Below are 72,089 nucleotides of genomic sequence, written 5' to 3' on the forward strand. Positions count from 1 at the left end.
TAGTCACACTTGTGAAAGAAGAAATAGATAAAAACAAACAAACAAACAAACAAACCCAAAACCATGAAATGTTATGCCATAGTCTCCCTGAAGTGGTCCTACTTCAGTTACTCTTTCTCAAAACCCCAGGCTATGATCATTCCCTCTTAATGTTTGATGGGATAAAGGTCTTATATCTTAGACCTTAAGCTATAGTCATTCCCTCTTAATGTTTGCCATTCATTAGATATCAGGAGCTTCTCCAGTACCTCTGTCCATCATGTCGTCCTAGGTGCCTCCTCCCATTAAGTCATCCCCATCCAGGTACCTCCCCCATTATGTCATTGTTTTTGTTATCCTATAAAAGAGTCTTGCATTTTGACATTCAGGACTGGATGGATTTACTCTCCAATAAATTAATAATCAAATTATTCTCTAATCTCTTATCCTGCCTCAGTTTCTCCGGCATTACAGAAAAAGTATGTTAAGTCTGTAGTGAAGAGTCCACCAGTTCTTTATCTTAGCATTTTCTTTCATGAGTCCTTTGTATCTGTCTTGGATCATTGTGCCAATGAGAAGAGCTGAGTCATTAGTAGTTGATCATCACACAATGCTGCTGATATTGTGTATAATGTTTTCCTCATTCTGTCCATTTCACTTTGCTTTTATTCATACAAGTACTTCCAGATTTTTCTGAAATCTACCTGTTCATCATTTCTTATTGCATAGTAGTATTCTATTACATTTATATATCACAGCTTGTTCATCTATTCCCCAATTGATGGGCATTCCTATAAATTCCAATATTTTGTTACCATGGAAAGATCTATAAATATTTTTGCACATGTAGGTCCTTTTCTCTCTTTTAAAAATGATCTCTTAGGAATAAATATCTAGTAGTGGTATTGCTGAATCACAGGCTATTTTGGTTATTCTTTGGCCATGGTTCCAAATTTCTCTCCAGAATGGATGGATCAGTTCACAATGCATTAGTGTCCTAGTTTTCCCAAATCCCTTCCAATATTTATTATTTTCCTTTTCTGTCATATAAGTCAATCTGATAGGTGTCAGGTAATATCTCAGAATTGCTTTAATTTGCATTTCTCTATTCAATAGTGATTTAGAGCATTTTTAAAAGACTATAGAGAGCTTTGATTTTTTTGTCTGAAAACTGCCTGTTCATTTTCTTTGACTATTTATAAATTAGGAAATGACACATTTTTATAAATTTGACTCAATTCTCTATATATTTGAGAAATGAAACCTTTATTAGAGATACTTGTGGCAAAATCCATCCCACCCCTGGTTTTCTGTTTTCTTCATTGTTTTGGTTGCATTGGTTTTGTTTGTGCAAAAGTTTTTAATTTTATATAATCAAAATTATCTATTTTATATTTTGTCATACTCTCTATATATTTTTGCTTCCAAATTCTTCCTTTATCCAAATATCTGACAGACAAACCATTCTATATTCTCCTAATTTACTTTTGGCATCATCTTTTATGTGATCTTATCTCAGTATATAATGTGAGATGTTTCTCTGTACCCAGTTTTTGTCAAACTTTTTTCCAATTTTCCCAGCAGTTTTTGTCAAAGAATGAGATTTTCTTCCAAAAGCTTGGGTCTTTGGATTCATCATCTATTAGATGACTATGGTCATTTACTGCAATGTATTGTGTGCATAATCTATTCCACTGATCTACCACTCTATTTCTTAGCCACTATCAGGTTGTTTTGATAATTACTGTTTATAATATAGTTTGAGATCTGGCACATCTAAACTACCTTCCTTCACATTTTTTTTTCATTGATTCCACTGATATCCTTTACCTTTTGTTCTTCAACATGAATTTTATTATTTTTTTCTAGAGCTATGAAATTTTTTTGATAGTTTGATGTGGCATTGAATAAATAGATCAATTAGGTAGACTTATCATTTTTATTATATTGACTTGGCCTACCAATAAGCAATTGATATTTTTTCCTGTTATCCAAATCTAAATTTATTTGTGAGAAAAGTGTTTTGTAATCTGCTATTGATTTTTACAATTTGATTATTATTTTTTACTTTATATGTTTGGGAGTTTTTTTTTGTTTGTTTGTTTTATTTACCAATCTATCTCTCCTCCTCCAAAAGAATCATCTCTTTAATACAGAATAATTTCAGCAGAACTGACAAATATGTCACTCTAGTTGAGTATTATCTGTTGTATTCAGGTTCCTACCTCTAAGCAAACATAGGGATGTATTCTCATATCTTCTCTTTAGAGACAAAGCTTGATCATTATAATTAGACATAATCCAGCTTTTATCCTCCCCAACTTATATTCTTGTAATCTTTGTGTATATTGTTTCCTAGTTCTATTGGCTTTGCATCAGTTCAAATACATCCTCCCATGGGTCTCTGTATTCTCAGTAGTCATTGTTTTCCAGTAGAATAATATTTTATTACATTCATGCACATGTATTTCTTTATCCGCTCCCCATTTTATGGTCATCAACTTATTTTCTAATTGTATGCTGCCACAAAAAGTACTTCTAGTAATATTTTGGTATATGTGGGACTTATCTTTTTGTCATTGTCCCCTTTGATGTATATTTCTAACAGGGGAATGTCTTGGTCAAAAGGGTATAGAAAATTTATTCATTATATTAGTATATTTCTTTGAATTTATATAACATTTCTCTTATACTTGATTTCTACAATTTGTTCTTTATTTTGTTTTATATTTATTATTGTATAACGGGAGTCTGGATCTTGTGCAAAAGTTATTAGTTTGCTCAGATAGTATCTATTCATGTAGAGGATGCTAGGAAGCTGTTTCTGGGAGAATCTTGGTGATATATAAAGGAAGAATCTTGGAGAGATAAAGTGAGACATGTATAAACATTCTATAACTGGTTCTGGCCAGCCTACTATATGCTAAAAAGGATGTTCTTTGATTGGCTACAGAAGCATTCGTAAAGGTCTTTCAGTTTCAGCTATGGTGTCTGCCATATGTGCTTCTGGGATAATTCCTTAGTTCAGGAGTGACCTTTCAGACTGTAACTCATTTGAAGGATTCATCTAGAAGTTGCATCATATATGGACAAAATTAGTGAGACCAAATTCAACTATGTTGGAACTGAACTAAATTTCTCTATTCCATCAGAGACAGAAATAGTGTAGGGAATAATAATATGCCCCAGAGGACTTGGGGGAAATAAATATTGGCAACTTTGGATAAAAAAGAAAACAAAAGGCATATTGTAATGTTCTCTGTTTCAGTTTTCTTGGAGTCTCTGGGAGAAGCCTTCCTTTCAGTTCAGTAATCACCACATGAGTAGCCAGGGGTTAAAGTCTTTTATTATCTATTTCAAAGTCTTGTCTCCTTCACTTGGGGCTGGGCTAGTTTTCTTAGAGATCTACCTCTCTCCTTGATTCTGAGAGCTTCAGCTCTTGTCTGTCTTCTCTGTCCTCTGAATCTCTCCGAATCCAAAGGATTGTTCTTCAGCCTCCAGCCACCACAACAATGGACTATGGAATGAGTCTGTCTCAGCCTCTGAGAGCTTCTAGTGCGCTTGTCTTTTTTGGCTCTGAGAGCTTCTTGCTTATATGCTATACATTGAGTACACACCAATCATTATATCATTAGGAAACCATTATTTGTTGTAGGATTAAATCAATGCTAAACTAGATTTAACCATTGCCTCCTCAATTCCACTCAGTATCTTGTTTCAAGTTCTGGCCCATAACAGTAGATAAGGGTAAAAGCTGCCTTGGAAGCACTTATCAGGTCCTGAAAAGCCTTGTGATCTCAAAGAACATACAGAAACACATAAAGAATTAATAATATCCAATTAAATAGTAGACACAATTTTCTTCTCCATTCTAGGAAATTCTACCTTTTCCCCAGGGTCCTAGAATTCCTCCAAACACATAGCAGAATTCTGGTTTGAATACCCTTTGTATCAATCTTAAATGGTCATGTGGAACTGGAAGTGATAGTTACTACTCACTCATACATGATAGGGGCAATATGGCTGGTGGGGGCATACAGGCAAGAACGTTGTGATTGTTCAATGAATGTTGTTTAATTGAAAGGCACATAACAGGCATTCAATATATTTTTTCATTGATCAATAATGATGGTGGGATGATGGGTAGAGAGTTAATCACATGAATTTCTTAATTAATTTGGTGATATTTCAGAGTAGCGAAACTTTCCCTCAGACACTGAGTATATTGTCCCGTGGAAAGTGATGACATGACCATTGATATCTTGTTGAAATTGACTATTTCTCCTTAAGTCTCTCTTTTTTTAATTATTAATTTTTTAAAATTAATTTTATAATTATTTTTTGACAATATATATGCATGAGTATTTTTTAAAAATAACATTATCCCTTGTATTCATTTTTCCAGATTTTCCCCTCCCTCCCTTTACTCCCTCCCCTAGATGACAGTCAATCTCATACATTTTACATGTGTTACAGTATAACTTAGATAAAATATATGTGTGTAAATCCAATTTTCTTGTTGCACGTTAAGTATTAGATTCCAAAGGTATAAATAACCTGGGTAGATAGACAGTAGTGCTAATATTTTACATTCAATTCCCAGTGTTTCTTCTCTGGGTGTAGTTGTTTCTGTCCATCATTGATCAGCTGGAAGTGAGTTAGACCTTCTTTATGTTGAAGATAACCACTTCCATCAGAATACATCTTCATACAGTATTGTTGTTGAAGTGTATAGTGATCTTCTGGTTCTGCTCATTTCACTCAGCATCAGTTCATATAAGTCTCTCCAAGCCTTTCTGAATTCATCCTGCTGGTCATTTCTTACAGAGCAATAATATTCCATAGCCTTCATATACCATAATTTACCCAACCATCCTCCAATTGATGGGCATCCATTCATCTACCAGTTTCTAGCCACTACAAAAAGAGCTGCTACAAACATTTTGGCACACATCGGTCCCTTTCCCCTCTTTCCCTAATAGCAGCACTGCTGGGTCAAAGGGCATGCACAGTTTGATAACTTTTTGGGCATAGTTCCAAATTGCTCTCCAGAATGGTCGGATTCTTTCACAGCTCCACCAACAATGTATTAGTGTCCCAGTTTTCCCACATCCCCTCCAACATTCATCATTATTTGTTCCTGTCATCTTAGCCAATCTGACAGGTGTGTAGTGGTATCTCAGAGTTGTCTTAATTTGTATTTCTCTGATCAGTAGTGATTTGGAACACTCTTTCATATGAGTGGATATAGTTTCAATTTCATTATCTGAGAATTGTCTGTTCATATCCTTTGACCATTTATCAACTGGAGAATGGTTTTATTTCTTATAAATTAGGATAAATTATCTATATATTTTGTAAATGAGACCTTTATCAGAATCTTTAACTATAAAAATATTTTCCCAATTTGTTACTTCCCTTCTAATCTTGTTTGGATTAGTATTGTTTGTACAGAAACTTTTTAGTTTGATATAATCAAAATCTTCTATTTTGTGATCAATAATGATCTCTAGTTCTTCTCTAGTTATAAATTCTTTCTTCCTCCACAGGTCTGAGAGGTAGACTATCCTCTGTTTCTGTAATCTATTTATGATCTCATTCTTTATGCCTAAATCATGGACCCATTTTGATCTTATCTTGGTATATGGTGTAGTGTGGATCCATATCTAATTTCTGGCATACTAATTTCCAGTTTTCCCAACAGTTTTTTTCAAATAATGAATTTTTATCCCTAATGTTGGTATCTTTGGGTTTATCAAACACTAGATTGCTATAGTTGTACCCTTTTTTATCCTTTGTACCTAATCTGTTCCACTGATCGACCAGTCTATTTCTTAGACAATACCAAATGGTTTTGGTGACTGCTGCTATATAACATAGTTTTAGATCAGGTATACCTGGACCACCTTGTATCTTGCTCCCATTGTTCTAGTTGCCAGGCTTTGGGACCAAAAAGAAGATCCCTCTTCCACATGAGAATCTCTCAAATATTTAAAAATAATTATCATGTCTTCCCTGAATATATGAAGACATGAAGAACCTTATTTATTTGTGCATCTATTTATTCATCTTTTCATTCATTTATCTATCTATCCATTTATTTATTTTACTTCAGGTTAAGCACCCCTTCAAGAAGTAGCTTCACTGAGTAGAACTGGCTTACTTATGATTTTTGTAGAAGATTAAAAGCAGATAACAGAATGGAGCATGACAAATTGTGAAAGCTCTTTTCTTGATCTCAGACTTTTAAAAAATAATCCTCTAGATATTACACAATTTTTCTCACCCCTACCTTGTCTCCCATATTCTGTTGATGCAGCTAAGTGGTGCAATGGATAAAGTACTAGGCCTAGAGTCAGAAAGACCTAAGTTCTAACCTCACACATTAACTAGCTGGGTGATCCTAGTCTAGTCGTTTAACCTTGATTGACTCAATTTCCTCATCTTAAAATGAACAGGAGAGGGAAATGGCTAGACGGTATCTTTGCCAAGAGTTGACATGATTGAAAAAAGACTAAAGAACAGCAATATGAAATATGTTAATATTCCTCTTCCTAAGCTTTGTATTGAAAATTTGTTGCTAATTTCATCTCCCCAAAAAAGACCTTTCTGTCTCTTTGTTGTTATTAGTTTATGGCAATTAGGGTTAAGTTACTTGCCCAGATTCATACAACTAGGAACTGTTAAGTATCTGAGGCAGAATTTAAACTCATGTCCTCTTGAAGTCAGGGCCAGTGCTCTATCCACTTCATCATGTATTTGCTCCTCTGCCTCTTTACATTAACAAACTTAGATTGCCTCATCATTCACCAGCTTAATTGAATTACTAAAATAAATAACCCAATGAAATAACAATGATAATGGTTTAAATATTCAATGTGGATTTTTATTTCCTGACCAGTAGTAACTGGTCGGTACAAAGCACTATTTTCCCTAAGATTTCCTCTGGTACCATGAAAAGCTCTAAGTAGTCATGTGTCCCTAGCCTTGAGCGAGCCAAAAGCAATAGGACATTATCACTTCTGAATCCTCTCCTGCTTGTCGGTATCTTCCCTAAAAAGTAGAAATCAGAACTCAACACAGTCTTCCAAATATAGTCTGAATAGAACATAATAGAGTGGGCACTATTTCTATTTAAAGCCTATGATCACATTAATATTTTGGCTACTACATATCAAACTGTTGACTCATATATGAGGTTACAGTTCATTAAAAACCCTAGCCCTTTCCCTATGACCTTTTGTACTTCTATCTATTCATCTGAACCAGTCTAAAAGGTGGTTTTTTTTTTTTTATTTAATCATTACTTCCTCCCCATTTGAAAGCATGTTTGTACTTAACAGAAAGAGACCGTCAACTGGATAGTTGAAGTCTCTTACATATTTTGCCTCCATGACAGTTTTATTATTCTCATTCTATCCAATCTATAGAAATACAGGGTGTCTCAAAAGTTTTAGCGTGATTTTATGTTTTAATAATTTATAACCATATGAAGACTTTAGGGAATTCCTATACATCCCACCATACTATTGTTTTTGTTTCTTTCTCATATGATCTTTTGTACTTCAGTCTATTCATCTGAACCAGTCCAGAAAGTGGGTTTTTGTTTTTTTTTTATCATTACTTCCTCTCCATTTTGAAAGCATGTTTACTCTTAATAGAAAGAGATTACCAACTGAATAGTCTCTTATATATTTTGCATCCATGACAATTTTGTTATCCTTTTTCTGTCCAGCCTACAGAAATACAGGGTGTCCCAAAAGTCTTAGTATGATTTTTATGGTTGAATAGGTTAAAATCATATTAAGACTTTAGGAAGTTCCTATATATCCTATTGTACTATTGCTTCTGTTTCTGTTTCTCTTGATTATCACCAAAATGAGAATCATGTAATTCCATGAAAGTCACATTGTTCTTTCCTACCATTTAAAAATATTTAATCTCTATCTTTTGAATAAAAAATATCTTCCATCACTATATTCAAATCATGCCCTGAATTCTGGTGGGTTTCAATGGTCTCTGTCAGAATAAACTGATGACCTGGCATGAAGATCCCTGGTTCACTTGGTTTATTCTCCCATACTCTATACACTGATGTGTAGACATTTCTATTGCTACTGTGTCTTTCCAAATAGTGTCTTTTGTGAATTACTAAGTACTCCCACAGCTATTTTTCTTTCTGTCGTCCCTAATACTGCCTGTGATATCTGCTACATGTAGCGAGTATTTTTTTCCACCTTTCTCTTTGATAAATAATTCTCTTGAACCATTTCAAGAAAATATATATTCCCTGGCCTTCATTAGATGCATTCTTATCAGTGTTCAGGAATTCATCATTGCTATATCTTCAGCTGAGGATTGAAATGCTAAATTGTCTTCTCCATCATCATTTTTTTAGACAGATGTTGACTTCCCATGTTCATCTTTTTCATCTAAAATCTCTATCTTCAGTGGGTGACAGTAAGAAAGAAAAGACTATCTGTACCCCATAAGGCTCCTGCTTTCTTTTTAAACTTTGTAATCTCTGTAGAAGAAACATAAACATAATTCAACCTTGCAGATAATTTCTTCCTGGTTCTCTTGTCTTTCCTTTTTTACAAGCCCTCCAAACCAGTTGTCTAATTGATGTTTTTCAATTTAACAAAGAGCTCCTTTTCCCACCTCAGTATGTACTCACATTGGATTGTTGCTTTGTATTTCCAGCTAAATTAATTTGGCACTTAAATGAAAAAAAAAAAAAGAGAGAGAGAGAGAGAGAAAAGGATCCGGACTAGACATAACTACAGTCATATATTCTTTAGTACATTGCTTTCAGACGGATTCAAGCCAATTTCCAGGATTATTCAATTTTTGGCAGCTCTTTCTGAAACTCAGCAACCTGAAACCTCTTTACCAGCATGCAATAAGTTGAACTTTTCCAAAGCAGTTAATTGAATTACTAAAATAAATAACCCAATGAAATAACAATGATAGTGGTTTAAATATTTAATGTGAATTTTTATATGCCTGTCAACATTTGTTGTTTAGTTCTTTTTTCAGTTGTGCATGACTCTTCCGGACCCGTTCAGGTTTTTCTTGGCAAAAATACCAGAATGTTTTGCCATTATTTCCTTCTCCAGCTTATTTCATAGAAGAAGACATAGAGGGTAAGAGTTAAATAATTTACTCAGTGTCTTGACGCTATCAACATTGGATCTTCATATTAGGTGATTAAATTTTTTATGCAATCTTGGGATGAAATATGATAGAAAAAGTTTTGAGGTTGCATTTTTAAATTAAATCAGGTCCTGGAGTCTATAGACATTGTACTCTGTACAGTTATAATGTTTCTTTTAGGGAATTCTTAGAGATATTTCACTGAATTAAATTAAATTTTCTAAATGTTTTTGGAGTACCTGGGCTATGCCAAGATATTGCATTGTATTGCAGGAGAAACAAAAATGTATAAGGAATAGTCCCTGTCCTCAAAAGGAGAAAGGAAAATATGATTGACCAGGGATTCTTAAAGTTTTATTTGTCATGGACTTTTCTGACTGTCTGGTAAAACCTACAGAATAATGTTTATAAATGCATAAAATAAAGTATATAAGATTCTCACCCCCCCAAAAAAACAATAACAAAACAAAACCCAACCCAATTTTGTTGAAATATAATTGTCAAAATATTTAAAAACAACTTAATAGACCCCAGGTTAAGAAATACCTCTTGCAATCAAACATGAGACAATGGAACTAAGATAAATTGACCATTTTGCTAAGGATTATTTTTTTATACATGTAAATGCCACAATCTGCCTTCTTGGATTAATAGTTTTCCTTATGGTGATGATCTAATCTGATCAGTTTTGAGCACATTGTAAAGCCATTTCCCATCATAGGTTGTTTTCTTTGTGACCAGAGGATGCTTAGTTATGTTACTTCTATAATATCTCTTCTATCCATCCTTTTTTTTTTTCATTCACCAAACCATAATTTTAGTTTAGACTCTTATTATCTCTCAATTGCTATTATAGTAGGATCCTAATTGGTTTATTTCTTTTCTCATCCATTCTCGACACAGCTGCCAAAATAACATTTTGAAAGCACAGTTTGGATGATGCAACTTTCTTTTTCCTTTTTTTTCCCCCCTGAGGTAATTGGGGTTAAGTGACTTACCCAGGGTCACACAGCTAGGAAGTATTAAATGTCTGAGGCCAAATTTGAACTCAGGTCCTCCTCCCTTCAGGGCTGGTACTCATTCTATCCACTGTGCCACCTAGCTGCCCCATACAACTTTCTTGTGCAAAAACCTATTTTGTTATGTATTGAGCAAATGTTCTGGAGACTGTATTGGAAATCTTTAGAGTTGGGTTAAAATGAGATGAGAATAAGGAGTGTTCAGTGGGGAACCAATAACAAAGTTTTAACAATGAGAGCCTTAGTTTAGAATTACTGACATAGAAAAGCAATGACAAGGTGGGAGTATGTTAGTCATTTAAGAATAAGTTTGGTTAGGTTATCATTAGCCATAGGGATTTAATCTGGGGTTATTGTTGTCCCAGGATATCAGACCTAGAACAATTCCATCCAATATGTGGCTGGAAAGGTAGATTGTGATTGCTAGGGTAAGGGGACTGTTATAGATTTTAGGTAGTGGGAGAATTTCTGTACCCTATTGTTGTAAGCTTATTTTCCTGTTTTCTTCTGCTCTCTAAATGTTTTGGGTTTTTTTGAGGGGGTCTACTTGTTATGTCAATTGACATTAATTAAATTTTTGGATAACACTACTGTAATCAGTGTATATATCTTTACTTCCATCTTTGTCCCATTTTTTTATTACCAATAACCAGTTTAAATAGACCAGATTAGAATTGTTTTTAATAGAATGTAAGAAATTTCATTTATTAATTTTAATGAAGTTATTCTTTTATTAAATTATAAAATAAATAAATAATTAAAATAATTTTATGATATTTCTTGCTATGTTTAATCATCTGTCCTGAAGGTCTCAAGATTAAGACTTAAAACTTTGGTCTAAAGTTTATATAGCTGAGGAAAATAATCCAGAAAAGTTTCTGCTTGAAGCTTTTATATGTACATTAAAACATATAATATTGGTCAGTATAGCATATGAAGTGAGTTATTTTCTATGCTTAACTGTTTACTTTGCCTTTTATATGGAGACCAGTAGGTAAACTGGGAGCTGAGGTTTACAAAATCAAGGAAGCTACAGCTGGAAGGACTTGAACACATAGTATTGGAACATAAAACAGAAGTTGGGACTGGAAGGAAGGTGTCTTTGAGGTCATCTATAGGAACAAACCCAATTCAATAAGTATTTATTATATGCCTATTATGTACAAGGCACTGTGGTTATTTAAAGGATTACAGAATTTAAAGCTGGAAAGGAATTTAATGATCATTTAATCCATTTCCTGCATTTTATATTTAGGAAACTGCAGCCAAGAGGGATGAAGTGATTTGTTTAAGATGACACAGGTGGCCAGTAGCAGAGCCAGAATCTGAAGTCAGGTATTCTGATTCCAAATTTTTTTCAAGATACATCACCTCTTACTTGTGTTTCTAAGACATCTTGCTAAGACATCTAAAAGTGATAAAGAGAAACAGCTGGAGTAAAGCTAATTGTTATTTTTAAGAAAGAGAAAAGCTTGCTTGCATGTTGGTTGAGAATATAAAAGAAGACTTTGCAGTGTAGTGTTCTGTGGAGGATCTCAGGACTAGCCCAAGTCCTTGGTCTTAGTGGAGGAGTGAGGAAGACAAGAGACCCACAAGGATGGTCAAAGATGGAGTCCATTTATTTCAAGTCTTCTCAACCCCTAAATATCTTAGTACAATTATATCACCACAGCACATTGAGCAAGTACTAACTCTAAGCACCCTGCTATTGATATGTAAATGCATCTTTTTACGGTAAGTATCCCTTGTTTCAAGTAGAACACAGTGGTCAGTCCTCATCTCTTCTCTCCCTTCCCTTCCACTTCTCAGGAAGGCTAAATTGCTCTAAGAGGAGATGAGAGCTGAACCAGATATTGTCAGCAAGTTCCCTCTGGGCTGAAGGGTTTTATACCTCACTGAGAGTTCCCCCACTGTCTGTGGCTCTCTGCATTGCAGCTTTACCAATATTAAAATTACAGTTCTACTCTGGGAACACAATGGAAATGGATAAAACTAAATGTTTCCTCTATGAAAGGAAAATAGGACAACATTATTCTTGACTAATTGGCACAATCATCACTATATTTTAGATAGTTGGGGGGAAAGTTTTCATTTCCTGTAAATTAATTTTAGGTCAATCTATCCCTAGGTGTACTATGGTACTTATAATATCTATAAATGTTTTGTTCCTTTTGAATGATTTCCAAAGAAATTTGATACTATTATTCTGCCATCTGAATTCCTGGATATCCCCCTGCATTTGCTAAAACTTGAGAGTTAAAATGACATATTTAAAATGTTTTATGCACTCCCTTTTCACTTTTCTAAGATCTTTTGATCCAATATTATACAAATTTGAGTGGGTTTTTTTTTTTTTTTTGATGGCTCATGATCTCTCAGGACCTGGACAAGAAGTCAAGAAGATCTGGATTCAAATGTAGATTTGGACACTTACTTAGTAGGTATGCGACTGGATAAATCACTTAATCTCTCAGTTCAAATAACTGAGAATATACTTGCCAAGATAAACTTAGAAACTAAATGAATATAATTATAAAATATTTTTATACAAATAAAGTCAGACTTAATATTTGGAGAAATATTAATTGTTCATGGGTAGACTGAGTCAATATAATAAAAATTACAATTCTATATAAACTAATCTACTTATTCAGTGATATTCCAATTAAATGACCCATTTATTCTGTTGAGCTTGAGAAAATGAACAAAATTAACTTGGAAGAACAAAAGGTCAAGAATGTCAGAGGATTTAATTTTTAAAAGTAAAGGAAGGAGATCTAACACTACCAGATCTTAAACCATATTATAAAATAGTAGTTATCAATCAAAATGATCTGGTATTGGTTAAGAAATAAAATGGTAGATCAGTGAAACAGAGGAAACATACCCCCATACAGTAGTAAATTATTATAGTAACCTTGTGTTTGATAAAAATAAAGATCTAAGCTTTTGAGATAAAAAGCCATTATTTAATCAAAATTGATGGGAAAACTAGAAAGTAGTCTTATACTACTGACCAAGATAAGGTCAAAATGGATACATGATCCAGATATAAAGAGAGATATTATAATTAGAAAAATATGGAATATATCACCTATCAAATATATGGTTAGGAGAAGAATTTATGAATAAACAAAATATAAAAAGCATTATAGAATGCAAAATGGGGAATTTTGATTATATTGAGTTTTAAAAGTTTTTAAAAATAAATCCAATGTAGCCAACATTAGAAGGAAAGCAAGAAATTTTGAGTGAAATTTATAGACAGTTTCTCAGATAAAGGCTTCATATATAAAACATGTAGAGAACATTTTCAAATTTATAAGATTATAAGTAATTCAGTTGATAAATGGTTAAAGGACAGAAACAAGCAGTTTTTGAAAAAAAGAAATCAAAGCTGTCTATAATCATATAAAAAAAAACCCTGAATCAATATTGATTAGACAAATACAAATTAAAACAACTTTGAGGTAATATCTCACATCTATCAGATTGGTTAAAATAATAGAAGGGAGAAATGGCAAATTTTGGAGGGATTATAGAACAATTGGGACACTAATACACTATTAGTGAAACTGCACTGATCCATCTACTTTAGAAAGCCATCTGGAATTATGCCCTAAGAGTTATAAAGCCGTGTATACTCTTTGATCCAGCAATCTCACTTTTAGATCTGTTTCCCAAATTGATCAAGGAAAATGGAAAAGGACCTATACATTCTGAACTATTCATAAGAGCTCTCTTTAGTTTGGCAAAGAACTAGAAATTGAGTAAATGTCTATCAATTGGGGGATGGTTGAATAAGTTGTGGTATATGATTGTGATATAATACTAATGTGCTGTAGGAAATGACAAACAGGTTGATTTTATAAAAAACATGAAATAAAGAAGAATGAAATGAAATTGCATAAAGCAATAAAACCAAGAGAATGTTGTATATAGTAATAGCATATTATTTGAACAATAATTGAGAATGACTAAGCTATTCTGAGTAATATGAACATTCAAATAAACTCTGAAAGACTTATGAAGAAAAATGTTATCTGTGAAGGTCCGGTTGTCTCTAAGTTATCCTTCCAGACTGCCATCTCAACTCAATCTCCCTAGATTCTCCTTGCAGACTGCCCTCCTCTTTTATCCTAGCAAAGATTGGGCTAGTGAGAACTTAACAGGGCTTGTGAGAACTCCTACAGCCAATGAACTTGCTACTTTTAAAGTTGTAAACTCCCCTTAAAGGCCTGAACCAAAGGTGTGAATTCTGAGCTAGAGAATTGCCCAGACAACCTGATAATCCTTGTAATCCTAATAGCTATCCACTAACTAAAATGCTATCCTCTAAAAAAATCCTCTTTATTCTGAGTATTCTATCACATTCATATACCATGATTTATTTAACCATTTCCCAATTAATAGGCACCCCTTTCATTTGTAATTCTTTAACACTATCAAATGAACTATTATAAACATTTTTACATAATGTGTGCCATGACCTCTTTCCCTTATCTTTTTGGGATGTAGACCTAGTAGTGATATTGCTAAGTCAAATAGTTTAGTAATTTTGGGGGCATAATTCCAAATTGCTGTATAGAATGACTGGACCAATGAATTCATCTGTTTTCCTATAGTCTATCCAATGTATGTTATTTTTATTTATTTTTTTGGTCAACTTTGTCAATTTGATGTATGTGAAGATGTAAATCTCAGTTACCTTAATTTCCATTTCTAATTATAAGTGATTTACAACTTTTCATATGGTTTAATATAACTTAGATTTCTTTTCTCTGAAAATTGAGTGCTAACACTTATTCCTAAAATGTCTGATATAGAGTATCGTGACTTTTATTCCAATAAAATGAGGAAAACCTTGAGAATGAAAGAAGTTGGAAGAAACCATTTCCAATGTCACTTTTTTTTTGACATTAACAAAATTGAAAATAACCTGTTACCATTGAGATCATTCCTGTTTTTTTTTGATCCTCTTCTTTTCTTCAATACAGATATATTTTTTAAAAATCTCCCTCTTTTTGTTTCCCTTTCTTTTCCTCTCTCAGCTTATTCTGAGGTCTAGCTCCAATATCATTATTCCTGAAGATCTTTTCCATGCATTTGTATCTATTAATTGTTACTTTTCCTTCTATCTTTTGAATGTCTTAAAAAAGAGAAACAAATGAACAAATAAGTTGTGGGATAAATTCCATATGCCTTTGAATTGGTCTATTTGGACAACTTTCTTTTTCTGCTTCTCATAAGAATTATTCCTCTTTATATCTTTGTATCCTAAGTAAATAATTCTTGAGAGCTTTCCATTTCTACTAATTTGATTTCCTATTCCTCCTGTTTTGATTTCATTTGTAGAATTTTAGACCATGGGATGTATCTACTCTTGAATTCCTTGAAACCCATTTTCCTAGAGACTCTAATATTCCTGACTTTCCTCATTGTCTAAACCCTTACTGGAATGGTCATTTCTCCCAAAGATTTCCATCATTTACAAGCAAAGCCCCTATACAACCTAGCAACCAACTCTTTCTTATTGGGACCAAAATCAGGTCTCTCCACCTTTTCAAGGATGAAATTTCCATTAAATCAAGTCAAGAAAGTATTAGCTGATCTGCTTTTGGCAGAAGGCACTCCAACTGACAGGATTAAATCTGTTTATCTGCTGGTGATTGCTTTCTGTGAAAATCATAGCAGCTGATGTGTTCTGGCCTTTCCTTACTGATAATTTCATCTTTCAGAAGGTACAGAAAGTGATGAAGTAAATTGCATTATGGATTTGATTCTGATTGGCAAAATAGAAATGACAAGAAGTTTGAAAAAATATAGTCTGACATGTACCCTAGTTTCTAGGAGAGCAGATTTCAAAGAGTTCAGAAGTGATAGGAGATTGGCAGGATCTCCATATATTAAAACTTTAAAATTAAAGCCAGTTTAAGAAATAAGGAAAGACTTGGTAATGGAATTCTGTTAAAGTCATTGAAATTAATTATGACAAAAAAGAGGAAACGTCTAAAGAGACTAATGTAGTTGTATAGGGGCTTTCTTGATAAACCCAGACTTTTAAAGATAAGAATTAATTAAGGACAAATATGAGAGGATAAGACCATAAGAGTAATGTCAGGAAGACTGAAGTTTAGAATGAACCAAGGATTATAATACATCCTAAAAACAATAAAAAAAGATTTTTAAAACTTGAGATGAGATCAAGAGGAAGCTCAAGGAAGAGATAGTCCTAAAGAAGAATATAAATAAAGTATCCATGCACCAAATGGGAGAGTAGTTCACATTGTGAAAAACTCACATGAGAGACATTTATCATAGCCACAAAAGATGCCATTTATAATGTGAAATGGCTCATGGACTTAATAAGATATGACTAAACAATATTGAAATATATATGATTAAGCAAGATGCTTCTGGTGTCGGGGACTTTTAATGTTGGAGGGAAGTAAGGACAGGGAAGAACCTAGAGGAAAACAAAGTCATGTGTATCTACATGACTAGGCACAGAATGAGACTTGAGGAAGTAGGGTGTGCTTTTTAGATTTGCTAACAAGGCAGTCTAAGAGATTCAGCCTATTTTTGTATGAGACAATGGGAACAGGATATGTGGATAAAGTTCTGACTATGGACTGATTAAAGTTCCCTTCCAAATCAATTCTTTAAAAAAAATTTTTTTTTCCCAGAATTAAAGGTAAAAGATTTTTTAAACATTTGGAATCCCAAATTCTCTTTCCTTCCTCTCTCCCACAAGAAATGTAAAATCATACAAAACACTTCCGTATTAGACATGTTGTGAAAGAAAACACAGACCAAAAGAAAAAGTTTTAAAAGTATGTGTCAATCTGCAGTTAGTCTCTATCATTTCTTTCTTTTGAGGTAGATAGCATTTTTCATCATGAGTTCTTCAGAATGGTCTTAGATCATTATGTTGCTGAAAATAATTAAGTCATTTCCCAGTTGATCATTGTACAATATTGCTCTATGTAAAGTATTCTCCTAGTTCTGTTCCCTTTACTTTGCCATCAGTTCATGTAATTTTTTCCAGACTTTTATGAAATCATTCTGCTTATCATTTCTTATATGATAATAGTATTCTATCACAATCATATACTTCAATTTGTTTAACCATTCCCTAATTGATGCGCAGTTCCTCAATTTCCAATTCTTTGCTACCGCACACACATACAAAAGCCACTACAAACATTTCTGTACAAATAGGTCCTTTTTTTTTTCTTTGATCTCTTTGGGATATAGACCTAAAAGTGGTATTTATAAGTCAAAGGTCATGCACACTTTTATTGCCCTTTGGGCATTGTTCCAAATTGTTCCCCAGAATTAAATCGGTTTACAATTCCATCAGAGTATTAGTGTCCCATTTTTCCCACATGGTCTATGACTTTTTTCCTTTTTCTTTCCTCCATATTAGCCAATCTGATAGGTTTAAGGTAGTCCCTCAGAGTTGTTTTATTTTGTATTTTTCTAACAATAGTGAATTTCAATAATCAGCCATGGGTAGCTAAGTGACAGAGTAAATAGAATGTCAGAGCAACTGTCAGGAAAACTCATCTCCTGAGTTTAAATTTATCCTCAACATTTACTAGCTGAAAGTGAGCCTTGGCAATTCACTTAACCCTGTTTGCCTCAGTTTCGTCATTTGCAAAAAAAAAAAAAAAAAAAAAAAAAAAAAAAAAGAGATGAAGAAGAAAATGGCAAACCACTTAGGTATCTTTGCCAAGAAAACCCCAAATGGGGTCATGAATGTTGAATACAACTGAAATGATTGAACAAAATAAAAAAATCAATAGTGGTTTAGAGCTTTGATTTTTATTTATTTATTTATTTTTTACTTTAAAACTGCCTGTTTCACCATTTTTCAATTGGGAAATGATTTTTATTCTTATAACTTTGATTCATTCTCTGTATTTTTTGAGAAATGAAACCTTTATCAGAGAAGCTTGTGGTAAGAATCCCAAAACTTGGTTTTCTGCTTTCCTTCTAATGTTGGCTGCATTGGTTTTCTTTGTGCAAAACCTTTTTAGTTTAATGTAGTCAAAATTATCCCATGTTCTCTACCTCTTGCTTTGCCCTAAATCATTTCCATATTCATAGATCTGACAGCAAACTAATTTGCTTATGGTATGGTCCTTTATGTCTAAATCATGTACTCATTTTAACCTTATCTTAATATACAATGTGAGATGTTAGTCTATATCCAATTTCTGCCAAATTGCTTTTCATTTTTCCCAGCAGTTTTTGTCAAAATAATGAGTTCTTGGGGCAGCTAGGTGGTGCAGTGGATAGAGTACCAGCCTTGAATTCAGGAGGACCCGAGTTCAAATTTGGTCTCAGACACTTAACACTTCCTAGCTGTGTGACCCTAGGCAAGTCACTTAACCCCAGCCTCAGGTGGGAAAAAAAAAATGAGTTCTTAGAAGTTCTTAAAAGCTTAGATCTTTGCGTTTATTCAACACTATATTACCATGGCCATTTATTACTGGGCATTGTATACCTAAGCTATTCTACTGATCTAATGTAGAGGGCCAGAACTCTGGAAAAGTATTCTTGAAACAAGGATACTTACAGCAAGGTGTTTATTCAGTGTGATTGATGAGATAATGGTTCTCTAGTTCACTTATATTTAATACTTAGTATGGTGATGTAATGATTCTACAGTTGGCATATGCTCAGTGTGCTGTAGTGATGTAATTGTACTAGGGTATTTAAGGTTTGAGAGAACTGGAGAGAAAGAGGGGGCTGAGAATGTGAGTGAATGTGCTCAAGCTTGAGCTCAGACTCATAGACCTACAGACTCACAGACTCCAAACTCCAGCCTCCAGACCCTATCCCTGAGCATCCTCATGGTAACTCTTTTGCTAAGATCAAGGCCCATCCAGAGATCCTCCAGAAAGCTAGCCTGGACATTACAATCTAATGCTCTATTTTTAGCCAGTTCTAGATTGTTTTGATTGATTTGATGATGTTTTAGATCTGGTATTGCTAAGTCATCTTCCTCTACATTTAAAAAAAATAGATTCCCCTAATTGTCTTGACCTTTTTTTCTTCCAGATTAATTTTATTTTTTTTCCCTAACTCTATAAAATAAGTTTTTTGGTAGTTTGATTGGTTTGGCACTGAATACATATATTAATTAAGTAGAATTGTTATTTTTATTATATTGACTCAGCCTACTCATGAGCAATTATATTTTTCTAGTTGTTTGACTCTGACTTTATTTGTGTGAGAAATGTTTTGTTATTAAGTTTATATAGTTCCTGTTCTTGCTACCCTCCTCTTCAGATATTCTATTCTTGATTTTGGCTCCTTTGTACTGAATTTCTGACCCACACTTGCATAGATAGGTCTCTTCTATTGCTTCCCAAACTTGGAGTATCCATCAGTTCCAGGGACATGTTTAGAGAATAAATACACAGGGAGTGCTTAGTTTGGAGAGGAAAAGATAGAAGATATATGATACCTGTTTTTAAATATGTAAAAGGCTATCATTACAACAATGTAAACAAAGAACAAGAACAACAAAAAACCCTGAAACTGAACACTCAATAATTATAGTGTTCAAGTTTGACTCCAGAGAAGAACTGAAAAAATCTATTTTCTCCCCTTCTCTGCTAAAGCAGGGTCAATGAGTATGGAAAACTACATATACATTTAATCAATATTGATGAGTAGTAAGTTTTTCCTTATTCTTTTTAATATCTTTGTTAAAAGAAGAATTAATGTAATCACAGAAGGCAAGACATTTCAATTAAATCATTTAAATCAAAATTAAACAAAACTAAACAAAACAAAAATTAAACAAAATTAAACATCTATATGAATAAGTCTTTAAATAATTTTTTTAAATGATAGAGGCTTTAGGTCATAAAGTGGATGACCTACTTTATGGGTAGTACATAGAAAATATCTTGTGATTGGCTAGAGGATTTAGTTAGACACACCTCTGTGTAACACAACAGGTCACTTTGGAATTATGTATTCCAGCGAAAGGATAGTTTATGAAGCTGAATTTGGTGTTGAAAGATTTAACTGCCTCATGGAGGGACATTTTTAGATGGTCACCAGATAAGAAAAAGTAAAGTATAAGAAGCATGGAAAGGTAGAATTTATGAGGAGTCAGAGTTCATCTGAATAAATACAAAAACATTTTCTCCCAATTTGTAAGGAGTTGCTTCCAATGTGATGAATTTCCTGTTACTTAATCTCTTAAAGTATAGACTGGTTGACCATTTGTAGACAATGTTACAAAGTTGATTCATTCTTTGAATAGAGATTGGATTTTGATGATCTCTCATGTCCCTTCCTTTCCAAGTTTATAATTTTGTGATTATGTAAATGAGATCTGGATATACAGGTTGAAGCAATTAGTGAAGGAATTAAATGATTTCTTCTTCATTTTTGGATGTCAAATCAAATTTTGTTAGACACATTTAAATTTATTAAAGTGATAAAGTTTTGTGTTGAATGGTTTGTTGCTAAAAAGAGAAAAGAAAAATATATACCTGTTACTGATCCTTATATGATGAGTCTGTAGAATAAAATGTATGGCTATTTTGTGAGCCAACAGAATTATGACTGTGGCTGTGGGAAAAAATGACATTTTCTGTAAAGGGAACAAAGCTGTATGAGGTTACCATAATGTCTAATCATTTTATTATAGTGTCTGGTCTTTTTGAAAATAATTATTAGATAGCAAGGGGCAACTCAAGTGATTTAGGACAGACTGCTGTACCTAGAGTCAGGAATACTCATATTCCTAAATTCAAATCTGGCCTCATGCATTTATTAGCTATGTAATTCTAGGCAAGTCACTTAACCCTTTTTTTGCCTTAGTTTCCTCATCAATAAAATTGAGCTGGAAAGGAAATGGCAAACCACTCCATTATTTTTGCCAAGAAAACTACAAATAGGATCATGAAGAGCCAGACAGTTGAAAAATGACTCAACAACATTAACTAGCAAAATATCGATGGTTAGAGAAGAAGTTTTGATATCAAACTTTATACATATGGATTTTTATTGAGTCACTATATTGATTTTTGCTGTTCCCAGAAGTCAAAAGGAATATTTGTCTCTGGTGTATCAGTAAGGATTTCTTGGCTCCTGCCTCTTCCTCTTCCTCTTATAACATACTATGTGGAGTCAGTGGATATGCCACTCTTAGCCTTTTAGCTTGACCCCTCCCCAGAAGGCATAATTCCCTCCCACCTTCAACCCCCATTTGTCCCAATCAAGAGTAGGACTGAGAAGATTGAGACTAAGTAAAGACCTGCAGGAAGGGAAAAGCATTTTTCCAATACACTTTGTTCCAGAAAGGTTTCTTCAAACCCTTTACCTTCCTTACAATCATCTCCTTTCTATTTCCACTTTCTTCCATGTCTCAATTCTCCCAAAGCTCACCCTATTCCTTTTGTAGCCTGTTCTAACCAGTCCCATCTTACAAAATTCAGTTATACTTATCCTAGTACCATTTTTGATATTGGATTTCATACCCTATTTCTCCCTTTTCAAGAAAAATCAGCTTAGGCAACAAAGGAAGTCTTATTTCTTTTTTGCCTTAGAACTGTTCAGATTCCATCCATCCCCTTCCTCCTTTCCCCCACATTTGGGCGGGGGAGAGAGTAGGGAATCTTCTAGACAAGATATTTCTGGTACATTTTGTGTAAGGTTAGATCTAAATGTGTTTGACTTTTTAAAAATACTTTTAAATGGAATATAGCTTGTTTAATAAATCCTTTAGAATCCTAAATTTCTTTGCATTGCCTCCTAAATCCCAAAACAGATAAGTTCATCTGTCCCTTGCCTAGAAAAATGAAGAGATTTGCAAACCATTCTCCAATTGATAAATGGTCAAAGGATATGAACAGACAATCTTCAGATGATGAAATTGAAACTATATCCACTCATGTGAAAAACTGTTCCAAATCACTACTAATCAGAGAAATGCAAATTAAGACAACTCTGAGATACCACTACACACCTGTCAGATTGGCTAAGATGACAGGAACAAATAATGATGAATGTTGGAGGGGATGTGGGAAAACTGGGGCGCTAATGCATTGTTGGTGGAATTGTGAAAGAATCCAACCATTCTGGAGAGCAATTTGGAACTATGCCCAAAAAGTTATCAAACTGTGCATACCCTTTGATCCAGCAGTGATACTACTGGGCTTATATCCCAAAGAAATACTTAAGATGAGAAAGGGACCTGTATGTTCCAAAATGGTTGTGGCAGCTCTTTTTGTAGTGGCTAGAAACTGGTAGATGAATGGATGCCCATCAATTGGAGAATGGGTGGGTAAATTATGGTATATGAATGTTATGGAATATTATTGCTCTATAAGAAATGTCCAGCAGGATGAATACAGAGAGATTTGGCGAGACTTACATGAACTGATGCTGAGTGAAATGAGCAGAACCAGAAGATCACGATTCACTTCAACAACAATACCGTATGAAGATATATTCTGATGGAAGTGGATATCTTCAACACAAAGAAGATCCAACTCACTTCCAGTTGATCAATGATGGATAGAAACAATTACACCCAAAGAAGGAACACTGGGAATTGAATGTAAACTATTAGCACTACTGTCTTTCTACCCAGGTTACTTATACCTTTGGAATCCAATTCTTAATGTGCAACAAGAAAATTGGATTCACACACATATATTGTACCTAGATTATACTGTAACACATTTAATATGTATGGGATTGCCTGTTATCTAGGAGAGGGAGCAGAGGGAGGGAGGGGAAAGTTTGGAAAAATTAATACAAGGGATAATGCTATAAAAATTACTCATGCAAATGTCAAAAAAATTTATAATTATAAAATTAATAAAAAAATGAAGAGATTTATGATTTGCAGGTAGTATGTTCTAATGGGTGATAACAATACAGTCTGATTGATTTCCTTCCTTCCTTCCTTCCTTCCTTCCTTCCTTCTTTCTTAATATTAACATTTTGTTAGTGGTGGAGTTATGAACTGATCCAATCATTCTGGAGAGCAATTTGCAACTATGCCCAAAGGCCTATCAAATTGTGCATACCCTTTGATTCAGCAGTGTCTATAATGGGTCTGTATCCTAAAGAGATCATAAAAAAGGGAAAAGGATCCACATGTGCAAAAATGTTTGTAGCAGCCCTTTTTTGTAGTGGCAAGGAACTGGAAACTGAGTGGATGCTCATCAGTTAGGGAATGCCTGAATAAGTTATGGTTTGTGAAATGGTCATGAAATATTATTGTTCTATAAGAAACAATTAGGATGGTTATTTCAAAAAGACCTGGAGAGACTTACATGAACTGAAGTTAAGTGAAGTTGGTAGAACTAGGAAAACATAGTATACAGCAATAAGATCATGTGATAATCCTGATGGAGGTGGCTTTTTTCAAAAATGGGATAATTCAGACTAATTCCAATAGACTTGTAATGGAAAAAAAAATCTGCACCCAGAGAGAGGACTGTGGGACTAAATGTGGATCACAACATAGTATTTTCACCTTTTTTGTTGTTGTTATTTGTTTGCTTTTTGTTTTCTCATTTTTTTCCTTTTTGATCTGATTTTTATTGTGGTGCATGATAAATGTAGAAATATATACAGAGGAATTGCACATGTTCAACATATAATATTTCTTGCTCCTAGGAGATGAGTTGGGGGGAAGGGAGGGAGAAAAATTTGGAACACAAGGTTTTGCAAAGGTGAATGTTGAAAACTCTTTGCATATATTTTGAAAATAGAAAGCTATTATTTAAAAAAAGAGAAAACAATGCCATCTTCTCCTAACCCCTTTCCCATGTAAAAAAAATATAGGAATAAGTGTTGGAGGAAATTTTTTTGGTATGATTTGGAGTCAGAAAAGGGTTATAATACTAACTCCATTGCTTACTCTCTTAATCTATTCCAAGTTGTCAGTCACCTCTGCCCTAAGGAAATATAAGGGAAGAATAAGGAAAATTATTTATACCATTAAGAATTGGCCAAAAATGGAATGGTTGTAAGAGATGACCAGCAGGATGATTTCAGAAAGGCCTGGAGAGACTTACATGAACTGATGCTGAGTGAAATGAGCAGGACAGAAGATTATTATATACTTCAACAACAATACTATATGAAGACCAATTCTGATGGATGTAGCCCTCTTCAACAATGAGATGAACCAAATCAGTTCCAGTAGAGCAGTAATAAACTGAACCAGCTACATCCAGCGAAAGAACTTTGGGAGATGACTATGAACCACTACATAGAATTCCCAATCCCTCTATTTTTGTCCGCCTGCATTTTTTATTTCCTTCACAGGCTAATTGTACACTATTTCAAAGCCCAATTCTTTTTGTATAGCAAAACAATTGTTTGGACATGTATTTAACTTATGTTTTAATATATTTACTGTGTATTGGTCAACCTGCCATCTGGGGGAAGGAGTGGAGGAAAGGAGGGCAAAACCTTTTTGCAATTGTCGGTGCTGAAAAATTACCCATGCATATATCTTGTAAATAAAAAATTATAATTAAAAACAAAACAAAACAAAACAAAAAAAAATGGAATGGTGAAATGGAATGCCTTGGAGGATTGTGGATTTCTCTGTCTCTGAGGGATTTTAAGCAATGGTTGTCAGAACATTTGTAAAATGTGTTGTAAAAAGGATTGTTGCTCAGATTAAGGATTAATAAATTGGTCTCTGAAGTCCATTTTGATTTTGAAGAATTATGAATTGGTTTGACCTATAAGGACTTTGTCCCATGATCTGAAATGCAAAAAGATCTCCTCATATATCCTATTGATTCTACTTTTTAAAAAATCTAACAATTTCTTCCTTTCCTTTTTAGATTTGAGGAAGAATTCTGGATGCCAAAAAGTAAAGCTAATGGGTATTGTCATGATAGCTTTAAAAAAAAAAAGTGTTTTAATGTAGAGATAACCAAAAATAGTGGCTGGGAAAAGCAGTTTTGGAAAGAATGTCTTGGAAGAAGAATGGCCAAAGGCAAATTCTGGAAGAATTTTAAAGTGGCCAAAGCTATTAGAATAAGGAACAAGATAAATTAAATAAACTATATAGTTTAAATAAATAAACTATACAATCCTATTTTGCTCAAAATTATCAATATGATTCTGAAGGAAATTTTATTTCTAAGGTAAGTGTTCTGAATCTCAGTGAACTGACCTGTGATGTCAGTAGATTAGGATTTTGAGGGAGTTCTCACCCCAGTGAATGAAATGTTCACATAGTCATCATAAAGATTTTTAAAAACTTGCCAGACAGCTTGAAAGATTTCCTGATTTGCCCAAGATGACGAAGTTAGTGTTTTATTGATATATCTGCAAAGCAAATGCAAGCATAAAAACTTTTCTTTTTATTGATTCTTAAATATCATACCATATTTTGATTCAAAAGTAAAAAGTTTGGGCATTTAGTGGAGAGAATAAATGGGTGAATAAATGAATGCATGAATGATTGAACTGACATGGAAATCTGGTACACTTACTGGAGCTGAGTCCTAGGAGTAGAGTCCAGTGGAAGAGGGATGAGAAGGATGCTTGAATTCAGGCAGTGTGGTTTGGAAATTAATTTTAAGAACTAAAAATTATGAGAAAAATATTTCCTAAGATAGTACTCTCTAGAGAGTAATATTTCTGATGATGTTTTGGTAAATACTCATGAGTCCAGAAATACTATAGAAGTAGTCTGATGTAATGGGTAAATTGTTGCACTTGGAGTAAAGAAGAATGGAGCTGAATCTGATGTTGAATCTCAACTCAGACACTTCTTAGCTTGTGAGATCCTGGTCAAGTCTATTAACTTCTCTGTATTAGTTTTCTCATCTCTAAAATGAAGATTTGATAATCCTTAATGTCTCTTCCAGCTCTAAATATATGCTCTTTCTTGATGTATATATTCAAAGTGAAAGTGAAAAACCTATTTCTCAATGATATTATCAAAAATATTAAACTCTGACATGATAACAAATTAACTTATCTCTGAAAAGTATTTTTGAAGGCACCTTTTCTCTTTCTGCATGAAAGCTGTATTTCTTAATGCTGGCAAGCTAACACTGAGATTGAACAATGTAATTGAAAAGGTCTTTCTCTATTCTGTTGATGATGTTTATACAGAAATGTGCCTTCAAAAAATTGGCTTCATTCCCGAGCAAGAGAGACTTCAAAACATGTGATATTGAAGAGGAACATGGGAATAATATTTGGACCTGCAAAGATAATGTTGTTATATGGTAGAAAACCACAGGAAACTATTACTATTTGGTTCCAGCTGCAATGTCCCTATTTAAAGTGGTAAAAAGAAATACACGCAAAAAACGTTCGTCTTTCTCCCTTAAATTTAGACTTCTTTCTATTCTAAAACATTGAAATTGCCTGGAATCTTTTTGAGGTTGTGTAAATTCACGTTTATGTAATGCTTTAAGGTTTGTGAGATAGTTTATTTACTTTAATGCTAAGAAGTAAAAAGTGCAAGTATTATTATCCTCATTTTATAAACGAGGAAACTGAGAAGTTGAGAGATTGTGATGTATCCATGACCACATTATAACCTATTTTGTTAGAACTTCTCTCATACAAAGAAGGGTTTATATTGCAGAAAGTAATCAGAGTCCACATTCACAATTGGCACAGTCTCATTCCTTTTTCATTCTAAAATATTTTTGGTCCCAAATGCCTCCAAAACTTCTTAAGGCCAATAGGGGAAATTTGGCTAGGATCCCTGAACACTCTGTGTGTGTGTGTGTGTGTGTGTGTGTGTGTGTGTATGTATGTGTGTGTGTTTGTGACAGAGAGAGACAGAGAGACAGAGAAAAAGAGAAGGAGAGATAGAGAGAGATAAGCATAGGTATTTCACAGGCTTCTGTCCTGGGCCCCTTCTCTTCTCTCAGTTCCCATAATTACCATCTCCATTATGATAATATTCAAATCTTTCTATCCTGCTCCAACCTTTCTGTTGACCTATAAATTTACATTTTCAATTGACCTTCAGACATCTTGAACTTGATATCTGTAGACATCTTAAAACTAACATGTTCAAAATGGAAGTCATTATATTTTCTCCTAAACCTTCCCTTCTTACTACTATTGGGGATAGTATCATCCTTCCAGTCCCTCAGGCTTACAATCTACATGACATCCTTAATTTATCATTATTTCTTATTGCTGTCCTCCATAGCTATTCTGTTGTTAAGGCCTGTAAACTTCACCTTTAAAGCATCTCTCAAAAATGCTCTCTTGTCTTTTCTGAGACTACCACTGCACTAGTACACTTCACTTCACGCCTTCATTATTATAGTAATCTGCTGGGTGGGTTTGATTCCCAATGTCTCTCCCCACTCCAATCCATTCCCTATTCCTAGATCCCAAATCATTCTTTCCTCTGTTTTCTCCAACATATTCTGTACACTGTTTCTTTCCCAGACAAAGAAGGTTTAGATTTGGGTTCATTTAATTACCCTCTAAATCAGCACTAGGCAATCCCAGACATGCCATATCCCTTACATTATCTTCACAACTGCAATTTACCTTTAAATATATGGGCACAACATCCACATGGTCCAGTGATAATTGTTTGTTCATTGTTTTAAAGAGGACCAATGACATCATAGGGTGGTAACAACTCATACATTAATTGGATTTAAAAAAAAAATTAAATTAAATTTATTTTATTTTATTTTTTTTTGCTGAGGCAATTGGGGTTAAGAGGATAGAATGAAATTGGTGTCTTTGATACCTGACCAACTCTAAGTTATCTACAATGCCTGTTTCAGTCATCCTCAAGGCTGTTAGAATAAATTATTTTCCTCTGGTCATTTGATCAAGGGAAGCCTTCACATACAAGGAATAGATATCTCTCTAACTTAATAATGGGTTTTAGGCCTGTTAGTTACCTTTAACCTGGTTTAGCCCATATGCCAAAATGATTTTATTGAGAGTATGACAATTATGAAGCAACAATTAATTGGATTTGTGACAAGTAATGTTAAGCCACTCAGTAAAAAAACAAAAAACAAAAAATATTTATTAAGTATTTTGGGGGGACAGAGTTAAGATGGCAGACAGTAGATGCTTCTCTGTGTGAGCTCCTGTAAGCTTCCCTCAAATCAATAGCAGATTAAGCTTCTGGACTGGTTTAGGAGTGACAGAACCCACAGATTTTTGGAGTACAACAAATTTCCACACACAGGGAACCCCAGGGCAAGGAGTTGGGGCAGGAAACCAGGAGGGGAAGCTACTTTGAGGCTTATAGGCTACTCTGTCCTAGTTACAGGCCAGTAGTTCAGCAGATTTGCCATAAGACACTCAAAGCAAATATGAAAGGCAAATTATGAGCCCCTGAACCCCAGAACATGGGACTTGGCCACACCTACCCAGCACCAGAAGTCAATCAGAAACATATGTCCCAGGGCAAACTGAAGCTGCCTCTTTGCCTTAAGAGCAGAGCTCAACCCTTAAAAAAAAAGTGAGCAAAAAAGCAAAAAGAATTATTTTATGGAGAGAACAGACCTCAAAACCTGTGGTTCCCAAAGGCAAATTGGCTTTAGATGAAGCCCCAAAGGGTGATATGAGGTGGTCCCCATTTCATAAGGCTTTCTTGGAAGAATTCAAAAAGGATCATAAAAGAGAGAAAAAAAATGGGGAAAGGAAATTAAATATTTGTAAGAGGGTATGGAAAAGGAAAAACAAATTATCTGAAGAAACTCCTTAGCATACTACAAAATAGATTTGATGAAATGGAAAAAGCATATAACTCCTTACAAAATAGATATGAAAAAGAAACCAATCCAAAACCAACCAAAAGGATTTGGGGAAAATTGGAACACAAGGTTTTTCAAGGGTCAATGTTGAAAATTTATCCTTGCATATGCTTTGAAAAAAAAAAAAACTTCAAAAAAACCACATAGAGCATTAAAGGGAGAAGGTGGTGGATATTAACAATAATTAGGTTTTGGTCATAGAGCACCAGTTGTTCTCTATGCCCCAGGATAATGGTGTCACACATTCTGGTTTAAAAGGAATTATCAGCACTGGGGTCTTTTTAGTGTTGCTTTATACATATTGCCTACAAATTGACTTGAAAATATAATCAGTTGCAAGTCAAAAGATTCATCAAATGTTCCATTCTTGCTATGTGAACTAAGGAACAGTTCTTTACATAATTTGCCATTTACATATAATCCACTATCATCTCTGAGCTCCAGAGTTCTCATTTGCTATTTGATCCTATAGAAAGAGTTGGCTCCGGGAGGGGGTGGAGGGAAGGACGGGAAAATTCAGAACAGAAGGTAGTAGAAAGGATAATGTTGTTTAAAAATAATTACCTATGCATATGTACTGTCAAAAAATGTTATAATTATAAAATTAATTTTAAAAAAGAAAAAAAGAGTTGGTTCATCATTGTTTCCATTACATACTTGGTGATCTAGGCTTCTGTGCTTTGTATAGAGTGGAGTTTGAAAGAAGAGAGGGCAGATTGGAGAGAGGGTAATTAGAAGCAAAACATTTTTGAGGAGGGACTGGGTGAAAGAAGAGAGAGAAAATAGAATTAATGGGAGTAGGAATAGGATGGAGGGAAATTTAGATATCAATTTGTAAAAGAAAAGTTAAAGCAAATTTTTCTGACAAAGGCTTAATTTTTCAAACATATAAAGAATTGAGTCAAATTTATAAAAAAAATTGCCTAATTTATAAATGATCAAAAATGTGAACAGTTTTCAGATAAAGTAGTCAAAGTTATCTATAGCCATATGGAAAAAAAAATGTTCAAACTCTATTGTTTGGAGAAATAAGAATTGAAACAATTCTGATGACTACCTTATATCTATTAGATTGGCTAACAGGACAGAAAGGGAAATTGACAAATGGTAGAGGGGATGTAGGGAAAATGAGACATTAATGCATTGTTGGTGGATTTATGAAATAATTCAGTCATTCTATAGAGCAAATTGGAAGTCTATAAAATCATGTGTACTCTTTGACCTAGCAATATCACTACTAGAGATAAGGAACAAAAAGGGAAAGAATCTATATGTACAAAAATATTTATGGCAGTTCTTTTCTAGTGGCAAAGAACTGGAAATTGAGGGGATGTCCATCAATTGGGGAATCATTGAATAAATTGTGGTATGTGATTATGTTGTAATATTATTGTGCTGGGGCAGCTAGGTGAGCTGAGAATACCAGTCCTGAAGTCAGGAGGACCTGAGTTCAAATCTGGCCTCAGACACTAAACACTTCCTAGCTGTGTGACCCTGGGCAAGTCACTTAACCCCAATTGCTTCAGCAAAAAAAATAGAAACAAAAACAATTAAAACTGTTTTACTGTAAGAAATGAACAGGAAAAACCTGGAAAGACTCATAGCTAATGCAAAGCAAAATATATTGTGTACAAAGTAATAGCAATATTGTAAGAAGATAAACTATGAATGACTCAGCTATTATCAATAATACAATGATCTAAGACAGCTCTCAATCACTTATAATGAAAAATGTTATTCATACCCAGAGAAAGAACTCATAGTGTATGAATACAGATTGAAGCATACTTTTAAATTTTTTTTCTTATTTTTCTTGAGATTTTTTTTGGGGGGTTCTATATTTTCTTTTACAAAATGACTATTATGGAAATGTTTTGTATGGTCTATATCAGATTGCTTCCCTTTTCAAGGAGGGGAGAATTTGGAACTTAAAGTTTTAAAAATAAACGTTAAAAATTGTTTTTACATGTAACTGAGGGAAAAATATTAAATTTAATTTTTAAAATGAAAGAGTAAAATCTTTGTAAATATTGCACCACTTTCATGGTAAGAACCAGAAGGAGAAAAGGTAGAACAATCAAGGAATATCTTTAAAGACAAGTATCAAAATATGAAAGAAACAACTTGAGATCTTTTAAAGATCTCTAAAAAGGCTTTGGAAGATTACATTAATAATGAGCTGTAACATGAAGAAGAAAAATCTTGAATACCACATTGTTCAATTAAAGGGAACAAAGGGACAGCTTAGTGGCATAGTAGATAGAGCACCAGTCCTGAAGTCAAGAGGACTTGAGTTCAAATCTGGTCTCAGACACTTAACACTTCCCAGCTGTGTGACCCTGGGCAAGTCACTTAACCCCAACTGCTTCAGCAAAAAAGAAAAATTAAAAACAATTAAAGGGAACAAAGAACCAACATTCAGAAAGGAATTTTTTAAAAAAAATTACAAACATCTCAAACATTCTAGATTTCTTTAGTCAACATTTGAAAGCAGGTCATAAAGTAAAACAAAGGACCAAAGCAGTACAAAAAGAAAAAAATAAACAATTCATCATTAATCAAAAAATTTACTACAAAAGCTTGAGAAGCAAGAAAGAACCTTTAAAGATGAAGGATGAGGAAAATTTCTATTTGCAAAGTTTTTTTCTTCAATAGAAATTGAAGTTGAATCAAATGAAAAACAAAACTTTCATATTGTTAATATCATAGATAACAGAACAATTGTCAAAAGATGAAACTAATTTCTCAGTAAAACTGGAAAATGGTTGGGCTGGATAAAATTCAAAATAATTGTTTCAAATTCTTCACAGTGATACATGATTTAGTGATTTTCAGATAAAACTGATTTTTTCAGGCTTCTTTTTTAAAAAAATGAAACGTATTATAAATATGATGACAACACCAGATACCCCTTCAAATATAGAACAATTATATGTTTATGTACTTTATGCAAAACATTCTGTAAAATCATATCCTATCTGGGGAGCAAAACCAATGTGAGTGAAAAAGTCTTGGGGTACAATGAATAGTCTACTGTCAATTCAGTGATTATTAAACAAGTTACTTGAAAACACTGTAACTTTTATACAACCTTTGATGTTTACAACACTTTGCTTCATGGTCATCATTTCTTACAACAAAGTAATGTGCGTTCATGTATGATAATTTGTTTAATCATTCTCCAGTGAATGGGCATTTACTAAGTTTTTAATTTGTTTCTACTATAAAAATGATTTTAAAAATACTTTGGTGTAAATGTAGTATGTGGCATATGTACATTTTATTCAATAATATCCTTGTGGTATATACTTAGTAGTAGAATCTCTGCTTCAAAGGGTATGGACATAAGATATTATTTGATTAATTTCCAGAATGATTATACCAACCAGAGATGGTGTGCTTGCATTTTTATGCTCCTTTAATATTGACTATTCTAATCTTTTGTCACCTTTATCATTTTGTTGGTAAGTTTAAACTTCAGAGTTTTTTTCTCTCTTAGTAGTAGTACTTTGGAACATTCTTTCAAAATTTCTGATAATTTTAACTCATCTTTTGAGAACTTTTTATTCATATCTTTTGATCATTTATCTACTAGATAATGTCCGTTGTCCATGTATTTCTCTTAGTTGACTATCTTGGATGTCAAATCCTTGTCAAATATATTATATAAAAAGATTTTCTCAAGCCATTTGCTTTTTTTGGTTCTACATATATTACTTTTGTTTGTGCAAAAGCTTTTCAACCTTCTGTAATTAAAATTAACCTTTATTCTTTGTAATTGTTTCCATCTCTTGCTTTGCTTGGAATATATTGCTACTCATTACTGTAAAAGGTATATGATCTGCTTCTCTTCTGATTTTAATGGTGTAATATTTAACATTTTAATATTGTATTCATTTTGCATTTATTATGAAATGTGGTGTGTTAGGGCTAGCAAACTTGAAAATGCTGCTCCTATCCATGTGGTAGAGAAACACAGAATGTCTTCTTCTAGAAGAGGGTCCCTTCATCTTAGATGATCTAGGTGTTCATAAAGCCACTTTGTAGGATCCCTTCCATTCTTGCTAGCTTCCTTCCTTTCTTTCAAAAAGGAATGTTGCAGGGGCGGAGCCAAGATGGCAGATAGCAAATATGTCTTTCTGTGACCTCCTCTGAAGTTCTCTCAAACCAACAGCAGATTAAGCCTCTGAACTGATTTTGGTCAGACAGGACTCAAATACTTGGAGTTCAATACATTTCCAATAGAAGATACTTTGGAAGAATTTCAGAAAAGGTCTGTTTCAATTGAGCAGGGGGATAGTTTGCCAAGCCCAGACTGAAGACTATGGAGCCTAGGGCAAGGAATTAGGGTGGGGCATCCGAGCACTGGGGAATCTTATGGGAGCCTCTTTGGCTACTCTGTCATGATTGCAAGTAGGTGATTTAGCAGATTTTCAGTAAAATACCCAAAGCCAAATACAAAAGGCAAACTGTAAGGCAGTGAGCCCCAGGAGGCTGCAAATACCCAGCACTAGAAGTCAGTCATCAGAACTGCCCTAGGGCAAACTAAAGTGGCTATTGCCCTATTGACTTAAGAGCAAAACTCAACCCTTAAAAAATGAGCAAAAAAGGAAAAAGAACTCTGACCACAGACAGTGTTTATGGAGAGAGAGAACAGACCTCAAATGCTGAGGTTTCTAAAAGCAAATCAAAACCAGATAAAGCCCCAAAGGGAGATATAAACTGGTCCCCATTTCACAAGGCTTTCTTGGAAGAGAGGAAAGGAAATGAGATCTTTGCAAGAAGGTATGGAAATGGAAAAATAGAAATTATATGAAGAAAACCACTTAAAAATAAATATGATGAAATGGGAAAAGCATATTACTCTCTACAAAATAGATTTAATGAAATGAAAAAAGCATGTAACTCCTTACAAAATAGCTATGAAAAAGAAACCAATTCACTGAAAAACAGAATTTGTGAAATGGGAAAAAAAATGCAATGAACAAAACAATTAATTTAAAAATTCAATTGGTTAAATACAAACAGAGCTTTAAAAGGTAACTGAAGAAAATAATACACTAAAAATTAGAACTGAACATGTGAACGACTCAGTAAGACTTTGAGAATCAGTCAAACAAAACCAAAAAAATGAAAAAATAGAAAAAGTCCTCTTTGGACAACTGACCTGGAAAGTAGATCTAGGAGAGACAATCTAAGGAATTATTGGACTTCCTGAAAGCCATGATAAAAAAAAGAGCCTTGACATCATCTTTTAGGAAATCATCAAGGAAAACTGCTTTGATGCCCTAGAACCAAAGGTAAAATAGTCATTGAAAGAATTCACTGATCACCTCCTGAAAGAGACCCCAAAACTAAAACCCCAAGCAATACAGTAGCTAACTTTCAGAATTATCGTATCAAGGAAAAAATATTGCCAGCAATCAAAAAGAAACAAATTTAAATATCATTGAGTTACAATCAGGATTGACCAGGACATAGCAGCTTCCACCTTAAAGGATTTTAAAGTCCTTGAATCTGATATTCTAAAAGGGAAAGGAACTTGGATCACAGCCAAAAATCAACTATCTAGTTAAATTGAGCATTATCTTTCAGGGGAAAAAAATGGACATTTAATAATACAGGTGAATTTGATTTGTTTCTGATGAAAAGATGAGAGCTGAACAAAAAAAATTGATTTCCAAATACAGAACTCAAAACAAACATAAAAATGTAAAAAGGAAAGAACTCTTGAGAACTATATTTCTGTTATGGGAATACTTAGAGTGTGTAGGTATAATTTGATTTTGTTGTGATAATATGAAAAAAAACTACAGGTGGAAAGGGGGTTGTACTGGAAAAAAGAGAAAAATGGAGGTAAAATGAGGTAAATTACATCTCATGAAGAGGCAAAGAAGACCTATTACAATTGAGAGAAAGAAGGCAGAGCCATAAACATTGTGTGAATCTCTCATAAGATTTGGCTCAAAGAGAGAATATCAGACATATTTGGTTTCATAAAGAAACTTGTCTCACCTTATAGGGAAGTGGGAGGGGAAAGGGGCAAAGAAAGAGGAAGGCTAATAGACGGGAAAACAGAAGTAGTGGGGGAAAGGTGTAAGAAAGGGGAAGGGATTGTAAAAGGGGAGGGCTATTCTGAGGGAGGTGGTAGTCAGAAGCAAAATACTGGGGAGGAGGAAAAGGGGAAAGGAAAAAGAAAAGCATAACTTGGGGTAAATAAGATGGCAGGAAATACAGAATTAGTTATTTTAACTGTGCATGTGAATGGGATAAACTCTCCCATAAAACATAAATGGATAGCAGACTGGATTAAAAGACAGGATCCTATAATATATTGTTTACAAGAAACATATTTAAAATAGAGTGATACATACAGAATAAAGATAAAAGGCTGAAGCAGAATCTATTATGCTTCAGGTGAAGTTAAAAAAGCAAGGGTAGTGATCTTGATCTCAGATCAAACAAAAGCAAAAATAAATAATAAAAAGAGATAAGGAATGAAACTATATCTTGCTAAAGGGCACAGCAAGACTATACTAGTGGGAGATCTCAGCATTGCTCTCTCAGAACTAGATAAATCGAACCAGAAAATAAGAAAGAAATTAGGGAGGTAAATAGAATTTTTTAAAAGTTAGGAATTATATATCTTTGGAGAAAATTAAATAGAGACAGAAAGGAATATGCTTTTTTCTCAGTGGTTCATGGAACCTATACAGAAATTGAACATATATTAGGCCATAAAAACCTCAAAATCAAATACAGAAAGACAGACATAGTAAAGGCATTTTTTTTTCAGATCATGATGTAATAAAACTCATATGCAATAAAAGGCCAGAGGAAAATAGATAAAAAATTAATTGGAAACTAAATAATCTAATCCTAAAGAATGAATGGGTGAAACATCAAATCATAGACACAATCAATAAGTTCATCTAAGAGAATGAAAATAATGAGACATCATACCAAAATTTGTGGGATGCAGCCATTATTTAGTGCTATACCAGTGATTTTATGGAAAAAAACTCCAACAAAATAGATAAACTTCGAGTTATTTGATTAGAAAAGGAAAAGAAGAAAATCAAATTGTTAGAATAAAAAATGAAAAGGAAGAACTTTCCACCAATTAAAAGGAAATTAGAGCAATAACTAGGAGTTAGTTTACCCAACTATAAGTCAATAAATTCGATAATCTAAATGAAATGAAGGAATATCTACAAAAATGTAGATTGCCCAGATTAACAGAAGAGGAAATAAATTATTTAAATAGTCCCATTTTAGAAAAATGAAATAGAACAAGCTATTCATCAACTCCCTAAGAAAAAATATCCAGGGCCAGGTGGATTAACATGTGAATTCTATAAAACATTTCAAGAACAATTAATTCTAAAACTATATAAAATATTTTTTAAAATAAGGAAAAATGGAATTCTACCAAATTCCTTTTATGAACAGATATAGTGCTGATACCTAAACCAGGTAGTATGAAAACAGAGAAAGAAAATTATAGACCAATTTCCCTAATGAATATTGATGCAAAAATCTTAAATAATATTGGCAAAGACATTACAGAAAGTCATCTCCAGGATAATACATCATGATCAAGAAGGATTTATGCAAGGAATGTAGGGGTAGTTCAATATTAGGAAAACTATTAGCATAATTTACTATTATCAATAACCTAACTAACAAAAATCATATGACTATCTTAATAGATATAGAAAAAACATTTGATAAAATCCAACACCTATTACTATTAAAAACACTAGAGAGTATAGGAATAAATGGACTTTTCCTTAAAATAGTCAGGAACATATATTTAAAATTGTCAGTAAGAATCATATGTAATAGGATAAACTGTAACCATTCCCAGAAAGATCAGGAGTGAAACCAGGTTGCCCACTGTCACCATTATTATTCAATATTATATTGAAATGCTAGGCTTGTCAATAAGAGTTGAGAAAGAGAATTAGAGTAGGTAATGAAGAAACCAAATTATCACTCTTTGCAGATGATATGATAGTATACTTACAGAACCCCAGAGATTCTACTAAAAAGCTATTAGAGATAATTCACAACTTTAGCAAAGTTGCAGGATACAAAATAAATCCACATACATTCTCAGCATTTTTTTACATCACCAACAAAATCCAACAGCAAGAGATACAAAGAGAAATTCCATTCGAAATAACTTTCGATAGCATAAAATATTTGGGAATCTATCTACCAAAGGAAAGTCAGGAATTATATGACCAAAATTACAAAATACTTCCCACACAAATAAAGTCAGATTTAAATAATTGGAAAAATGTTAAGTGCTCTTGGATAGGCTGAGCTAATATAATAAAGATGACAATATTCCCTAAATTAATCTATTTATTTAGTGCTATACCAATCAGACTCCCAAGAAACTATTTTAATGACCTAGAAAAAATAACAACAAAATTCATATGGAAGAACAAAAGGTCAAGAATTTCAAAGCAATTAATGAAAAAAAAAATCAAATGAAGGTGGCCTAGCTGTACCTGATCTAAACTATATTATAAAGTAGTTGTCACCAAAACCATTTGGTATTGGCTAAGAAATAGATCAGTTGATGAGTAGAATAGGTTAGGTTCACAGGATAAAATAGTCAATAACTATAGCAATCTAATGTTTGACAAATCCAAAGATCCCAACTTTTGGTATAAGAATTCATTATTTGACAAAAACTGCTGGGAAAACTGGAAATTAATATGGCAGAAATTAAGCATAGACTCACAATTAACACCGTACACCAAGATAAGATCAAAATGGGTCCATGATTTAGGCATAAAGAACAAGATTATAAATAATTAGAGGAACATAGGATAGTCTCAGACTTGTGGAGGAGGAAGGAATTTGTGACCGAAGAAGAACTAGAGATAATTATTGATCATAAAATAGAAAATTTTGATTATATCAAATTAAAAAGCCTTTAAACAAACAAAACTAATGCAAACAAGTTAGAAGGAAAGCAACAAACTAGAAAACATTTTTACAGTTAAAGATTCTGATAAAGGCCTCATTTTCAAAATATATAGAGAATTGACTCTAATTAATAAGAAATCAAGCCATTCTCCAATTGATAAATGGTCAAAAGATATGAACAATTTTCAGATGATGAAATTGAAACTATTTCTATTCATATGAAAGTGTTCCAAACCACTATTGATCAGAGAAATGCAAATTAAGACAACTCTGAGATACCACTACACACCTGTCAGATTGGCTAAGATGACAGGAACAAATAATGATGAATGTTGGAGGGGGATGAGGGAAAACTGGGACACATGCATTGTTTGTGGAGTTGTGAACAAATCCAACCATTCTAGAGAACAATCTGGAATTATGCCCAAAAAGTTATCAAACTGTGCATATCCTTTGATCCAGCAATGTTACTACTGGGCTTATATTCCAAAGAGATTCTAAAGCAGGGAAAGGGACCTGTATGTGCCGAAATGTTTGTGGCAGTCCTTTTTGTAGTGGCTAGAAACTGGAAAATGAATGAATGCCCATCAATTGGAGAATGGTTGGGTAAATTGTGGTATATAAATGTTATGGAATATTATTGTTCTGTAAGAAATGACCAGAAGGATGAATACAGAGAAAGACTTACATGAACTGATGCTGAATGAAATGAGCAGAACTAGGAGATCATTATATACTTCAACAACAACACTATATGAGAATGTATTCTGATGGAAGTGGATATCTTAGACAAAGAGAAGATATAATTCAGTGCCAATTGATCAATGATGGACAGAATCAGCTACACCCAGGGAAGGAACACTGGAAAATGAGTGTGAACTGTTTGCATTTTTGTTTTTCTTCCCAGGTTATTTTTACTTTCTGAATCCAATTCTTCTTGTGCAACAAGAGAACTGCACAGGTTCTGCACACATATATATTGTATCTAGGATATATTATAACATATCTAACATTTATAAGACTGCCTGCCATCTAGGGGAGACGGTGGAGGGAGGGAAGGGAAAATTCGGAACAGAAGTGAGTGCAAGGGATAATGTTGTAAAAAATTACCCATGCATATGTTCTGTCAATAAAAAGTTATAATAATAATTAAAAAATATGCGATGAGTGAAAAAAATGATCAGTAGCCTGTATTTAAAATCATCAGCAAGCATCATATGTAATGAAGATAAACTAGAACCATTCCCAATAAGATCAAGAGTGAAATAAGGTTGCCCACTATCACTATTACTATTCAATATTGTATTAGAAATGTTAGTTTTGGCAATAAGAGGAGAAAAAAGAGATTAGAAGAATTGGAGAAGGTAATAAGAAAACCAAATTATCACTCTTTGCAAAGGATATGATGGTATTCTTAGAGAACCCTAAAGAATCAATTAAAAAAATACTAGAAACAATTCACAACTTTTGCAAAGTCACAGGATACAAAACAAATCCACATGAATCATCAGTATTTTTATATATTACTAAGAAAGTCCAGCAGCAAGAGGTACAAAGAGAAATTCCATTTAAAATAACTGTCAATAGTATAAAATATTTGGGAATCTATCTGCCAAGGGAAAATCAGGAACTATATGAACACAACTACAAAACTCTTTCCACACAAATAAAGTCAGATCTAATCAGTTGGAAAAATATCAAGTGCTCATGGGTAAGCCGAGCAAATATAATAAAAATGATAATAATATCTAAATTAATCTACTTATTTAGTTCCATACCAATCAAACTTCCAAGAAATTATTTTACACCTGTAGAAAAAATAATAACTATATCCAAAAAAGATCTTAAAGAAGGGAAAGGGACCCGTATGTGCAAGAATGTTTGTGGCAGCCCTCTTTGTAGTGGCAGAAACTGGAAACTACGTGGATGCCCATCAATTGGAAAATAGCTTAATTAATTGTGGTATATGAATATTATGGAATATTATTGTTCTGTAACAAATGACCAACAGGATGATTTTGGAAAGGCCTGGAGAGACTTACATGGACTGATGCCGAGTGAAATGAGTAGGACCAGGAGATCGTTGTATACTTCAACAACAATACTATATGATGATCAATTCTGATGAATGTAGCGATTTTCAATAATGAAATGAACCAAATCAGTTCCAATAGAGTAGTAATGAACTGAACTAGCTATACCCAGCAAAAGAACTCTGGGAGATGACTGTGAACTACTACATAGAATCTATTTTTGTCTGCCTGCATTTTGGTTTTCCTTCACAGGCTAATTGTATACTATTTCAAAGTCCAATTCTTTTTGTACAGCAAAACATGGATATGCATACATATTTTGTATTTAATTTATACTTTAACATATTTAACATGTATTGGTCAACCTGCCATCTGGGGTGAGGGAAGGAGTGGAAAAATTAGAACAATGTTATAAAATTACCCATGTATATATCTGGTAAATAAAAACTATTAAGTAAAAATAATAATAATAACAAAGTTCACCTGAAAGAACAAAAGGTCAAGAATTTTAAGGGAATTAATGAAAAAAAAAGCCAATGAGGGTGGCCTAGTTGTGACAGAGCTAAAACTATATTATAAAGCAGCAGTCATCAAAACCATTTGGTATTGGCTAAGAAATAGAGTAGCCAATCAGTGGAATAAGTTAGCTTCACAGGACAAAATAGTCTATGACTAAAGCAATCTAGTGTTTGACAAACCCAAAGACCCCAGTTTTTGGCATAAGAACTCACTACTTGACAAAAACTGCTGAGAAAATTGGAAACTAGTATGGCAGAAACTAGGTTGAAATGGGTTCATGATTTAGACATAAAGAATGATATTATAAGCGAATTAGAAGAACATAGGATAGCTTACCTCTCAGATCTGGGGAGAAGGAAGCATTTGTGATCAAAGAAGAACTGGAATTCATTATTGAACACCAAATCGATAATTTTAATTATATTAAGTTTAAAAGTTTTTATACAAGCAAAATTAATGCAGACAAGATTAGAAGGGAAGTAATACACTGGGAAAACATTTTTACATTCAAAGATTCTGGTAAAGGCCTAATTTCTAAAATATATAGAGAATTGATTCAAATTTATAAGAATTCAAGCCATACTCCAAATGATAGTCAAAGGATATAAGCAGACAATTTTCAGCTGAAGAAATTTAAACCATTTTTAGTACTATGAAAAGGTCCTCAAAATCACTATTGATCAGAGAAATACAAATTAAGACAATTCTGAGATATCACTACACACATCTCAGATTGGCTAAGATGCCAGGAAAAGATAATGATGAATGTTGGAGGGGCTGTGGGACACTAATACATTGTTGATGGAGTTGTGAATGGATCCAGCCATTCTGGAGAGCAATTTAGAAGTATGCTCAAAAAGTTTCAAATTGTGCATACCCTTTGATCCAGCAGTGTTTTTACTGGGCTTATATCCCAAAGATATCTTAAAGGAGGGAAAGGGACCCACATGTGCAAAAATGTTTGTGGCAGCCCTTTTTGTAGTGGCAAGAAACTAGAAACTGAGTGGATGCCCATCACCTGGAGAATGGCTGAATAAGTTATGGTGTCTGAATGTAAGGAATATTATTGTTTTGTAAGAAACGACCAGCAGGATGATTTTACAGAGGTCTGGAGAGAGTTAAATGAACTGATGCTAAGTGAAATGAGCAGAACCAGGATTTCATTGTATACAGCAATGGCAAGACTATACAATGATCAATTGTGATACACAAGTTATGGGCCAGAACTCTGAACTTGAAACAAAGGATTCTTATAAACAATGAGATAATTCAGATCAGTTTCAATAATCTTGTGATGATGAGAACCATCTACATCTAGACAGAGGCCTGTGGAAACTGAGTGTGGATCACAACATAGCATTTTCACTTCTTTTGTTGTTGTTTGCTGGAATTTTATTTTCTTTCTCACTTTTTTTTCTTTTTGATGTGATTCTTCTTGTGCAGCAAGATAATTGTATAAATATGTATGCCTATATTGGATTTGCATATATTTTTACCATGTTTAACATATATTGGATTACTTTGTCATCTAAGAGAGGAGGTGGGGAGAAGGGGGGAAATTGGAGCACAAAGTTTTACAAGGATCAATGGTAAAAAATTATCTTTGCATCTGTTTTGAAAATAAAAAAAATTCAATAAAACTTTGACAAAAGCCTTTTTTATATCAGTTGAGATTGTCATAAGGTTTTGAATGATTTCAACCAATAAACATCTGCTGTGTGCCAGACACCATGCTAAGTAGTAGGGATAAAAAAAAAGAAGGGAAGGACAATTCCTGCCTTGAAAGAGCTTACAAACTAGTGTTTAGCCTTTAATATTATTGTGTTGTTTTCCTAATGTTAAATTGTCTTTTAATACTTGGTATAAATCAGCTTCATCATAATGAATTATTTCTTGGATAAATTATTATAGTCTTTTTTGCAAGATTTTATTTTAAATTATTAAATTGATATTCTTCAATGATATTGGTTTATGATTCACTTTCTTTGACTTATTTTTCCCTTAGTTTAGGCATTAGAATTTTTTGAGTGTTTTCTTTCTCAATTTTTGAGAATAACTTGTGTTTGTGGGAGTGATGTGTGCCAGAGGAATCTCTATAGCAGGAAGAAAATCTCTAAATTGGATCAGTTCTCTTGAGTCTTGGTGCTTTGAAGTCATCAATGGAAGCCAGTTACTCTTCTTTGTCCTCTTTTATTTTTAGTACCAAAATGAGCTACATCAAAAATTTTCTTTTGCACGGTTGGAAAATCACTTCTATTCATTTCCATCCTCAGTAAGTAATGTTCTGATAATGCATCAAATTATCAAAACTAATCAATAAGCACCTTTTCCTTAGATTAGGCTTTAATTACCTTTATTTTACAACTTATTGAAATCTACATATAATATTTATCTTCTCCACAAAGAAAAAATTTCCTTGGTTCTATAAATTATAGATAAAATTGTTTAAAGCTTTAAAAATTATGTGTATTAGTGTCAGAATTGATCATTTGATTCTCATCTTCTTTCATGTTTCTTCCATCTGACCTTCAAAATGAAGATGTACTAATAGTCTAGGTAATTAGGAATAAGGAGCAAAAAACAGGGAAAAAATAAAATCCCTAAACTTTGTAATTATTCATTATACATTTTCATCAAATAGGATTGTTTCCCTGTTTTATAGAGAAATATTATGACAATTAAAAAAAAAACAAATAAATTCTATTTATAATTAGGAAACATATTGTATGATAGCATTCTATATAAGGTATTCAGATTCTAAAAAAATTATGATTCAGGCCCTAGAATTACTTAAATTCTAGCTGAAGGAAACAAGATTAATCTAGATAAAACACACAATAGCAAGGAGATGCCTAATAAAATGGAGGAATACTACATTAGGAGAAAGTCTCAGTATTATCCTCAAGAAAAACAATAATAATTCTAAAAAAAAAAAAAAGTAAAACTACAAGAAAACCTCAAAAAAGTTAATTTTAGAAAAAAAATTTAAATCAAGATTACAAAAAAAAGCAAGAATGCATTTGTGGTCTCATTGATTCTACTGTTCCCTTTAATGATGCAGATTGCTTATTCTGTTCATATTCTCTCAAAAGTTCTCTAATGGGTGTTGTCCAACATCCTAGGGGCCTTCCCCATGAAGGAGCAAATCACTTGCCACAGGACCAGGTCACTTCTTCTCCTTGTCATGGAATTCCTTGATAGCATCCTTCACTTGTTCTTTTTAGAAATTCCTCCTTGATTACATGTTGTGGCCTTCTCAGACACACCATGAGTCTTTCCATTACACTTGGTATGATTGTTTAGTCTGGTTTTAATTACCACATCAATTACATATCTAGCTGCCATAAAATAATTCTGGCAAAATTAAAAAGATGGGTTTTTGCTTTCATGGGAAGCACAAGTAAAAGAATTGTGTAATTTCTCAGAAGTAATTTAGCCCAGTCACCTCCTCCTTTTCAATTCTAGGCCCATATCATTGTCCATCTCTCTGTTGCATGAGCATTATAGGCTGTTTATACAAATGCATGTAAAAAGCTGGGCAAGATGCATACTTAATTAATTTTATTTTTCCTGTATCAATGGGTAGGCTAAACTCTTTTGAGTGACTATTGATTTTGTTTAGGAGGCTCTGCAGTGTCTTTGGGCTAAAATGAAATCAACACAATGTCATCAGGAAACAGAAGCATCTGAAGACAATCACCATGTACAGGATTCTTTTTTAACCTTGACTCTTCTCTGATCTCCCCCATTAACATGGTGATTATTTTTAGTAAACATGTGTTTACTAAACATATTGTTTAATTATTTTCAGTTGTTTCTTACCTTCATGACCCAATTTTGGGGTTTTCTTGGCAAAGATCCTGAAATGGCTTATCATTTCCTTTTCCAGCTCATTTTACAAATGAGAAACTGAGGCAAACAGAGTTAAGTGACTTGCCTGAGATCATTCAACTAATGTCTCAGGCTTCATTTGAACTCAGGTCCTCAGTGATACAACTAGCTCATTGTGCCACCTACCTACTCCTTGAAAGCATACATCTTTTTTGTTTTATGTGTTGCCTGATGTTTATTATCACAACGTGGGAAATACAGTTAAAAGCAAAAGAGAAAAAGAAAAAAGAAAAAAATTCTCAAACAATAGCCAGTACATGCACTGAAATATAATTAGACTTATCTCAATATAAATAAATGACAGGTAAGATGACAAATATACCATGGAAATTCAAAGAAGAAATGAAATTAGGAAAAATTTCATGAGATGAAGAAAGAGTTAAATATGACTAAGAAATCTCAGGATGTTAATGAAACTCAATTTAGAAATATCCATGCAAAAATGTACTTATGTATATTTCCTATATATTTATATACACATAACTGTTATGCATAAATATATGTATATGCATATACATATGATATAGTGAAAATCATTGTTATTTTATAGAAGGAAAAAGTAGTAGAAATATTAAAATAGGCCAAAAAAAAAAGAGGTTCCAGAAAATTGCACAACTAGGAAAAAGATTGGTACTTATAAGATCAGTAACAATGGATCTGGTGATTGGAGCTGGGAATAAAACTTTTGAACTTAATGGATTTTGTGCCGATTTTGAAAAAGAAAAGAATCTTGCCATTGTATAGAAAGAAATTATGTAAGAAAATTTCTCAACAATACTGAAAGGGATGAACAGATTAGAAATGGACAGAATCTATAGTTTGTCAATGATGTAAATCCCAAATTCAATTATTCCAAATACAACATTGCTGTATTTTAAGACCATAATGCAAAAAAATTTATTTTGCAAATAGTCAAAACACTGATACATACAGTCTGGCCCTGGGTATTTTTGCTTAGAAAGTATATTGTTTAATTTCAATTTCAAGTTCAATTTTTTTTCTAAGATTGGATTAAGTATTTTGTTTCTTTTGTTAAGATGGATAATTTATATATTTTTGTAAATATACATCCATTTTATTTAGATTGTCACGTTGGTATATGATTGGGCAAAAAAGATCCTAACAATTGAATTAATATCTTCTTTATTGATGGTGAATTCACCCTTTTCATTTTTGATATTAATAAGTTGCTTTTCTTCTGTCCTTTTAAAAATCAAATTAGCTAATGGTTTATCTAGTTTATTGTTTTTTCATTAAATCAACTCTTAGTTTTATTTATTAGTTGAATGCGTTTTTTACTTTCAATTTTATTAATATCTTTGATTTTCAGGATATCCAATTTGGTATTTAATTGGGGATTTAGAATTTGTTCTTTTTTTAGTTTTCTCTATTTTGTCCATGTAAGCAATTAAAGATATGAAATTTCCCCTAAGTGGATTTTGGCTGCATCTCATAAATTTTGGTATGTTGTCTCATTGTTGTCATTTTCTTTAATTAAATTATCATTTTTTTTCTATGTTTTTTTTTTCTTTGATCTATTTGTTTTTTAGGATTAGATTGTTTAATTTCCAATTAATTTTTAATCTCTTAATTATCCATTATTGAATGTAATTTTTATTGCATTATGATCTAAAAAGGATGTTTAATTATTGATATAATTTCATTGTCTATGGTACTTTTCAGTAAAATATAGTCTCCTTTATCTCACTTAATTAGTTCTATTTTTGCTTTTGTTTTGTCTTAGATCATGATTGCTACCCCTGCTTTCTTTGTTTCATCTGAAGTATAATAGATTCTGCTCCAACCACTTAACCTTTATCCTATGGGTATTTCTCTGTTTCAGATGTGTTTTTTTGTAAGCAATATATTGCATGTGTCTAGTTTCTAATCCATTCTGCTATCCATTTCCATTTTATGGGTGAGTTAATCCCATTCACATTTATAATTAAGATAACTAACTGTGTATATCCCTCCATGCTAGTTTTCTCTTGTTTAACTTCTTGTCTAACTACCCATCCTTTCCCTTCTCACAAGTGTTTTATTTCTGAATGCCACCTTCCCCAGCATATCCTTCCTTTTTTCAGTCCTCCCTTCCCCTTATATCATTCCCATTACCTTTTACTTCCTTATGGGTTAAAATAGATTTCTATATCCAATTGTTTTCCCCTTTTTGAGCCAATTTTGATGAGAGTCAGATTTGCTTTGCCCATTATCACTCCTCTATCTCTTCCCTTCCATTATAATAGCTTTTTCATGCTTCTTTTATGTGGAAAAATTTACCCTGATGTCCTCCCTCTTTCTTCTAGAACAGTTTTCTTTCTCATCCCTTTATTTTATTTTATTTTATTTTTTTGGTATCATTCCATCAAAGTCACTTAAGTCCACAATCTCTGTCTACGTGTACTACTTCTAATTGCTCTTACAGAAATAAAGTTGATAACAGTACAAATATTATCTTGCTATGTAGAAATATTTTCTATTTCTTATTCCTTTTTAATTTTTTAACCTTTTTTATGTTTCCCTTGAGTCCTGTATTTGAAGGTCAATATTTTAATTTAGCTCTTGTCTTTTAATTAGAAAGGCTTGAAAATCCTCTACTTCATTAAATATTAATTTCCCAGCCTGAAAGATTATGTTCAGTTTGTCTGAGTAGGTGAATCTTGGTTGTATTCTGAACCTTTCAGCTTATCATATTCCAAAGTGCCCCGATTTTTAATGTGGAAACTGCCAAATCCTGTGTATCTCCACAATATTTGAATTGGATTTTGTTTTTGTTTTGGTTACTTGCAAAACTTTCTCCTTGATCTTTGAGCTCTGAAATTTGGCTATGATGTTCCTGGGAATTTTGATTTGGGTATATTTCAGGGGGTGATGAATGGACTCTTTCCATTTCTATTTTGTCATCTAGTTATAATATATCAGTCAGTTTTCTTGATAATTTCTTGAAAGACATTGTCCAGGCTTTGGTTTATTTTACTTATTTATTTTTTTATTTTTTTGTGTGGCTTTCAAGTAGTCCAGTAATTTAAAAATTATCTCTCCTTGATCTATTTGCTTGATCAGTTGTTTTTCCAATGAGAAATTTCACATTTTCTTCTTCTTTTTCTTTTTAAAAAACTTTTTTGATTTTTAAAAAATCCTATCTTGATGTCTCATAAAATCATTAGTTTCTACTTGTTCAATTCTAGTTTTTAGTGATTTTTTTTTCAATGATTTTTATAATTCTTTTCCATTTGGTAATTTCTATTTTTTAGGGAGTAATTTTCCCTGGTAAAATTAAAAACTTTTTTTTTCCATTTTATTGATTTTTTAAATGATTCTTTTGCATTATTCTCATTTCTTTTCCCAATTTTTCTTTCAGTTTTCTAATTTGCTTTTTAAGATTTTTTAAAGCTCTCTTAGGAATTCTTTTTGGGTTTGAGACCAAATTATATTTTTATTTAAGGCTTCACTTGTAGCCATTCTGACACTATTGCCCTTTTCTAAATTTGTACCTTTATCATCCCTATCACCATCACCATCACCATAGTAACTTCCTATAATCAATCTCTTTCCCTCCCTCCCTTCACCTCTGTCTCTCTGTCTCTGTCTCTGCCTCTCTCCTCCCTCTCTCTCTCTCTCTCTCTTTCCCCCTCTTTGGCTCTCTCTTTTGCTCATTTTTTTCCTGCCCTTTTTTGGGTGCGATATGTGTTTTTATGTGAGAATGGATATCTTACCACTGGCTTTCACTGGGATTCAGGGCTAAGCTGTTTGTTTTCTCTAACTTTCCTTTTAGAACATTCTAGGTAGGGGGATGGGGACCTATTCTCTTGGCTTCCCTAAGTGTGGGATTTACCTGCTGGCCCACTCCAGGGGTGAGACTTGCTGCTGAGTTACCATGGAAACAGGGTCTCTTTGCTAGCAGGTCCCAGGGACAGTGTCTAGCTGCTGTCTAACTCTATGGAGAAGCTTCACTATTGGTCAGCAAGAGGTCAGGACCTCACTAGTGACTTGTGCTAGGGATGAGGCATGGAATGGGGCTTCCCTGATCTGTACAGACTACATACTTACCTAGTTTACCTGGCTTGTAGGACACGGTTTTCCTAGTACGTTGTCCCAGGCTTGAAACCTTGCCACAGGATCCCTGCTGTGATATTGGCTGCTGCTTCTGCTCTTGGATCTCACTCCCCTCCCATCCCATTGAGACAGACCTTTCCTGCTGTTCTGGTAAACTGTTTCTCTATTCCTAGAACAATTCTGAGGCAGTTTTCTAGTTGTTTGGAGAATTTTGAAGGATTTCAGAGGGTTTTTTCTTCATTCCCCTATCTTACCACCAGTTACATTTAAAACTTTATTTTTTCATTTATTTATTTATTTTTGCTATCTCCTTACTCTAATTAACTTTTTAAATAGCTTTTTATATACAAAACATATTCATGAGTAATTTTTCAACATTGACCATCGCAAAAGCTTCTGTTTCAACTTTTCCCCTCCTTCCCTCCACACCTTCCCCTAGATGGCAGGTAGTCCTATACATGTTAAATATGTTAAAGTATTACATTTTGGTTTTAAAAGACAAAAGATTCACATAAATTTAATCCCTTTACCGATGACAGAGACAGTCTTGTGGCAAGTTTTAAAGTGAATAAAACTATAATGTTATTTTTTTTTCCTTTTCAGATATACAAATCACCATGGAGCACTAAGGTATAGAGCTGTTTGGATTTCTAATGATGCTACCCTTCTTTTTGTATGTGAAAACAGAAGTCTTAAAGCATAAGAATCAAGAAAGATAAAACTTGGGAAGGAATGGACAAAAGATAGTTGTAGTAACCAAAGGCAAATTCTGGAGAAATTTCACATCTCCAATGCCTATTGTAACAAGCAACAAGAGGAATTAAATGAACTGTACAATCCTATTTTCCACATACTTGACAGAGTTATGGTGGAAGAATATTTGCTTTCCAGTGCAAGTGCTCTCAATTTCTGTGACCTGGATCCACTGGTTATGTCAGCAGTTAACAATTTTGAAAATTTTCCAGATGATTTGAAAATTTTTTCTGCTTTACCTGAAATACTGAAATTAGTTGCTGATGATAGAACAACCAAAAAAAATGCAAAAATAAACCCTTCTTACATATTAAGATGTTTATAAAACATTTTCACAGAAGGCATCAATATGGATGACTTAGGGAAAATAATTTAATGTTGGAATCCTAATGAATGATAAATATTTTTAAAAAGCAATTTTCCCCTGAATCATGGCCCAAGTGACTCTTCAAATATGTTGAATCAGACAGAAATACCAAAGTGTTCTTTTTTTTTTTTTTTTTTTTTTGAACTTTCTTCATCTTAAGTCTAAAAGAAGTATGGCCTCTGAAGTATCTATTCAGGTGTCCAGTTTATATTCAAGGGAGATGCTTATGTTTTTGTGAATATTGACCAGGTTCTGAATACTTGAATGAGATAACCATGGACAAAGTCCATATTTATAGGTGATGCAATCAGAGGTAGTAGGCTCCTAAAAATTTAAAAACTAATATATTGCATCCTGAAAAGTATTTATGGAGGTGGCCACTCTCCTTACCTATCAAGAGGTGAGTTTCTGAAGTCTGGCAATCTAGCATTGAAGCTGAATAAAATATCTGAATAAGTCCTTCTCTTTCCCATTGATGACATTTATACTGGCATGTGCCTTCAAAAACTTAACCTTGTTCCAGAAAAATGTAATTCCAAACATTTGATATCAAAAACCAATATTGACTGCTATATTGTTTTTTGATATCAAATGTTTGGAATAAATGTGCTTACAAACTTAAAAATTATGGGAATTGATTAAGTTTTCCTATATACTACAAGATCCAAATTTGAATTGCTCTTTTTCATGTGTAGCAAAATATACATAAAAGAGTGAAATATATTTCTCATTTGGCATATGAGAAATATATACCTACAAATACCTCTGGGATCATATAATAATAATTTTTAAATTGAGCCAATATAATAAAAATAAAAATCCTACCTAAATTAACTTGTTAATTCAGTATCATACCACATTGCCAAAAATTATTTTACAGAGCTAGAAAAAATAACGAAATTCATCTGAAAAAAAAAGTCAAGAAAATCAAGGGAATGATTTTCTTTTAAGTGAAAGAGGTTGGCCTAGCAGTACCATATAACAAACTGTATCATACAGTAGCAATCATCAAAACAACCTGATACTAATTAAGAAATAGTGGTGTCCATATACCAAGATAAGATCAAAATGGGTCCATGATTTAGGCATAAAGAATGAGATCATAAATAGATTAGAGGAACAGAGAATAGTCTACCTCTCAGACCTGTGGAGGAGGAAGGAATTTATGACCAGAGGAGAACTAGATTACAAGATTAGAAGGGAAGTAACAAATTGAGAAAATATTTTTACAGTTAAAGGTTCTGATAAAGGTCTAATTTCCAAAATATATAGAGAACTGACCCTAATTTATAAGAAATCAAACCATTCTCCAATTGATAAATGGTCAAAGGATATGAACGGACAATTCTCAGATGATGAAATTGAAATTATATCCACTCATATGAAAGCGTGTTCCAAATCACTACTGATCAGAGAAATTCAAATTAAGACAACTCTGAGATACCACTACACACCTGTCAGATTGACTAAGATGACAGGAACAAATAATGATGAATGTTGGAGGGGATGTGGGAAAACTGGGACAATGATACATTGCTGGTGGAGTTGTGAAACAATCCAGCCATTCTGGAGAGCAATTTGGAACTATGCCCAAAAAGTTATCAAACTGTGCATACCCTTTGACCCAGCAGTACTACTACTGGGCTTATATCCCAAAGAAATACTGAGGAGGGGAAAGGGACCTGTATGTGCCAAAATGTTTGTGGCAGCTCTTTTCGTAGTGGCTAGAAACTGGAAGATGAATGGATGTCCATCAATTGGAGAATGGTTGGGTAAATTATGGTATATGAAGGTTATGGAATATTATTGCTCTGTAAGAAATGACCAGCAGGAGGAATACAGAGAGGCTTGGAAAGACTTACATCAACTGATGCTGAGTGAAGTGAATAGAACCAGAAGATAGCTGTACACTTCAATGTTGTATGAAGATGTATTCTGATGGAAGTGGATATCTTCAACATAAAGAAGATCCAACCCACTTCCAATTGATCAATGATGGACAGAAACAACTACACCCAGAGAAGGAACACTGGGAAGTGAATGTAAATTGTTAGCACTACTGTCTATCCACCCAGGTTACTTATACCTTCAGAATCTAATACTTAACGTGCAACAAGGAAATTGGATTTACACACATATATTGTATCTAGGTTATACTATAACACATGTAAAATGTATGGGATTGCCTGTCATCTAGGGGAGGGAGTAGAGGGAGGGAGGGGATAATTTGGAAAAATGAATACAAGGGATAATGTTATAAAAAAAATTACTCATGCATATATACTGTCAAAAAATTATAATTATAAAATAAAATTAAAAAAAAAAAGAAATAGTGGTGTCCTTACAAAATACTTTTCACACAAATCATATCTAAATATTTAAATAATCTAAATAATTGAAAATGTTAATTTTTAAATAAAATATAAATAAAATTAATTAATTAAAATATCAATTAGTTGGCCAAGTTGATATAATTTACTTATCAGTGCCATACCAATCAAATTATCAAAAAATATTTTGTAGAGCTAGAAAAAAATAGTAAAATTTATTTGAAAGAATAAAAGTTCAAGAATATCAAGAGAATCAGTGGGAAGAAAATGTGAAGGAAAATAGCTTGGAAGTACCAAATCTCAAACTGTATTATAAAGTGGTAATTATCAAAACAATCTGAAAATGACTAAGAAATAGAGTGGAGGATCAGTGGAATAGATTAGATGCATAGCACATTGCAATAAATAATTATAGCAATTTAACATATGACATATAATCTAACATATAGTAATATAACATATAATAAACCCAATGATCCAAGCTTTCAGAACAAAAACTCATCATTGCATGATGATCAGCTGTGGAATACTTAGTTATTCTGGTTAATACAATGATCCAAGATAATTCTGATGGACTTATGATGAAAAATGCTCTTCACCTTCAGAGAAAGAACTTATGGATTTTGAATGCAAATTGAAGTACAGTTATTCGCTTTGTTTTTCTTGACTTCTCAGTAGGTAAGGGAAAGACTGAGAGATAAGGAGAAAATTAAGAAATCAATTTTTAAAATGAATTTTAAAGATAATTTTAAAAATAAAAATAATAATTGAAAGGGAATGACCTTAGGGCCAATCTAGTCTAGGCCACCCATTTTACAGATGAGAAGAAATGAGTTCAATAGAGGTTAAATAACTTGACTTAGTTCAAATATGTAGCAAGTGACAGAACTAAGAATGAGGCAATCAATTAAACTCACGTCCCCTACAGGGTAAAATAAGAAAGTATAATAATACAGTGACAAAAAGCCAAACTAGAGAAGTCTGATCTTGGAACTGAGGAAATCTTAATTTAATAAATGAGATGATAATTGAATCTAGTCTTGAAATAAATACATAGTTGATACCATAGAAAGCTTTCAGAAGTTGCAATTATTCAACTTGAATTATCATTCTTTTGCTCCAAAAAGATGGAAGCATCATTCAAGTAATTTCACATTTAATATATTGGTTATTATAAATTTACTGAGTTACAAAGACTTTGCTATATATATCAACTCTTTTTCTGAGATAATGTCTTTCCAAGTTGGATTTCATTTTCACATTAATATGATTTGTGAATTCTGTTTTAAAGAATGTTTCTAGTAGAATATAGACTTTTGAGAATTGTTCTTTGTATCTTCAGCACTCAACCTAGTGCCTGTTAACTTGTTGTTGTCATTGTCCTTGTTCAACCATTTCAATCATGCCCAACTCTTCTTAACCCCAACTGGAGTTTTCTTGGCAGAAATACTGGAGTAGTTTGCTATCTTCTTCTTGAATTCAATTTACAGATAAGGAAACTTGGGCAAACAGGAGTAAGTGACTTGCCTAGGATCATACAACTAGTAAATGTCTGAGGCTCGATTTGAATTCACAAACATAGGTCTTCCTGATTGTGAGTCCAATGCTCTATTCATAGAGCTATCTAGTTACTCCACCTGATACACTGTGAACACTTATATACTTGTTGGGTTGACTGGATTTTCCATCCCAGTTGGGAACATTTTATGATCCCTGCCTTTCTTGTTACTCCAATCACATTTTTGTTACTTATTATTTATTTACTCTTCTCATTTATCCTGACTTTATAAAGTATTGCCTTAGCAAAGAAAATGGGAACATAGTTTTACTTTTTTAAGGGCTAGTAGCTAGTTTCACACACACACACACACACACACACACACACACACACATTCATATATACAAAAAGTCAAATACACACGGATATATATATATAGAGAGAGAGAGAGAGAGAGAGAGAGAGAGAGAGAGAGAGAGATGTATACATACAACTAACACATCATCTGTAGATGGAGATATATACAGATCATACACACACTCTTTTATAAAGTATTAATTAAGTGCTGACTATGTACAAGGCTTTGTACTAAACACTAGGAATACAAAGAAAGCTCCTCCCTAGAAGAGCTCATACTCTGATGGAGGAGAAAACATGTGAACAAGTATGTACTTGTTCCATATACAGGATAAATTAGAGATAATCAACAAAGGAAAAGTACTGGAATGAATGGGGCTGGAGAAAGACTTCTTGTAGAAGATTTAGCTGAGATTTGAAAGAAGGGAAAAAAAATCAGGAGGTAGAAATGAGGAGGGAGATCATTCCAGACATAGGAGACAAAACGCCTGGACTCAGGAAATGGAGTGTCTTATACAATAGCATGGCCAGTGTTACTGGATCACAAAGTATGTGTGGGGAAGATATAAGAGATAAGAGAAATGGAAAAAGGGAGACAGGTTATGAAGGGCTTTGAATGCTGGAGGATTTTGTATTTGATCCTGGAGGTGATAGGGACCCACTGGAGTTTACATGGTAACATCTGAGATTTAGGAAAATCACTTTGACGGCTGTGTAAAAGATGGATTATAGGAGATGGAGAGACAAGTAATGGACATAACAACCATTAGGCTATTGTAATGGACTGGGCAAGAGTTCATGAGGACCTACATTAGGGCAGTTGCAGTGTAGAAGGAGAAAAGGAGACATTTGGAGGCATATTACAAAGAAGTCACAAGCCTTAGATGTGGGAGGAAAGGAATGAAAGAGTGAGGAGTTGAAGATGGTGCCCTAAATCCTCAAAAAGTCTTCAAGCATGAGTGATGGGAAGGAGGTGGTACCTTCAATAATAGAAGTGAAGTTAGAAAGAAGAATGGTGTTGAGGAAGGATAATGAATTTGGTTTTGGATATACTTATTTGGATATTTTAAAAACTTCAAAGGAGAATCTATTATTTTGTTATCATGGAGAAGCTTTTTCATCAATACTAATTACAATTGCACCATGTTTTTGTAGCTAGTTCCATAAGGCATTGTGGCAAATAAAATAAAATCATAATCTGGTGTCCAATTTCCTTCCTTCTCCAAAATTAGGTACATACATCTATCACTGGACTCCTTGGAGGCTTTGCAGCCTGATAGATGATGACAAGAGTTTAGAATCTAGTGTCAAAACCTTTGAGAACTCAAGATCACCAATATAGTGCAATAAATCATCAAAGAAATATTTTAATGGAGAAACCCTTTTTGTGTCTCATTTTTAATGTGCTTTTGCTCCATAATATTAGGAGGTACTAGCTAAATTGTCTGGGTTGCCCAAAGATATTCCACATTCAAGATCCTCTATGGGTCCATAGTTGGAAACCATAACTAATGAGTTATATTTTACTTTTACTAGTTATCACGAGAAGACAAATAATTCAAAGCAAATGCTTGTAATGAAATAGCATAATAAGGAAAGTTAGCAATAAAATATACTTCTTCTCCCTTCTCTGTATTGCCCTATCATAAACTTGGGGAATTGTTATTGTTCAATTGTATTAGATGCTTCATTTGATAAACCCATTTGGGGTTTTCTTGGCAAAGGTACTGGAATTTTTTTTTTTTTTAACCATTTCCTATTCCAGTTCATTTTTACAGATGAGGAACTAAGGCAGACAGGTTAAGTGACTTGCCCAGCTAGTAAATGTCTGAGATGAGATTTGAATTCATGAACAAGAGGTTTTCTGATTCCAAACTTGACACTCTATCCACTGTGCCACCTAACTGCCCCAATCTGGAGAATATTCTCCCACAAGTACATATATCATCAAAGGGAAGAGTTTAATACATATAGGGAACATACTTAAAAAGATACTCACAAAGGGAAAACTTGTGACTATATAATGTATAGAGGGACATCCATGTAGAGAGCATATGTGGTTAGGGCACAGTTGTGAAGAGGCAGTTGTCAACAATTCTCCAAAGCCTCTGATATCTTAAGGTGAACTTATCTTACTGCTTTCACTGGGCCTCCACATTCATGTAATGTAGCATGTACTCTCTGCAGGAGATGTAGTTTTTGTTAGACATATAGCATCTGTTAGATGTTGCACCATGCTGATATTGCACAGTCTCTTCTTGCTGGTGTTTCAGTGATTTTGTAGTTACCACCAGAACTGGCCCTGCTTAACATAAGGCTAGGTAATTTTTCTCTCTATTTCTGATTTGTAACTGCAGCTGGAGTCTTCATAATAAAGGGGCACAGAGAGGGACTGATGTTCTTTTTAGACTAAAGCATAGAGAATTTTTTTCTTGGAAAAGTCATTGGACTTTGGAAAATCCCTTCCTGCCTTTTTCTTCTTTAAGAATAGCCAGAGGGGGCAGCTAGGTGGCGCAGTGGATGGAGCACCAGCCCTAAATTCAGGAGGACCCGAGTTCAAATTTGATCTCAGACACTTAACACTTCCTAGCTGTGTGACCCTGGGCAAGTCACTTAACCCCAGCCTCAAAAAAAAAAAAAAAAAAAAAAAAAAAAAAAAAAAAGAATAGTCAGTCAGTTCTCTGAGCCTTGACCTGAAGGAATTCTTTTTAATCCAGAAGAAAATTCCTTACCAGAGGAGTTAAATTCTTTGAAACTCAGAACAGTTCCAGGTAATGAGTACCTTTAGGCTTTAATCTCTATTTCCTGTTTATTAAGGGCTGGATCTCTGAAAGAGGCTTCCCATCCAACCAAATGCTGAGGCCTCTCTGGATTCAATTACCACTTAAGTCTCTCAAACTGAGACTCTTGGTCTACCAGACAAATGAATTGTGGGAGGCAAAAAAGGCATAGAAACATAATTAACATCTAGGAACAAGATATTTTCTTTCTCTAGCCATTCCACATTCTTGCCTTTAATATGCATATGTGACTAACCTCAACTCTTTGCAGAGTTTGAGCACACACCCTCCAGTGGAAAAAAGTTGTCTCTTGCTAATTATGTTAAAAAAAAAAATCCCTGTTATTTTTATATTTGTAAAGCAAATTTTATAATGGGTAAGCGAATGTTTTCAAATGCCTAGCTAAAATTTAGGAATGCTGCTATTTCCAGCATTCACTTGATTATCATTATAGAAGCCCTTTCAAAAAAAAAAATGAGATAAGGTTAGTCAGACCAAATGCCCTGTTCTTGATGAAGCTAGGTTGGTTCCTCTTAAGCACAGGTTTCTTTCCTAGATGTTCATGACCATCTCTTTAAACACTCCATTCTAGAATTTTACCAGGAATCAAAGTCATATTGTTTGGAGATTCCATTCAATTCTTCTTTAGGGAGAAAACTGGAACATTTGAATCTTGTGGTTTTCTCCAATTTCTTCAGTTTTTTAAAGCTTACTGTGAATGACTCAACAATCATATAATTCTGTAACTCAACAAATATTTGTTAAATTGAATTATTAAAGGAGAATATACTTTTTCTCCCAGGGTCAAGGTCCATATAATATCAGATTAATTGATTGTTTTTATTGAATTTTTTTTTCTTTCTTTTAAAAACTAGATGGTTCTCTGGGAGAAAAAAAGAGGATGAATATGGGGAAAGCTAGGTGATTCATCACAAAATATTAATAAAAACTATTTTTAAAATTGAAAAAAATTAAAAATTGGTTTGTTGAAGAGATCCATCTTTCACAGGACCTTGAAAAACTCTATCTACTACCAACTTTCAGGAGGATGGGAAGAATCTGGAAGAGGAAATATAGATAATAACTTGGATCAGCAGCAAAGTAGCTCATTTGTTCCAGAAGAGATACAGAGTTAATGATTTCTCAGCAGCAACCAATGCTGGAGGGGCACCACCTTTCCAAGCAAATGATTGTGCTATACTGTTTCTGAGAGTGGTCAAAGAGGTCACCTCCTGGTTGGTTATCCTGAATTGTGAATTCCTAACTGATTTGTCATTTTCAGAGCAAAACCTTTGAGGAAAAAAATTATGAATTTTTCTTGATCATATTTTTATAAGGAACTCATTTACCTTTGCCATGTCTGATACCAGGAACTAGCCTTTCTTATGTTGTGAGAATGTGTTTCCTGTTGGCTAGTCTTATTTTTCTGTCCTTGCTTTTCCAGCCTCATCTTCTTCCACTAACCTTCACTTGCCCTAAATTCTAACCAAAATGAAGTAATTTTGTTTCCCTCTACCATCAGTTCAACCCCTGCAATCTATTTCATTATACCCAACTTCTTCTTACCTTATATCTTTGTTTATATCATGACTTATTCCCTCCAACATCTGTCTTTTGAAATCCTATCTGTCACAGACTTACAGTAACTGATGCTAAGTGAAGTGAGCAGAACCAGGAGAACATTGTACAAAAAAACAGCAATATTGTGCAGTGATCAACTATAATAGACTTAGTTCTTCTCAGCACTTCAGTGATCCAAGACAATTCCAAAAGACTCATGATGGAAAATGCTATGCACATTCAAACAAAGAACTATGGAGTCTGAATACAGACAAAATCATACTACTTTCATATTTTTCTTAATTTTTTTTTGGTTCTGTCTTTTTCTTCACAACATGACTAATATATAAATATGTTTAATGTGATTTTACATGTATAACCTATATTAGATTGCTTGCTATCTTGAGGAGGGAAAAAAATTTAGAACTCAAAATATTATTTTAAAAGAATGTTGAAAACTATCTTTACATGTAACTGAAAAAAACAAAATTCTATTTAACAAAAAAAATTTTTTTTAAATAATAAAGTAAAATAAAATGAAAGAAATTCTATATCCATCTTTTTAGGTCCAGTTCAAATGCTATCTCCCCCAGTCAATAATAAGCCTTCTTTCCTTAGATCTTGCTTAATTTGTACTTCTTTTAGGAATTTCTCATGAATTCCTTCCTGGCTCAGCCTATATGATAGGTAAAGGAAGCATTGAGGCCTTTAATAAAAAGGATTTAAGCTAAAGAATCAATGAGAGAACTTGCTTATTTATTGTATAAATCTTACTTTCTTTACTGATACAATGTAAACAGCTTTGATTGTGAATTCTTGAGATAGGTAGTGATTTTTTATAACTAGCAATGGTTACATGGGGGAATAAAGGAGTTGGTCATAGCCCTATTTCTAGAACCTCTGACTTGAGCAGAAAATTGCAGATTCCTGATAATAAACTTATGCTTGCTGTTCAATTTAATCTCACCATTTCCAAACCTTTTCTATCCTGACTTTAGCAAAGTGCAACCTTCTTTGACCCACTTTTAAATGAGAATGCTATCTACAGATTCTTGTTGAGAACAATATTGCCTCGGTTTTAAGTACATATTCTTAATTATGTGTAGGAGAGTATATCTCCATAGAGAATCTTTGGAGTCTCTGAATAAAATCCCATGTAATAATAAATTTCTTTGTGTTGAAGCCTCTTTGCATTCTATTCACTAATGGTGAAAAACTTTTTGGTACATTGTTACATTCAATTTACTATATCTTTAATTTAAAATGTAAATGCCATATATGTGTCCATAAAAGAAATAAGACCATCATCTTTTTAATGCCTTTATTGAATTTTCTCATAAGAAAAAAATTGACTCATAAAATTAGGAAGCATACTATTGTTTTCTTTGGTTTGAAACCTTTATGTAATATAGTCATCAGCTACATAATATCTATTAATGGATTCCATGGAAACACAACTGGTGAAAGTGTTTCAAAAAGCTATTAGTTTCCTAGCAGCAGTATTATAAGTAGATATTGATGGGCAGGCAAAATTTGAGCTATAAAAGCCTAAAATCAGTCTTGCAGAGAACTGAGACTTTGCTTGGATATGTCAACAGTGTCCCCTAATGGACCTGCGATATGGAAACCTTATGTAAGCACAGAGATTTGCAGCAGTGAAATGATAAGAGATGGATGGTAAAGGAAGAGAAAGGTGGTTTATTAAAAGACAAGAATCCAATGGATTGACTCAGCATCAGTTCACTACCCAAAAGAGGCTAATGAATGAAAAAAAAAAAAAAAAGATGGATGGATGGTAAAGGGAGAGAGAGATGAGTTGTTAAAAGACAAGAATCTAATGACATTCTTGAAAGGAAGTTGAGAAGAATGTCTAATTTCTTCCTGGGAATTATTCTAACTATTTATTTAAGATTGAGTTAGAGGAAACAGGTTTCAAAATATTTTGGGGAAGCAGTTGGTTGGCACTGTGAATAGAGCACCAGTCATGAAGTGAGGAAGACCTTAGTTCAAATTAAGCCTCAGACACTTATACCTATTCTAGCTGTGTGAGCCTGGGCAAGTCACTTACCCCAATTACCTCGACAAAAACAAAACAAAACAAGAAAAACTATTCAAATTATTTTGGACATTGTTTAAAAAGAAATTCTTTTTTGGGGAATATGTATTCCATCTTTTGGGCAGATAGATTGTATAGTGAATAGAGCTTTGGGCTTGTAATTAGGAAGATTCATCTGTGTGCATTCAGATTCAGCCTCAGACACTTACTAGTTGTGTGGACAAAAAAAAATATAATCCTGTTTGCAAAACTGTTTCCAGTTTTTGTTTTTAGTTTCCTCACCTGTAAAACAAGCTGGAAATGGAAATAGCAAAGCCATTCTAGTATCTTTGCAAAGAAAATGTCAAAATGGGTCATGACAAGTCAGACACCACTAAAATGACTCAATTACATTCTACCTTCACAGAGGAAGAAGGCAAAATAATAATCCACAGTGCAGTGTGTTCGAGTACACAGAGAATGTTGGGGTCGGGATGGCAAAAATTAATTAGTCAATCAGTTAACAAGCCTTAATTAAGGCTTACTAAGTGCCAGGCAATGTACTAAGAGCCAGGGATAAAAAGAAAGCCAAAAACATAGTCCATGCCCTCAAGGAACTTATCTTTAATGAGGGAGACAACATGCAAATCATTTACATACAAAATATATATGATGTAAATGGTAAGCAATGGGAAGGAGAGATAAGGTTTTCTTAAATGACCAATGCAAAGAAATAAAAAAATAGAATGGGAAAGGCAAGAGATCTCCTTGAAAAAACAGAGATATCAAGGGAATGTTTCATGCTAAAATAAGCATGATAAAAAACACAAATGGTACGGAATTAACAGAAGTACAAGAAATTAAGAAAAGGTGATAAGAATATACCACAAAAGTATAGTTATTGAGTGAGAGTTAGGTCTCTTAGAGAATGAAGTCAAGTAGACCTTAGAAAGCATCACTAACAATAAGGGGTAGTTGAGGTGATGGAATTCCATTTAAACTATTTAAAATCCTAAAAAAAAAATGATGCTGTTAAAATGCTGTGCTCAATATGCCACTAAATTTGGAAAACTTAACAGTATCAACTAAATTGGAAAAGATATGTTTCTGTCCTTATCCTCAAGAAAAGGGAAATTTCAAGGAATCTTTAAGTTGGCAAATGATGGGACTTGTTTCATATGCCATCAAGGTTATGCTTCAGATTCTGGAAGAGAGGCTTCAGCAACATATGAACCAAGAATTACGGGAAGAGTAGACTGGTTTTAAAGAGGCAGAAGAACTAGAGTACAAATTGTCAACATTTGCTATATTATGGAGAAAACAAGGGAGTTCCAGAAAAATATCTACTTTTGCTTCATCCTAAAACTTTTAATTATGTTTCACATTTTTTTGTGAAATTCCTCAGAGAGACAAGAGTATCAGATCATCTTACTTGTCTCCAGAAGGACCTGTATGTGGGCTAAGAAGCAATAATTAGAACTTTACATGAGATAAATGATTGGCTTAAAATTGGAAAAGATAAATGACAAGACTGAATATTGCCACCTTATTTATTCAACTTATATACCGAGTATATCATGCAAAATGCCAGGCTGAATGAACCAAGAACCAGAATTAAGATTGCCAAGAGAAATATCATCAATCTCAAATATGTAGATGATACCACTCTGATGGAAGGAAGTGAAGAAGAATTAAAAGCCTCTTAATGAGAATGAGAGAGGAGAGTGTAAAAGCTGGCTTGAAATTCAACATCAAAAAGACTTAAGACCACAGCAATTGATTCCATGAGTTATTTGGCAAATAGAAGCTGAAACAGAAATAGTGTTAAATTTTATATTTTAGGGTTCAAAGACCACTATAGACAATTGTAACCTTGAAATTAAGACACTCCTTAGGAGGAAAGCTATGGCAATTCTGGATACTATATTAAAAAGCAAAGACATCACCTTGACAAAAAAGTCCAGGTAGTAAAAACTATGTTTTTTTTTTTTTCCATATCAATGTATGGCAGTGAGAGTTGGATTGTAAAGAAAATTGAACCCCACAGAATCAATGCTTTCAAATTGTGCTGCAATGAAAACTTTTGAGAGTCCTTAGAATAGCAAAGAGATCAAGGTATCCAATATTTAAAGAAATTAATTTTGGCTATTTGTTGGAAGGTCAAATATTGAAGCTGAAGCTGAAGCTTAAATGTTTTGGACATATGAGAAAGAAGGACACACTGGGAAACCCCCGATGTTGGGGAAGATTGAAGACAAAAGGAAAAGGATGTGATAAATAGATAGCATAACATGAACATGGACAAACTTTGAGAGATTGTAGAGAACAGAAGCATTTGGTGTGCTATGGTCCATGGGGTCATAGAGAGTCAGACACTACTGAATATTGTTGTTCAATACTGAACAACAATATCAAAATGGGAAGTGATAGAAGAGGTAAGGAATGAAGTCAGGAAACCAGCATTTATTAAGTGTCTACTATATACCAGATATTGTGCTAAATCCTTTTTCAAATATTGTCTTTGATTCTCACAAAAACCTTGGGATATAGGTGGTATTATTATTCCCATTTTATAGTTGAGGAAACTGAGGTTAAATGACTCTAGGCTAGTAAGCTAGTAAACTGAGGCTGAGGCTGGATGTGAACTCTTGACTCCAGTTCCAGCCCTCTATCCACTATTTACAGTGCCGCCTTTGAGGGAAGATGCTAGGGGAAGTAGAGGGGAACAGACTGGACAGAAGATGGGATTGGTGGAAACTTTAGAGAAGACAGAAAACAGAGATTGAGAGAGAGAGCATTCCAACCATGAAGATTACTTGAGAAGCAATGAAGTGGGGAAGCTCAGTATTTTATTCAAGGAATAGTAAGGAGGGCAATGTTACTTGATTATTGTATAGGGACAAAATTGTGAAGGGACAAAAGTATAAGACTGGAAAGGTAGCAGGAGGCTACATTGGGAAGGGCTTTAAAAATCAAAGAAATTATTTTATATTTGGTCTTGGAGGATGTAGGAAGCCACTAACTAAAGTGGCATCCTATTGAGTGGGAAAGTGACATGGTCAGATTTGTGCTTTAGGAAGAGAACAGAAGATGAACTAGATGATGATTGCAATATCCTATGCATGAGGTGATGAAAACAACATGCAAACTATTTTTACACAAAATATTCATGGTGCAAATGGGAAGTAATTGCAGATAACCTCAGTAAACTACATATATGCTGTAAAATCTTGGAACCTAGGAGTTTGAGAACCAAATCATAGATCTCTTCCTCAAGAGAATGGGGAAAATAGAGTAATCAATAGTCAATTTCTTTGAACTTGTTGAGGTTGGGCTGGTTTGTTTGTTTGGATATATAGCATTCTGATAATTGCATTTTTCCAATCTTCTATCATTTAATACTTATCTATTCACAAGATCAAAGATTTTAGAGCTGGAAGAGACATTAGAAATAATTTAGTCCAATCCCTCTAATGGAGGTACTTTTTATCACTAATGGAACTGAGAATTAGGTTGTAAATTGACTTGCCCAAAGTAGCAAATCTGAGATTTGAAGTTACCACTGATTCTGGATACAGTGACTCATTATATTTCTCAGCTATCTTTCATTTCCAGCAACTTCTCTCTTAGACATTTCATTGCTGTGTTACTTTGGAGTGTAACAAGTTCAATATTGAGTTTTTAATATTTATAGTACATCATTATGTAATACTTTTATTTATTTCTCTTAATGTTCTCTGGTTCATATTCTTATTTGTCATCTGTTGTGATTAATACTCTTCCCTTATGTTACTGTTACAGTAGTAACTTTAGATTTAGTTTCTTGGATTCTTTTTTGCTTTAAATATGTTTCTCCAAGGAATTATATCATTTGATTTTCTTTTAACTTGAGAACTTTTTCTCTTGAGTAAGTATTTTTACTTGTTCACATTTAATGTTCACCAGATTTCAAGAGTTGGAACAGAGCTCAAAGATTCTTTAGTCTAATCTCTCCATGAGCAAGCATCCTCCAGCTTCTACTTAAAGACCTCTATTGAGGGGGACTTTATTATATTCTGAAACAGTACTTTCTACTTTTGGGTAGTTCTAATTGTTAAAAAAAATATGTATCCTTAGCATTAAATTGAATGCCTCTTTGAAATTTTGAATGATTTTTTTCCTAGTTCTGTCCTCTTGGGAAAAATATAACAAGGTCAGTTTATGGCACCTTCTCTATAATATAGTAGTGAGAACTGAAGACAGAAAAATTATCTTGACTTCATGTGACAAATCCATTCCTGTCATTTTATGAAGAACATCATTAAACCTATATAGGAACTAAGCCTTTGTGGGCTAAGTGAGCTCTATCTATATACAGGTTAAATCATAGTGAATATGAATTTCCCTAGGAAAGTCATGTATATCTATGAGATGGTAGATGCTCAGAGACTAGCAGATTTAGACCCAGTCAGTATTTGCGGGGTATTAATGTAAAGAGGCTGAATGATCTTATAGAGACCATCCCAGAGAACTTGAACTCTGGGAACTTCATTGAGATTTTCATTGTTTGGGTCTTTAAGACTGAAGAGCTTTTTGGCTATTCTCACCTGGGTGGTGGCCCAGCACTTAAGAACTTTTGGTGCTTTCAGATGATGTGATAAACCCTGAGTGGTCCTTTAATCCTCTAAATCCCATGGCTGCAAATGCCTCTACATCCCATGGCTGCAAAAGAATGTGGTACTATACCTGATTTAAAAAAAAAAAAAAAAAAAAAAGTGTCTTATGGCTGGTGGCCTAATGTGGGCCATAGCTTCTTAAATAACAAGATGTGGGTTCAGTGAGAAGTAAAGGACAGATTTTTTCTACCCTGATATGGCAATGGGAGCCTTCTATGTGGAGTACAGATTCCATCTAATCCAATCCAATCTAATAAACATTTAAGTACCCACAATGTGTCAGACACTACACTAAGTGATTTAACTGCTGGGAATTGTAATAGAATTCTTAAATCCCCCTTTGAATATCTTTTGCATTTCCTTCTATTAGCATCAGTATGGCATTGAAAGGTCTTGGAAGGCCTCTGAATATTAGCTAGAAGTTGCAAGGTTTCCTGGAGTGATGTAGTTGTGATAAAAACAGCTATAGCAGAAATGGACTAGTGCCAAGAGAAGATTCAACATCAAAGAAGGAGGGGCCACTAGAAAGAAGGTTATACTTGCTATTTAATCAGATTGTGTTGTGTAGGTAAAATGTAAAATGGCTAGTACCAGCATGCAAAAATTGTTTTTGTCCCAATGAAGCTTGACCTAGCCTTCCAACTGATTATACTGATACTGATAAACTTACTTGGTTCTGTTCTGACCATTCTGAAATAATATTATGATTTTTTATTTTTTAGTATTTTACTTTTCTGAATAGGAATAAATATATTCCATAACTGATTCATATTTGTACCTTGAATGTCTTTTTTACTTTCCCCTACATCTCTTTTGGGAGAGCCAAAGGTAACATTACTATAATTAGCAAATTTTCTTAAGAAGCCAATATGGGGATGATGAGCCAATGAATATTTTCTACTTAGAAGTCAAGTTATTTCTGGAGCTGAATCCTGGGCAAACTGCAAGCATCAGTAAAGATCAGAGATTGGTTAGATCCTATGGTCAGAGCCCCAAAATCCCTAGTTAACCAATATACTAAATGAGCATTGGTTAGGACCAATTCCAGCCTATTCAGAGTTCTAGCAGAGAGGGAGATCTCTCAAACACGTGCAACTCACTGTAGAAAGTGAGCATAGGATCAATATTAAAGATAAATATTAAAGGAGAAGGAGAAGAAGAAGTTTTAGATTCCTATCACAGAAGATAAAGAGAAAACAGCTTTTATCTTTCCAATGGGATTCTATCAATTTAAGCAAATATTCCTAGAGGCAGCTAGATTCTTCAGTGGACAGAACTGGGAGCAGAAGATCTGAGTTCAAACTTGGCCTTAGACTCTCACTAGCTGTGAGAGTCAGCTAGTCACAATTTGGTCTCCATTTCCTCATTTTTAAATGAGCTGGAAGAGTAAATGACACACCACTCCCGTACCATTGTTAAGAAAACTTTAAATGGCGTCATGAAGAATTGAACATGACTAAAATGACTGCACAACAACAAAATGTACATAAAAATATTTCCTGGACCACATTTTCTAGCCATTCCCCCAACCCTTCCAAAGACAGAAAGCCTTTCTACACTGAAGTACCTCTCTCATTGGATAGCTTGAAGATGAGACCTAACCCAGGAATAATTTTTAGACTTTCCATGAAAAGGAGGATACATGTTGTTTATTTGTAATTAGTTTAAAAAGCCTTCTAAACATTTGGTTGATGCTTATAATTGAAGCTTTATAGGAAAAAAAAAGGAAAACAATATTGGCTCTAAGAAGCAGGGATACCATGCCCTAAGATGTAGAAATGGCTTTGATTGGGTCATTTCTACAACTCCACCATAGAAACAAGCCACTGAAAAACAACTGTAGCTAAACCCCATGTGGTACTACTGGACTATCATAAATCTAGCACTGACTGTTAATCTATATGTATTTATTAAGTGTCTATTATATTCCAGGCAACGTGATAATTGTTAAGGATGCAAATAAAGGAGGAGAAGGAGAAAGAGGAGAAGATAATAGCTTCTGTTTTCAAGGAGCTCACAATCTACAGAGAAGGCAACAAGCAAACAACAATGATAAACAAGATATATACAGAACAAATGAGAAGTAATCAACAATGGGAAGGTACCAGCTTTAAGTTGGATCAGCAAAGACTTCTTGAAAAAGATGGGATTTTAAACTGGAATCTTATAGTAACAAGAATATTAATATGGTCTTTCTGACTTTTAAGTATCTCTTGTTCAACTTCAAAGACTCAAACATGGGAGTATGCTTTTTGTATCCCTGTCATCATGAAAATCTATTGGTGAAGTCCAATTTAATGCTGAGGAGACTTCCCCAATTGTTTTTCTTTTTGAATGACTAATTCCAGCTGGGGAGTGTAGCCACATCTTCACTATGGGAGATGCCACAGAGGATATTCATGTTCAGGAATGTTTTGGACTGGATAGAATATGGAGTTTCTGGTAAAGAAGGTTGAGGTCAGATTGGGTAAACTTTGTCTACTTTGTCTTTCAAAAACAATGCTGAAAGTACAATCATCCCTAAGTGTCTGAAGCCTGGACAGAAATGTCAGAGATGTTTTGTGTTCCTTAAGCAGTAGAATTGCTTAGCTTCCCATCACCCCTTTATAACCTACATGCATAGAAAAAGAGGAAAAAAAAGAAAAATTATGTTCTTCCTGGAGGTCTCTCCCTCTCTCTCTCTCTCTCTCTCTCTCTCTCTCTCTCTCTCTCTCTCTCTCTCTCTCTCTCTCTCTCTCTCTCTCTCTCTCTCTCTCCCCCCTCCCCTCTCTCTCTGTCTTTCTGTCTTTGTCTCTGTCTCTCTCTCTGTGTCTGTCTCTGTCTTTCTCACACCCCCACCCACATCCAAACATGTGCCAGATTGCTCTATTTTTATACACATTTATTTCTTTGTAAAAATCTTGAGCGGGCAGCTAGATAACGGTGGATAGAGCACTGGCCTTGAAGTCAAGAGAATCTGAGTTCAAATCTGCCTTCAGAGAGACCCTAGCTGTGTGACCCTGGGCAAGTTACTTAGTCCCAATTGCCTCAGGAAAAAAAAGAAAAGAAAAAAATTAAACCAGTAAAAATCTTGCCAGCTGATTAAAATTACTTTCATTTCAGCAATAAGAACTCTGTTTTCTTTAAACTTAATTTTTATTAAATGTGCTTCAGCTCTGAATTGAACTACTCCAGGAAAATTTCCAAATGCATCAGAACATTAACATTTTTTGGTATGATACAAAGATGCCATTAAAAGAAATCATTGGTTGTTGTTGTTGTTTTTCATTTTCTGTAGCTATTTAACATAGTTCTTAGGAGTAGTTGAGTCTGAGATGCACTAACATGTCTTGAGCCTTTAAGCAGGTGGAATAAGTGACCCATCCATATTGTGTGATTTGAAGGATCCCATTTGAAGCAATTGATTTGCTCTTCTTGGAGAAATTTCCTTTACTTCCCACCTCACTTTAAACTCTTCTGATTAGTCATTCCTCTGGGATGACTTGTCATCTTTTCTTTTTCAACAAAAACGGAGATGAGTATTATCTCCACAAGGCCACTGGAAAAATAATAGAGAATTAGAGATAGATGAGACCTTAGAGATTATCTGCTCCAAACCCCTCATTAGTTAAATAAGGAAACTGAGGCTCAGGCAAACTAAATGACTCACCATGGATCACAGAGCAACTCTATAGCAGAGTTAGGAAGTCAATGTCATGAAAATGAAGAGAGGAGAAGGTTCCCAGGAGGGAAAAGGTCAAATGTGACATACATTTCAGAGATCAAGAAGGATGATTGAGAAAAGGCCATCAGATTTAGCAAGTAGGAGACTATTGATGACTTTAAGAAAGTTTCAGTTTAGAAATTAGGTTGGAGCTAGTTTAAAGGAGGTTTAGAAAGCAACTGAAAGCAGAGGAAGTGGTGGCAAAGGTAGGAGGTAGCCTTCAAGAAGAGATAGGCAGAGGTGGCATCAAAAATAGAATTAGAAGGATTGATATTAGTGCAAAAGGCCACCTTTTTACCAGAGATTGGGTTTGAGAGAATAGGGCAAAGTTAAATTAGTCAAAGGTCTGATCTCTGTAGAGAGAGAAGAGGTCAGGGTAATATGGGAGACGAAAAATGAGTAGGTTTGAAACAACCACAGTAGGAGTGTAATAACAAGTCATTTAGGGAAGAAGAGAGGATTTTCTTATGGCAGTAGGGCCTCAGTGTGATAAGCTAGTAGAAATTTCTAATAGATCCATGTTTGTGTGGGTTGTTTTTTTTTTTTATAGAGCTTTTTGGCAGCCTGTGAAAATGAGCATGGTTAGAGTATTCCAGGGTTGGGATGTGACAAATGATGAATTGTGATAGGACAAAAAGAAGGGATTTAAGAGGAAAGGCAATATATAATTGAGTTGACGAATTATAAAGTCGAGATTACTTTGTTTTTGTCTTTTGAACACCCAGTATGGAGCTTTGCACATAGTACATGCCTGATAAATGTTTATTGAATAGAACTGAGGATAAGTTGGTTGAGGGGCACAGAAGAAGAAAAGGGTGCTCAAGTGATGTCTTAAGCAGTTCATGAAAGATTTCCTGGAATACTCCCAAAGAGTTGGAACAGAGTGAAGATGCTCATATCACTCAATCTTCCATATCTATACATTTTTTTTTCTCTCAACTAGATTGTAAATTCCTTGAGAGTTGGGGATTATTGCTCTTTCATCTCTGTATCCTGGTCACCTCACAAAGTTCTGGCAAAATTCACCCTGTGGTCAACTTGGGAATTCCCTCCTGGTACATAGAACCAACACATCCACAGCTGTGCGTGCTATGCTACTCTTGTTCATCTTCTGATCCAGAGCATACTTCTGACATACTAGAAGTATCCCTCCCTTCCTCTCAATATCACTTGATGCAACTGGAGCACTTTGGCTGCCCACTAGTCATTCCTGGCTGTTATAACCTCTTCTTCCTTGAGTATATCCTTTACCCTTATTCTTCAGCGTTTTGTATTGGTTATATGCTGCAACATGTTTATCTTCACGTATCTTTCCTTGTGCTCTGTATGATACAGTTCTCCGGAAACAGTGGTGTAACTGTTTCCATGTAACTTTGTTACCATGTATGTGGCTTAGCACATACAAAGCTAGGGAATAAAGTACTTGTTGAATGATTGAACAAGTTGAAGCTGCTTCATTGCAGTTAACTATTGCAATGGTAGAATTTTGCTAGGCTACTTAAGGCAAATAGAGAATGATTACAATTGCTGGTGGATGTGACTGGCTGCAACCCTGTTTCATATGGACAATTTAGGTCTAGGGATGAGAGTTTAATTCTTCTGGGTAAATCTTCAGCAAGCAGGAAAGTATTGGATGGGAGGATTCAGACTTGGCCTGTTGAAACAGAAAGAAAGGGTTCAATGCAGAAGTTTCTAACCTGGGGTCATTGATAGCTTTATTTCAGTATAATATATTTTCTTTATGAGCTGATTTATGTTATTTCATGTATTTGAAAACATTGGGAAAAAGCGTTTATAGGCTTTACCAGTCTGCCAAAAGATTCATGACATAAAGCAGGTTAAATCTCCAAGTTTTCCTGAAAAGAGAAACTACTTTTCATTTTTCTGAAGTTGTGAAATGACTGAATGGTTTTAAATTGATTATGAAATATTTCTCTTGAAAAAGAGGTGCTAGTGTGGATGGTAAGATCCCTAAATTAGTTGGGGAAAGAAAATTGCTTCTGTTATACTGTTCTCCCTATGCATTGTGTAGGTGATATTGTGGTAGTGGATAATAATCTAATGCTTGCAAATCTAGGCAAGGCTTCAAGATTCAATTCAGCAAATTCCAGATCAATGTTTGATTATATTTTGTTTATCTTAGTCTGCCCTTAATCTCCACCTCCCTGCCCACTTAACTACTGAATTATAAATAGTATTATGATATTTAATAAATAAATTTGATAAATAAAAATAGTTTGTTGAACTAATTGAATTGAAGTGGTAGCAACAGATCTTCATCATTTGGATGGAGACCCTTATTCTAAAGAGAAGGAAGAAAACTCTGGCTTGCTATGAGATGAGTTGGTCACAGACCAGGCATTGCATATTTGTGGAGTGACTTATAACTTGGACTCTTGAAGGTGAGACTGAGCAGCATAAGCTATCATCTCTGGAAACTGCCCGATGCCCTAGAAATTTCTTTTGATAGCTCTCAGGAGGAGGGTTGGCCCTGGTTAACAATTACATGTATACAGATAAGAAAGAGAGAGCTCAGTGGAGTGGTTAAAGAAAGCTGTGAACATAAAGAAATCCAGACTTTGAGATATCAGAGGAAAATGAGTGGTGTCTGGACTGTAACCCCTTCTCATCTTGGTAGAGTTCCTAGATTCCTTCAAAGTCCTCAGTTCAAGTAACATCACTTCAAAGGCTGGTTCTTTCCCAACCCCTCCCTGGTAAGGGAGTCCATGTTATATTTCCCTAGTACAATGCAAGATCCATGAGGGAAGATATAGTTTCATTTTTGTCTTTGTATTTTTAGTACCTAGTAGTGAGTTTTCTACATTGTAGGTGTTTAATATTTATTTATTAATAGAACAATTTGTAGGAGCAGTGGAATCAATTGGTTTCCCTGCCTTGAGTCTCTTCCCATTTCAATCTATCCTTCACTCAACTGCCAAAGTGATTCTTCTAACATGTAGGTCTGACCATGTCATTTCCTACCCTTCTACTCCTTTAGGGTCCTCTGGTAGTCCTCTCTTTCTTCCAGGATTAAATATAAATCCCTTTGTTAGACATTTAAAGCTTCTTATAATTTTATCTCTTCCTACTTTTCAAGTCTTCTTACACTCTCTTTCCCTCATCTCTCCTCTCCCAATTGGCCTACCTACGGTTCCTTGAATACAGGATTTCATCTCTACTTTTGGTATCTAACACTGGCTGCCCCATGTGCCTAGAATGCTTAGCACCTTTACCTTGGGGCAGTTAGGTGGCACAGTGGATAGAGCACTTGCCCTGAATTCAGGAGGACCTGAGTTCAAATCTGGCCTCAGACACTTAGTATTTCCTAGCTGTATGACTCTGAGCAAGTCATTTAATACCAATTGCTTCAACAAAAAAAAAAAAGATTAAAAAAAAATTTGTGTACTGTCACCTTTACCTCTTAGTTTCCAGGGTTTTTATACCAGCTTTTCTGATCTCCCTAACTACTAATGCCTTCATCTTTCAGATTGTACTTATGTATCCTGCATGTTGCCTCCATCATTATAATGTAAAACTCTTTGAGAGCATGGTCCATGGGGGATATTTTTGTCTTTATGTCCCCATATCTTAGCACACTCTCTGGAAGTAAAAGTTTAACAAATGCTTGTTGCTTGTTATTGTTGAGATGCCTGTATTGTCCCTTTGGCCCTGGGACCTT

The 72,089-nt window shown here is 33.8% G+C and overlaps 1 long non-coding RNA gene across 1 annotated transcript; it reads left to right on the forward strand.

Annotated features, from left to right (window-relative positions):
- The first annotated feature begins 11,407 nt into the window (after positions 1-11,407).
- Positions 11,408-24,240, forward strand: LOC141553251 (uncharacterized). Its single transcript, XR_012485348.1, has 3 exons — positions 11,408-11,489; positions 12,534-12,595; positions 24,080-24,240. It is a non-coding gene; the product is annotated as an uncharacterized LOC141553251 (long non-coding RNA).
- Positions 24,241-72,089: the final 47,849 nt, after the last annotated feature.

This window comes from Sminthopsis crassicaudata, chromosome 2 (genome assembly GCF_048593235.1).
Source record: "Sminthopsis crassicaudata isolate SCR6 chromosome 2, ASM4859323v1, whole genome shotgun sequence".
Lineage (NCBI taxonomy): Eukaryota > Metazoa > Chordata > Mammalia > Dasyuromorphia > Dasyuridae > Sminthopsis > Sminthopsis crassicaudata.